This window comes from Chionomys nivalis, chromosome 10, assembly GCF_950005125.1.
Source record: "Chionomys nivalis chromosome 10, mChiNiv1.1, whole genome shotgun sequence".
In the NCBI taxonomy this organism is placed as follows: domain Eukaryota; kingdom Metazoa; phylum Chordata; class Mammalia; order Rodentia; family Cricetidae; genus Chionomys; species Chionomys nivalis.
Window position 1 is genome coordinate 74,149,773 of NC_080095.1, and position 72,089 is coordinate 74,221,861.

A 72,089-nucleotide genomic window follows, 5' to 3' on the forward strand; every position below is an offset into this window, starting at 1 on the left:
CCTCTAGTTTTTTTGAAGAATCCCATAAATCTCCAATTTAAAAATGCCTTTCTTCCTTTTTGTATCAGAAGTTATTTCAAGACTAAACCATGGATGCCAGCCATTGTTAGCACAGCATACATCTCAGGTTTCTTAGGACAATGAGAGTGTAGCAGGTGCTGTCAGTGTGCTGCGTGAAGCTCTTCAGATCTTTGAGTCAGTTCTGTATACACCTCCCACACCTCCCAGTGTGATTTTTACCCAAATTGCTAGCTCTTGTATCTGATGGTGGGCTGACAGCTCTCAAACTCCTATGACCCACTTTGGCTGAATACAGAAAGTTGGAAGTATCTCCGAATCTGTGTTCTTTTGGAGCTATTCTGAACCAATGATTTAGTAAAGGCCTTTTGAAAAATTAAATTGAAACCTACTGCTGTAGATGTCTCCTAAAATATTTACATATATAAGTTATTTAGATGGAGTCACAAAATAATGGGGAAGATCTTGCCCCAATTAGAATTTCAGGGCCAGAAATGGGATCCAAATCCAAAGGGGTTCCATAAGCCCCTCAAACATTACAGGCTACTGCAGAAGATAGTAGTTATTCTCTAAAACCTGGTGGTAAGGCACTATTGTTGAAGACACAGCTTCCTATGTAACTTAATGTGAACAAGACCCAGCTAGAAGCGTCACTCCTAATGAGGACTCTTGGTACTAGAAGGTACTTTGCATGCTACCAAAAGAAAAAATAATCATCGGTATCACCCAGTTATAAACTTTTGTGTTGTGGAATATTATCTTAAAATGGGTTACATTACTTTATACTGTGAAACATTGGCTTAATGATGTACAGATGTGTCACATTCTCTTATGTTGCATTTATTTAACTCTGTGAAGCTGTGTTATTTTGCCTGTCTAAAATACCTGATTGGTCCAATAAAAAGCTGAATGGTCAATAGTTTTGAAAGAGAGGGAAGTAGGTTAGACTGGCATACAGACTGAATAAATAAGAGGAGAAATCTAGACAAGATGAGGAATAAAAGGGAGGCTAGAGAAAAGGTAATGTAGAGAAGGACACCAGGGACAGCCACACAGCCACACAGTCACACAGCCACACAGTCACACAGCCAGCCACAGAGTAAGAAGGAGAGACACATAGAATAAAGAAAGGTAAAAATCTCAGAGGCAAAACATAGTTAAAGAGAAATGAGATAATTTAACTTAGAAACGCTGGTGAGAAACAAGACAAGCTAAGACCAGACATTTATAAGAATAAGTCTCCTTGTATTTATTTGGGAGATGGGTGGCAGATCCCCAAAGAGTAAAACACACAAACAAACAAACAAACAAACAAACAAACCATAATTACACTATTAAGCCTACAACATCAACCTTCCTGTATAATGCATTTTTACAATATCTACACAAATATTATGGGAATAATCAACCACTATTTGATTGTACATAGGTTCATTCTATGACATGTGATCCACACTTGACACTACTAATATATTCATGAACTTGAGACTATATTGGTCATGGGTCTATGGAAAACCTAATACTATTATTCTAAAGTAATATAGCAAGAGAATGAGTCTTAATGAATTCTAAAGATAAATTGCTGTACCAGTAGACCAGTGCCTCACTCAGCCAGCATCAGTAAAACTTCATCTTGCAGTAGACAGACACTAACATAACTAAGTCACAACTTGACAATATGCAGAGTGTGAGAGAATTCAGAGAACTCATTCCTAAATAGGATGTCTTCATCAAACCCCTCTCCTCACATCTCAAGTATCTATGTGGAAGAGCAGATGAAAATACTAAGAGCCAGAAAAAGTGAATGGCAACAAGGGGCTTCAAGACACAAATACTGATGCATACATAAATTCAAGAGATTAAGTTTACATGTGCTATAACTGCAGAGGTTCAATCCAGACAAGATACCATCACTAAAAGGAGGAAATAAACACAAACCCAACTCTAACTAAGGAAATATTTGTAATATCAATTCCTGTAGCAAAAGAAAATTCAGTTTATCCAAAAGAGTGTCACTGGAAGTAGTTGATCTGCACAAAATGGCCTCCATGGGTCGTTTGGTTTTTGGTTTGTTTGTTTTGGTGGGATTCTGTTTCATTTTGTTTTAGATTTTTTAAGCTTGTTTGTTTGGTTTTTTTTTGTTTGTTTGCTTAATATGGTGAGAAAAAAACAAGATGAAGTTGGGGGTGTTGGAAGATCCAAGATGAGTTAGGGGAGATGAAAAACATGATCAAAACATAAAAATTAGAAATAAAAATAGCATAAAACTAACAAAATACTCTTATCTTCCTCCACTTCAACCTCTTAGGCATGGCTTCTAGAGAAATGCTTTCGACTAAAGTGGCCAAATTTAGAAAATAAAAGTAGGACATCCAAAGTTTCTTTAGAATAAGTATGCTCTATGTAATGTTTGGAAGATATTTGCATATGCTGCAATATTATATCCTATACAAAATAAGGATATATATGTAATAAGGATATCCTTATCTAGTAGTCTTGTATTTTGTAACAGTCATACGCTTGCTAGATTTGCCTGGAAGGAGCAATCTTGCTTGGCTTCTTTCTTTTTACACTTTTCTGTTCTATTCTAAGATATTTCAGGGAATACATCTGCATAAATCACTTTAATACAAATAAGGGTCATTTTCTGAGGAATCTAATCTGATATAACCAAGGATACCTGTCATCTTCTCATAAATATTAATAACATCTTCCTCAAATATCCTTGTTTGAATAACAAATTCTACATTCATTAAAGCTGTTCCAAGAGCATGACTTATTAAGGATTTTATATTATGTTGATAGGAAAGTACTGAGATCATTATTGCATATGGAGGAAGAATTGGCAGCATGGTGATAGAGAAGAGGTTTCACAAGAACTGAACCTGGTGTTAGGTCTGGCATCTCTCAAAAACGTGGGGATGATAAGCCAGGACTCTACAACACAAGAAAGACTCACAGGATGTTAACTGGTTACTGTAAATGAAAGGCTTGATGATCTATACCTAAGAATTTCTGATTTTGATAAAGCCTCTTGACTAAATCTGTTGCATAACTAGTTGCTGAAGACTCTAGCTATTAAAGTTAAATAGATTTGGACAATTCTGTCAATAAACTGAAACCCGGAGTGAGGGGAGAGTTCTAGATATGGCCTTGAGCTGGGCATGGGTTAACTCAGCAATGCCCAGTCCTAAGTTTATCCATCACAGGGAATAGAAATAAATGGAAAAAAAATAATCCCATTTAAATAAAATCTATAATACGACTTTTATTGTTATTTACAAGTTTATAGCAATAATTATACACTGATAGAATTTCACAAGAGAATCAAAAGTTATTCGTTTCTTTCTCAAGTTTTAAATAGAGCTAATACTCAATGTGGCCAGTATACAAGGTATACTTAAATTTATGGAATTGAATTTGCTTTTTATAACTAAACTATAGATAGATAGTATATGGTTCTGAATCTAGTAAGCTTTAAAAATGGTCCAAATATTTAAAGCAAAGAAATGGTTTTGCAGATATTTAGGATTTCAAATTAATTATAATCAAGTCAGAAATAACATGCTGTCTTGAATTACAGCATCAAAAAATTCATATATGGTTGTGGTGGTAGACCTGGGAAAAGCTGGAGGGTAAAATGGAAGATAGATATAGTTAAAATAAAACATACATATCTGTAACATTTTTAAAGAAAAATATTCTTTTTAATTTTTTATTTTTTTCCATTCAAAAATTTACACTTCCTCCCCTCCTCCCATTACCCTCCTGCTTCCCCACTCACCCTCCTTCCTCCCTCTCTCTCCTTAAGAGAGGGCAGGGAACCCTCATCTGTTGGAGGTCCAAGGCCCTCCCTTCTACATCCAGGCCTAGGAAGCTTTGCATCCAAATAGACTAGGGTCCCAAAAAGCCAGTACACGCAGTAGAACCAAGTTCCAGTGCCTTTATCAATGGCTTCTCAGTCAGCCCCCATTGTTAGCCACATTCAGAGAGGCCAGTTTGATTGCTTGCTCATTCAGTCCTGGTTCAGCTGGATTTGATGAGCTCCCATTAGAACAGGCACACTATATCAGTGGGTGGACCAACCCCTTATGGTCCAGACTTCCTTACTCATCTTCCCCCTCCTTCTGCTCTTCAATTGGACCTTGGGAGCTCAGGTTGCTCTGATGAGGTAAACAAGATTGCTGGACAAAAGTTGGGAGCATGGGGATGGGGGTAGAGGTGGGGATAGAGTTGGGGGAAGGGGAGAAAGGGAGAGAGAAGGGAGAAAGGAAAGACTAGAGAGAGTTTGGGGGAGTGGGAGAGTGGAGATGGAGGAAGGGTGGGATATAGGAGCAGGGAAGAAGATATCTACATTAAGGGAGCCATTTTTGGGTTGACAAGAGACTTGGCACTTAGAGGGGATCCCAAGTGTCCACGGGGATGTTCCCAGCTAGGTCCTTGGGTAGCAGAGCAGAGGGTGCCTGAACTGGCCTTGCCCCACTATCACACTGATGATTATCTCGAATATCACCATAGAGTCTTCGTCCGGAGATGGATGGAGATAGAGACAGAGAAAAGTTATTTAAAAAAAAATCACAATGAACCTAAAGCGAAAATGGGATTAATCTTTAATTAATAGGATCCAAATTCAGTTCTATGAATGGGATTATATAAAACATATAAAGACCAAGATTACTTTTCCCATTTATTTAAGGGGAGAGTCTATGGGAGGGTTTGGATAGAGAAAAGGAAAGAGGAAATGGTGTAATTATATCATTTTAAACAATAAAATCATTTTCAAAAGAAAAATGTAGTATTAATCAATTTTATTAGCTGAATTAGCAGCCTGTGACCTTAACGATTAAATGCATTTAATATTCTACCGTCGATACTTTCTCAATGAAGGAATAAAATTCAAAGGTTAGAAGGAATGATGGACAGTCTTTATTCTAATGTCGGGCATATGATACTTAAAGCTAATGGAAAACATCATTCTCAGCCATAGCAAATGAGCCCTGCCAGCATAATGAACGGCCGATATCAGCTGGGAAACCATCTTGAATGTCAGGGGATGTGCTCTTCATTTGCTGTGTTTGATTGTTCAAATAAATATTTAATGAAAATATTATTAGACTCTTCAGTTGAGTGAAATAAACTGATGGGCCAAGTAGTTAAAGAAGCTGGCTTAATATTCACTAAATGAAGTGGCATAATAATTTATTTTGCATATTATATGAGTCTTCTGAGAGGTTTGGTACTTTTACTCTTCCCAGCAGTATTTAAAAGGTATCATTACAGTTATAAGTATGGGATTGGAAGGTGTTTTTATAGTTCATGGAAATATGGAGCACACTATATAGGGAGACTGAAGACCATCATCCACAATTTGCTTAGCAGAAATAAGGTGCCTCTCACTCTAGAGGGTGGCTTTCCTTTTATACAGCTTTACTGAGTTGTGCCACACTTGTTAACCTTATGGTACATAAAATTACACAGAGTAGAGCTTAAATAATTAAACACATGTGAAACAAAACTATCTTGTGAGCTCCGAATTTTATTTATATATATATATATATATATATATATATATATATAATGCTATTTTAGTGTTCAATCTGGAAGAAAATTTAGAAACAATTTCTTGAATTTCTTGTATACTTTGGAGATCAGACCTCTGTCTGATATGGAGTTAGTGAAGATATTTTCTCATTCTGTAAGCTGTTGTTTTGTCTTGCTGACCATGTCCTTTGCTTTACAGAAGCCTTTAAGTTTCAGGAAGTCCCATTTCTTAATTGTTTATCTCAGGATCTGTGCCTCTGGGTTATATTTAGGAAGTGGTTCCCTGTGCCATTGTGTTCAAGTGTACTTCCCAATTTCTCTTCTGTAAGGTTCATTGTGGATGGCTTTATGTTGAGGTCTTTGATCTATTTGTACTTGAGGATTTTTCTGATATTATATGAATATAGGGGCCAGATTTGGGGCCGTTCATAGGTAGATTTCTTCACGTGGTAAACAATGGTGCATTTGGAGTAACTTTAGTCAAACTAAAAGGAGTAGAAAGGAAGAAATCAAAACAAAAAGTCTCTGTTGTAGACTATGCCATTAGAAATCTCACAAATGTTTATAATTTGCAGTTAGTTTCTCTGACCAAAGTAAGGCCTAATCTTCAATTGGTTAGTTAAGGAAGACCTTCTTTTTTTAATGCTGACACCATGAGGAATACTAGTAAAAGAGTTAAAAATGCAATATGTACACATACAAACACACAAACACATATAAATTTAATCTACCTAAGAATTATTCTCACTAATTCTGAAGACTATTAATTTCAGCTGCAATTTGTAATATTAGTCCAACAGTGTCTCTCCTAAAAATAATGAAACCAGAACAGAAATTGGTACCAGGATTAAGGTGTGGCTATGATGGAACTGCCCATGTTGCTTTGGGGGAAAATTTTTAAAGTGCTTTGAATCTTGAGCTGGAAAAGTTATTGATACCATAACAGGAGCTTGGAAGACAATATGGGAGAAATTCAAACAATTGAAACCTGGCTTGTAAAGTTGTGAAGTAAAACAAAGACTCTATTGGGACAGTTCATATGATATTTAGTATTAAAAATCTGTTTTGATGTAATTAACAATAGAACAGTCCTACTGAAGTGAAACCTCCTAGGAAATAGATGTTGGTTAGCTAGGACTTAAAAATTGATTGCATTATATGAGAAATCCAAGACATTAAACTGAAATCTTTTGTTAATAGGACACGTTTCTTAGGGTCAGAACACATAAAATCTAGTACAAGGGGGCCAAGGCTGTGTCTCTAACTGGCAGTTGAACATAAAATTCGTAAGAGTCTTCCATGATGTTCTGGTTTTGAAGATGGGAGAGATGCAAGCATGAAGGGATCCTGGACAGTAACGGAGCCATGTGCCATCATTTGCCAGGGCCATGGTCTCCAAAGAGAGGTCAGACCAGACCACTGGTGAAGATACAGTGTCAGATCCAGTTGAGACCCCAAGATATTAGAAGTGCAAGGTCCATGGGACATCTAAGGAGAGAGGTAGTTGTGGAATGGAGCTTGTCTGAGCATTCAAGACAAATTGTTTGTCTTGTAACTGATAGAGATGGAGAAGTAGGGGTGCCAAAATCTATTGGTATTCAAAAGATTGTCTTGGGTATCAAACATTGAACAATTTATACTGTAAAATTTGAGTCTGTTTTGAATTGATTTCAAGTTTGCCCTACTTCTCTTTTTGAATAAAGAAGCACACAGCTTGCTTTTGGTTTTACCGGCACCCACAGTTTGATACTTTAAGCTTTTTAAGTGTTGGAAGTTTTAAAGACTGTAGGACTGTTAATTTATAGTGTATTTGATATTATGTTATTAACATGAGATCCTAGAAATTGAACAAGAAATAAAGAATAAGGTTTAACAATGATGTGTTTGTTTGTTAAGTTGACAAGGCTTAGAGTGTCTTGGTTAGTTTCTGTTGTCAATGATATGACTAAGGGTCAACCTACAAGAGAGAATCTTAGTTTAGAATTGCCTTTACCAGACTCGACTTTGAAAAATTTTCCTGAATTATGATTGATGTGGGAAGTATCAGCCCATTGTAGGTAGCATTTTCATTAGGTAAATGAGTCTGTGCTATATAATAAAACTAGTAGAGAAAGATATAGAGTGAGTCAAATGGTATTTTTCCATTTCTGTTTCTGTTTGAGTTCCTGCTTTGAATTCCTTTGATGATGGACTGTGACCTCCATAAGACAAATAAATGTTTTCCTTTCCTAGTTGCTTTAGGTCATAGAGTGTTTGTTTATTTGACATCAAAAGAGTAGAAATTGAGTGTGATACTTGTGCTATCTCGGGGCAGGTTTGGTGTTCTATGACAATGAATCACTGGTGTTTCAGAGGAATCACCAATCCCTTTCTTCATAAATTTAGATCTTTTATTCAAGCAGTTCCTTTTTTTGTCAATAATTTTGGAAATAATAATGATGTTGATTATTCTTTTTAACAATTTTCTGTAATAATATGTTCCCATGGGTAAGTCTCAAGATATAATTAGTCTACTATTTCATATTACTAAGGAAATTAAATTGAAATATACTAAGGAAAATCAATATACTGAGATACAGGTAAAAGCTTATAATTTGTGCCTGGGAAGGATTACAAAGCTGAGACTGGTCACTGTAGCCCAATATGTAAGTTTACAAACTACGAGCCTGTAAAATAGAATCAATACAAATATTTATTTTGCTTCAAAGAAAAAATGCAGCTAGTATGTCTCTAATATCTGGGCATTAATTTTAAAACAGAGGGGATTTTTATGAGAGTTCTTATCATTCCATGGAACTCACAGCTAGAATCCTAAATGGGCAGTGTTATGTGGTTATCTGTCTCCACTGAATAAATGAACTGAAGAAACAGCAGCACAGAGCCAGTCACATATATTGAGGGCTGCTGTGAGAGCAGAGGTCGCCGAATTAAAAACGATCTCACTTAAAGCAGAACATGCGGGTCCTGCTTCTGTGTGGTTGTTGACTAATAGGACTCACCTGTCCACTGTGACTTTTATGCCTTTGCAGCTGAAGTCAGCCAGGTGAATCAGATACATTTTCAAGGTTCCTCTCTGTCATATAACTCTTCAAGATTGATCCAATATATTTTAAAAAGCATAATTCAAAATCAGAAGGTAGAGACATACATAGAATTGTTTTGAATACAAATCATCTCTGCTATATTTACAGATGTGGATGTATGGCTGCCAGTGAGCTTTTCTTTTGTCAAATTTTTTATGAAGAAGAATACAAAATTCCACAATATATTAAGCTTTCTGATAGTTTTATTTTACTATATTAACAAACTCCTGGATAATATTGAAAGACATTTTGATGTACTTCATTAAGAACCAGCATATTTGCAATTTCATTTCTTTCATAGACAAATAAATGTTGTCTGTTGTCAATAGTCAAAATCTGTACTATTTTGTTAAATTTAGTAATTTTCAGGTCATCAAGATATTCTCATTAGAAAATGTGAAGAAAATTGGACTCTGAATGAAATGATCTGTTTGGTAGGGCTGAGATGATGGCATACATCTAATACTTTATTCCAAAGGTTCCTGAAACATCAAGTTTTTAGCAACATTTTGGGGTGGGGTCGGTTACAGTTTACTAGGAACACGATGAAAGATATTGTAAACTATATATTTTGCTGTGTTGTACTACTTTTTCCATGATTTTTTAAAGTACTTGTTTGACTTATTATACTTTTTATGGCACATGCTATTTTCCTTTCATTTCCTTTTGAAAAAGCATAACGAAAGGGAGGATAGGATTGGCTGATGTCAGAATATTGATACGTGGAATTAAGCATTTGTTTATAAAGTTGATCTTCTTATGATAGAATTTTAAAAATTGTCTTAATTTTCATTTATAGAACTGGGAATATCCCTAAACATCAAACTTAATATGATTTAAAAAAACAGGGGATGAAGTTCAAATTATATCAACAAAATCCTATCATGCACACAGACTGTTGGTACTGATTGATAAATGGAAGCAATAGAAATGTACTTAATTTTGTTACTTTCGTCTGCCAGTAGTTTTACCACTTTGTCACTTAAGATAACCTTGAATTCTTTAACAGCACCCTCTCTGGTCTATTGCATCTGTCCTCATCTGAAATTGTTTCCAGTAGATGATGAATTATGTAGCATATCCAAAATGGGCTGTCTTGTCATAGCAACTGTGATTGCTTTACTGATGGGCATTGTGGGAAGTTGCATTAGTTTAAGACATGAAAGAGTGTTGCTTAGTTTTAAGGAAAAAATGACATTTAACAAGCAGTAGAAAACTGATGTATGTCTACAAAGAGATTTGTAAATAGATAAAATTTTAATATTAACAAAACAGTATAAAATCTGTTTATATACCACCCAGAAAATTACAAAAGCATTTTCATCACTAAAAGAGGTAAAAATCTCATCATTAAAGACTGTATTAGTTTATCTAACTTAATACATTTCAAATTTGCTTGTACCTGTCTACTCTGATTTCATATTTTTGCTCCATCTGACTTTTTAAATATTGATGCATTACTAGGCATCAGAAAAAAGTAATTCAGGACACTCAGGACATGGTTGTAGAGGGATCATTACCTTGCCATTTCAGAGACTCTGCCCCCTACTTTGTTATTTTTTTCTTTCTCATTTGCCCTAAAAATTTGGATTTGTGCACTGATTTTATTTCTTTGTTTATTTATTATGTGTGTGGGTGTGTTCACATTTATATGGTAAATGAGAGTATGTGTGTACATTAGAGTAGGTACATGTATATGTGCAGATATGCATGTACTTATGTGTGTAGAGACATTAGGTTGATGTTAGGAGTCTTCGGGAGTCTTCTTTCATGCCTTATTACCCTTTTATTTTTTGAGGCATGATTCTTCAATTGAATCCAGTGCTCCTTGATATTACTAGCCTACTGTTTCTACCTTTGGAAGGAGTGTGAGAATTATGATGGTCTGTCATGCCCACCTGCCATCTGTGTGGTTTCTAGGGACTAGAAGTCCAGTTCTCATGCTTAGGTAACAGACATTTTGTCCATTGAGTCACCTTCATGGCCCTGATTCGTTTTTCCCTACCTTACCTTTTCTTTCTTTATGGGTGCAGACTAGACATCAGTCTTGTTTCCCCTGAACACATTACATGTGATGCCAAGTTTTACATCATTCTCTTGATCTGTCACTGCCCTCTACCAATGCCTTCCTGAGATCTCCAGGTGCCTACAAAGTTCTTAGTAGTTAAAATACAATAAAATTAAAAAATGTTGACTTTAAAAACACATCACTACCAGATTTCTTAGAAAACCAAGTTAGTTCCTTAAAAGGGAGACTAGACATTTAAAATATGAACATACTCAAATGTGAATGTCCCTCCATACTTCAGAGGGTTGAGAAACCCACCACCGAGTTGCCCATGTTATTTTGGCATTTCTGAATTTAAATTCAAGGAGATGCCTGCAAGCAAGAAAGCTGAGAAAAGAGATAGCTTTGTTATTCCAGTGACACTTTCTACTTCACAACTTTAATTAAAACAGATGTCTTATGTGAAGATTCCTTTATTTACAGAGAATACAACGGAAATGAAGGCTTTCATTCTCTGACAAGCCTATGTTGACCAGGAAGATGAGGCCAAGCTACTCAGCTTCATTTAAGTCTTTTGAAATTTCAAACATTTCAATTTGAAGTGTGCTTTACAGTGTCTCTTGAGCTGGGCTTTCTATATATATTTTCACATGGCAAGCAAACACCTAGGGAAGGAACGAGGATGACAATGTTCAATCCTTGATTTCTATCATACAGTCTACCGAGACTCCTTATTCAGAGAGGCAATAGTATTTGCGGAATCCTGTCCTTGAAAGTCTCAGAGTCTCAGGGCTGACTCAAGACTGTGCTCATCTCCTGGGTCCTCTTAGGTATGTAGCATTCTGCCCTATGTAGCATTCAACTCTAAAACGCCCTTCAGTTATGTTTTCTAGATGAGGGATTGTTGTTGGTTATTCTGAAATTTTTATTTTGAGGTTTTACTACCCACTGGTTATCTGGACAATTTATGACATTTGCCTATTTGAAGAATACATCTACTTGAATGATAAGAAATTATTCCATTCTTCTTGATTTAAGGTTCCTTTCAGTCTTACTCAGGTGTTCAGAGGAAGTGCTTTCTTTCTTCCCTTTGATCCCCATTGCACCAAAATGTCACTACTTACAAGGCAAAAAAATCTGAGATGCATGTTTATTTTATTTCCCTTTAAACACACAATGTGATGCTTCACAGAAAATAAATATTTCCGTTTTCCCAAGTACTGATTCATAAGTCTAGCTTTTCAAATGCAGTGGTACAGGAACATCACGCAACATTATAATTCTTTTCCTTTTATCGGAGTTCAGTCTTGACGGGGTTCACATTTTCCAGGGTAGGAGTGTGAGGCTTAGAAATTTAAAGCAGATGGAACAAAGATACAGAGACACAAAATAGAATCGGGAGGGTAATCCAGTAAATACTGAATTTGCCTGCATTTATTTTCATTATGCTTATATACCCCAATCCAAAAGAGGGGAAAGGCAAAAGACTGTTTTAACATGATACAAAGAACAAGCAGAGCAATTACTTGCTTTAATACCTGAAACATCAAGCAACTATATCCTGAGCTAAGCATTCTATTGTTTAGGCAGGATATTCAAAGACCACACGTTAGGCCAAGTATCCTATAGGCAGTCAAACTCCCTAGGTCAAACATCCTGTCATATCTTTGAAGGAGCAGAAATAGGCTTAAATTCTCTGACCTTTGGTCAGTGTAGAATGACCCACTTCTGTAGGTCCCATATCCTATATTGCTTTTCTGACTTTGTACACATTATACAGGGATTTTTTGTACGTTAACTGAAAATAGTATGATATATAATTCTTTGATAGTTTTAAGTATGCATAAATTTATATATCTTTAGTAAGACTTTTTTTCTTGGATTAAGTTAAAGAAGCTTGTTTAAGCTTTCTTTGAGGACGGAAAAAAGAAAACCATATGCAACAGAGTGTATGCCTAATAGTGAACATCAACTAGACTGATGAAACTTTGAATAAACATTTTGAATTATTGTAACTTCACATGTTAAAAAAATATTAAAATATTCAGCACAAAATTGTGTTTAAAAGACCTCCATTCATAGACATTTGAAACACACAAGAAAAATCTAATACAATGATTACAAAGATCATTGACAATCAAATAAATGCAATGACAAAACTAACAAGAAGAACTTTATATCCCTTGTAAGAAGGCAAGGAATAAGGGGACAATTCCCCAGAGATCACTTCTCAATGCACAGAGACAATAGATTTCCTATATAAAGAAAATTGATGACTCCACTATTCTTCTAAAAATATAAATTGTTAATTTTAAGTTATCAAAATTATCCATTTTCTTGGATATTTTTGACTCAGAATTAGAAATTATTCAAATTCAAAACTTTTTTCAATTTAAATAGAAATATAAAGCTTTTCCTCGTACTTATCAACTGTAACTGACATTCAATATTAGATATTCTACATTTTCTAAAAATGTTCAGGTTTCAGTTGAATAATTTAGTTGTTTTTAGACTAGCTAGAGATGTGGTGGTTTTCAGGGAGGCGTGTAAAAATATGTTTTTTGAGGTATGTGTGCAGTACTCTACATTTTCAGCATATGTAACCTCAGAAAGATGTGTACCACGGAGAGACTACTACATGCAGAACAGTTATCTAACCTTAGTGCGGGGCTTTCTTTATATTCTATTTATAGCTATTACATCCGAAATATACTGACTTCATTTCCAAGTTTGTATGTAGTATAGGTCATTTTACTACAGGGATTCTATTCACGAACAAGGTACAAATTGCCTGCTACTGGTTCTTTTTCCTAAGGAATTTCTTTGTTGAATAGGCACACAGTCACACTAAAACTCATTAATGTGCCCAACACTGAAATGATGATATCACATGCCCATGACTGACATGATGCTTCACAGGCCTGAGCCCTTTGCCTCGAGGTGGGAAGGTGCTCTGGGCTTGCTTCAGGTCTGTAACGGAGTTCCCCAAAGGACCAGACTGATGCTATTCTCCTGCCAAAGCCTTTCATTGCTGTCTTGATTCTCATCCTGCTCTGCTCACCAGCTTTTGACAGTTCTCCCTCTAATGTTATCTTCATAGAAGCCCTTGGGCAGTTCTTCTAAGCACCCAGGCCTGTGGAGAAAGACAGAGCTTAGAGCCAGAAATTCCAAAGAGTAGGACTTGCTGGATAGAACTAGAATCCAAGGCGTTGACTTCTCAAAAATCAAACTGTTGTGGAATGGGCCCTGGGAGCAGGATTTGCTCCTTTTCAGGTGTGAGTGAGAGGGCTGCATCCGGAGAGCTGCATCATTTGAGATGTGACTTTGAACAGCTGTGCTCATGTGAGTGTGCTTCACTGTGTTCCTGCCATGTGGAGAAACACCCCAACAGGACCAGGATCTTGGAATAACTCAGAAATATGAGACCCTTCCAGGAACTGAATTCGGCTTGCTCTGCTGCTGCTTTAGATGTTTTGCCTCCTGACTTGGCATCCCATGGAGGGACTGTGTTGCATTTGTGGCGCTTGGATTTTGTTGAGTATGCTCTCAGGACTAAAGTTGTCTATCAGATGAGCTCATTTAAAGGCTGCAGCACACAATTACAAAACTATGGCATACATGTATACAGTTCAGCCATTTAGGTTCTTAATATGAATATAGTTCATCTTCTCATTGACTATACCTGTGTGACTATTACTAGAATGACTGCATGTTTGTTTGCAAAAATACAGGTTACGATTGCCTGTATTTTTATGTATAGTGAGGGATCTGAAATGTTTTTATGTTTCTCAAGTCACTTTTAAGACGTAAACAAATGCCTTTTGGAAAATTCCTAGATACTCTTTCATAGAATTATCAGAAGTTTGATATTTGGGATTACAGGCTTTTGGGGATTATAGATAACATAATTTTGCTCTCTTGCGATTTCAGTGTTCAGGATTAAGAATATTCATGAATATAAGATGATCATGCCTAAATGTATCTTAAAATTATGTATGATACATCTGTCTATGTTGATGTAGACTATACTTAGCTGTTCTTAAATTTCACATTGTGTTAGGGTCACCAAGAAATTTTTAATTTTCACACTTTATTGATGTGGATTAAGCTCCAGCAATCCATATGTCTAATGAGGTCCTAAGTGTTGTTGTCCACATTTTATGCCCCTTGGGCTATATTATAGTAACTGAAGTTTTACAGAAATAATTAATTCCCTTTGTAGATATTTTTTTGTGTATGTCTGTGGTAGGAAGAAACGTTTATATTTAGGTAGGAGGAAATGTCTGCAAAATGTTTGTCACAAACATATCTTCTAATTCAAAAGAGTTCCGTTCATTAGAAGCTCCTTTGCTTTGCTGAGTTTGGGCAGAAGTTGGAACGTGCACATCTACAGAGAAGAGCTGGGTCTGAATTTAATCTCTTTGCATTAAAAAGAGATGAGGTATTAAAAGATTTTAGGAATAAATAGAATGGAGAGGGGCCAAGGAGAATTCATGCAGAGAAGAGAAAGGAAGCAAAGCTAAATCTCCAGTAGTGGCAAGTGTAGGATGGGCCTTAGGAAAAGAAAAATGTATTAGGGATTTTTAAACAATTAGCTTTGGCTATGTGAGACTATGAATAATTAAAAACGCCTTGAGGTGTGAGAAGCCTCTGTCCACATGTAGAACAGCCACAGAGTAGACCCAAGTAGTGGAGAATGGGGACAAACTGACACTTGCTAAAGTGGTCTTGTAAAATATAATTAAAATAGTATTAAACTTTGCATTCTACTGCAGTCAACATCATGATGCAGATTTCTCTGTTGTATTTTCACACCTGGGACTTATAAACACTTCAAGCTGTCAACTGATCAGAAAGTGGAACGACATAACAGCTTAGGGGCAAATGAATCAGAAAGGGAACAATAATTTCTTCAGATGATGAAAAATCAAGAAGCTTCCCATGTTTCCAGAGACATATTCAAATCAAGGTCATGATATCTGGACTATTCCCTGTTCTCATTAATTCCCAGATTTATTCATTTTTGCTAAAATAACAAAGGACTGACATTACTAGCTAATGAGGTAAAGAGAAAAATAATATTTTGTAAAAATAGAATAGTAAATAATACAGAAATCTTTGTATTATTTTAAGGAAAACTTCACCTACCTTTTCACATTTAGTATACATTTCAAACTAGAAATATATAAAATTATCAATACATTACAAAGTGTATAATAGTAAATTGCACAAATACTTGGAAGCACTGTTTACCTGTAGATGTTTATATACATCTTATGATAAAATAAATAAAAAGCCCACAATTCTGTATCCTAAAAATGGTTATACATCATTGTATTTTGCTTTATTGGTTTTGTACACGGATATGGCTCATTTTCTTATAATTACGGGCTTTTATATTAATCAGATATATTATCCCTTCATGGGAACATGTTTTCAGACACATTATTTGATGAAATCTTATAATTAGTGTTTAAGTACTTTAAAACTGCTGTCTTTAATCATGACATAAACTCTATGGCTTTATACTGTAATGTTTGTTTGAATTGTTTCATGTTTGCATAATGGATTTAAAAATAATGAGAAGGATTTTTCAGAGTTGCCAAATTCATGTTCAAATTCATTACTGATGACTTCTTTGATATAAAGTTAAGCACAATAGTCTCTGGCAGCCAACTCTTTTGATTGTGATAGAAATTAATTGTATACGTTCAAAATGTTTTAATTTTAGGACATCATCCCCATGATCCAATATTAGTACTTATTCTTGCAGTTTTATACCCAGGTTTTCAACATTTGTCATTAAGCCCATAGATAATTGGGCTTCAACAATAGCACTGAATTAATGAGATGTCTAAACATAATTATAAATACATACACAAGCCACTGTAGAGATGACATAAAATACAATCAGGTCTCTGACCTTCTCTGTTTCAGAGTTCATATTTTAATGAGTTGACATAGATATTTTATTTTGTGTTTTGATTTTCCTATCCAAATCTCTCTGTTTTCTTTGTGCCTTAATGACAGCTTAACTAATAATAATAATAATATTAAAATTCCAAGTAATTAAAGCTTGCATATATTATGATTTGATTGTTTTTATTATCAAAATTCAAAAATTTTCAGGATAAATTAAATGGGTTTCAATTTTATTATCTGGAATATAATTAATTACTACAATCACATTTTTATTCTCAAATTACCTTGGAAATATTTTCAAATTTTATTCTATTTTTTAAAATTTAATTTCTTCCTCAGGAATTAAATCTATCTTTTCTATGTTTTTATCTTCTGGTATCCATCATTGTCTTTTAGCACTCTTTTTAAAGGGTATTTCCATTTAAACCCTGATGCAAATGTTTTCTGTTGACATCTTTCATAACATTCGTTGACTACATGCAGACATACACAGAGACACACACAACACACACTTCAGTTCTCTTTCCATGTAATATTTAATGGTTTATTTCAAATGAAGCTAAAATGAATATATTCTTTTAAATATTTTATCAAAATACTCTTTTTCTCCTTACTTATAAAATTGTTCTATGTGTGTGCATTCAAGTACATTATCTTATTGTCGATGTTTTTCTCCTGTTTTTTTTTTCTTTTAATTTCCCCAATTTTTCAATTTATACAGTCCTAGAGCAGTTAAGATGTACGATATAAATAGTTTTTCTTCCTGGCCTCTGTTTTTTTTTTTTTTTTTACTTCCATGGATATTTATATTTTTGAGATATTGGATTAAATTATTTAGATAACTGTTAGTTGTAGGCTATACCTTGCATTAGATATTCATATAAAACACCTCTGCTGGGATGAGGGATTTGCATCTTTCCACTGACTGGTTCCTGCTATAACAGAAAGCAACCCTAGGTCTTCCTTGCACAGAGCCCGTTTCTTCTAATGCAGTCTGCTCTCTACTTTCAATTTTATTTTATTTTATTTTTCTTTCTAACCTGAACACAGAATAACATTGAAAGGGGGTGTGGCTCCGCAGCTGCCATTGTTCCACCAAACTGCAGGCAGAACTATAAATTGCTAATATTGTGAATTTGAGGCTTCTGTAAAAGTAAGTGAAGACTTCATGTGTTGAGGTAAGGAGGTATATCCTATGTATTTATTTATTTATGTATTCACCTATTTATTTTTAAACAGATATAGTCTCACTTTGTTGCCTAACCTGGCTTTTAATTCTTGAACTTAGAATATCCTCCTACCTCAGCATCCAGAGTAGTAGGTTCAACAGACATAGGCCACCACATTGGCCTAGGAGTCAACTTTTCAAGTATTGAAAGCCAATCGTTGGTTTATTTTTGTTTTTGCTCTAAGCTCTTATGTTTAAGAAATAGGATAGCAAATGCCTTTCTAGGTCTGAAGAATCTATGAGTTCAGGGAACTGAAAAAAATATCTATGCCAAGGTGTCCAAAGTGAGGAAAATATGATATAAAAAATGCAGGAGAGTGCACCCCTCGTGGTCCTGACTTCCTTGCTCATGTTCTCCCTCCTTCTGCTCCACATTTGGACCTTAAGAGCTCAGTCTGTTGCTCCAAATTGGGTCTCTGTCTCTATCTTGATCCATCGCCAGATGAAGGTTCTAAGGTGATATGCAAGATATTCATCAGTATGGCTATAGGATAGGGTCATTTCAGGTTCCCTTTCCTCAGTTGCCCAAGGTACTAGCTGGGGACATCTCCCTGGACACCTGCGAGCCCCTCTAGAGTCAAGTCTCTTGCCAACCCTAAAATGGCTCCCTTTATTAGGATATATATTTCTCTGCTCCCGTATCCACCCTTCCTATATCCCAACCATCTCTGAACATGGCGGACAATGAAGGCTGATGAGAAACCAAGGACAATGGCACTAGGTTTCGATCCTAAGACATGAATTGGCTTTGTGGGAGCATAGCCTGTTTGGATGCTCACCTTCCTGGACCTAGATAGAAGTGGGAGGACCTTGGACTTCCAGCAGGGCAGGGAATTTGGACAGCTCTTCAGTACCTAGAGGGAGGGGAAATGGAGTGGGGGGAGGGGGAGGGGAGTGGGGGAGGGCGCGATGTGTGGGAGGAGGGGGAGAGAAATGGGAAACGGGGAGGAGGCGGAAATTTTAATTTAAAAAGAATAAAATAAAGAAAAAAATGTAAAAAAATGCAGGAGAATGCAAGAAAATAATATATTTTAAACCCCAGCTCCATTTTTCTGTCTGTCTATCTGTCTGTCTGTCTGTCTCTTTTTCTATCATCTATCTGTCTATCATCTATCTATCTATCTATCTATCTATCTATCTATCTATCTATCTATCATCTATCTATCTATCTATCTATCTATCTATCTATCTATCTATCATCTATCTATCTATCATCTTTATTTAATTTGAGATAGATCTCACATACTCTGTGGTTACTTGCACTCACTGTTGAGTATAACCATGAACTTGTAGTCCCAAGTCTCCACCTCTCAGGTTTTCTAAGTTGACAGTGGTGGCCACCACACTCAACTAATGGAGTCTAGGGACTGAACCAGGGCTTTGAGCATGTTATACAAATACTCAGTTAAGGTATAGTTCCTGACCATATACCAGTTACATTTATAAAATTCTGCCTTGCATAAAAGAAAATGGTGAACCATCAATTTCTAATGATTTTCTATTTGAAGTAAAAAGCATATTCCCCTCATAAATATTTAAAATCCTGTATGATATTACTACTCATCAGTCTTCCTGCCCACAACCTTGCCAGTTACTCTCCATTTATATATGTGTGGCAGTACCACCTCTTTCCCCTTTTCTCCATGGTACCAAGGTATATCACACTGGAGGAAATTCCCAGCAAATCTACATGTGTAAAGAATTCTTCTAGTCCAGTTGAAGAGTGGTAGGAATGAGAATATAAGCAAAAAGGTCAGAACCACGAAAAATTCATCCACTGACACAGTTTTTCTGTTCTAATGGAAGCTCACCAACTCCAGCTGGACAGGGAAGAAACAAGGATAGGACCAAACTAGTCCCTCTGAATGTGGTTGACAGCTGTCTGGCTGGGGCAGACTGGGGAGTAACTGGCGGTGGCACTGGGATTTATCTCTACTGCATGTACTGGCTTTTTGGGGTCCTATTCTCTTTGGATGTATATATTTCTCAGCCTAGAAGTAGTAGGGGGTGTTTTGGACCTTCCAGAAAACAATGTGCCTTACCCTCTCTTAGGATTAGATGGGGGTAGCGTGGGAGGGTAAGTGAAGGAAATGGGAGGAGGGGAGGGAGTGGGAATTTGGATTGTTTTTTTTTTTTTTTTTAAATCTAATACATTTTTTTTTTTTTTTTGGTTTTTCGAGACAGGGTTTCTCTGTGGTTTTGGAGCCTGTCCTGGAACTAGCTCTTGTAGACCAGGCTGGTCTCGAACTCACAGAGATCCGCCTGCCTCTGCCTCCCAAGTGCTGGGATTAAAGGCGTGCGCCACCACGCCCGGCTCTAATACATTTTTTTAAAAAAAAAATGAATTCTTCTAAATTTGATAGTCCTATGTCTGTGAGTTCTGGCCTTTCAGAAAGGCATTACCTAGGAACTCATCAGTTAAGAGCCCTAGCTGCTCTTCCAGAGGAACTGGTCCAGCATCGCCAGGGCAGCACACAGCTGTCTATAACCTCAGTTTCAGGGGACCCAACACTCTCACAAGAGCGTATACACAGGCCTGGCGGTGGTGGTGCACGCTTTAATCCCAGCACTCGGGAGGCAAAGGCAGGCAGATCTCTGTGAGTTCGAGGCCAGCGTGGACTACAAGAGCAAGTTCCAGGACAGGAACCAAAAGCTACAGAGAAACCCTGTCTCGAAAAAAAAAAAAAAAAAAAAAAAAAAAAGAACGTATACACAGAAAAAGCATCAATACTCATTAAAAATAAGATATAAATAAATAAAGAAAATAATATATATGTACACACATATAGAGAGACAGATATAAATGAACGAAATGTGTTTTGTGATGTGTAATATTATATTTGTGTTGTGACAAATAAAGCTTGCCTGGATGTCAGATAGCAGAGCTAGCCACTATTTAACAATAGAAGTCAGATAGTGGGAGCACACCTCTTTAATCCTAGCACTTGGGAGGTAAAGACAGGAAGTGATAAGGTAGGGCATAAAGAGGATCTCACCCTTCTGGATGATACAGATAAACTAGATTTATGTTTCATTTGGTGTGCAACTTTTGGGGTATGAATTCAGAAAATAGACACTTGCTTGTGGCTTTGTAACCACTGGCACCCATGAGAGCTGCACACAGAGGGAACTGAACCAGGCCGAGTCATTGCAACACCAGTTGCTTTCCCCTTTCTTTCCCATGCCCTCTTGCCTAGTCTGGGATTTTTCTGTTGCAACCTCGCTACAGCAAACATCACAGATAACTTGGCTTCCAAATGCAGCCAGAGTCTGCTACTTTGTGCATTCTCCCATGATGATGACTGGCTCTTTGACTTCTTTTCCCCCGTGGGTTGCAGGCTTTCCCTGGACTCCCTCCTCTAGCTTCTGACACATGATCAGTAGCAGCTTTCCCCAGTCAGGCTGTTCACTGCCTCTGTTCTCTGCTCAGACATGCTATCTTTCACATTTTACTATCACCATCAGCAGATTTGATGAGACAATTGGGAATTCTTAGAAAGGAGTATTAGATTTTAAAAAGAAGGTTTTTTTCCATGTTAAAAATGGGAAACGCTATTACGATGGAGGGAGTTAGGTTTCTGTACACAATGGATGGTTTATAAATGAAACAATTAAATGAGGGGATAATTGAGTTAGATGGGATTTATATAATGTCAATTATAAACCTTATCAGTTTGATAAAAACATTGGTTGATATGAGTGACAAGAAACAGGTTTAGAAAAAGTTACCAGGTAAAATAATGCCGTTTGACTGATAAGTTACAGGTCTCAAGAGATATTCAGAAGAAGACAGAGGAATTTAAAAGAGAACTGACCTCAGGATTACATTATAAGAAAGAATTACATTAGAGAAGAAAAGCCCAAGATTATCAAATAACCAACCTTAATCTATCCAGTCACCTAACAAGAATAACTGCTGAATGACAGATATCCCCAAAGCTATGTAAGCACTGACTGAATTTTTTGTGAAAATTTTAAATATGAGGAGATTTGAAGAAGCAATGGCCTTGTAAGGTTCACATTCACTTTTTGTGAAGCTGATATTAAATTCATGGTCAAACAGTAACAAAATTATCCCACAAGACTGGAAAGATTTGGTTACAACAGTCTTGGAGTCTGGTGTTCAATTGTAGTGGTGGACCTGGTGGAAATATGAGAATAAGATCATTGAATAATGAGGTAGGGCTAGAAGCATTGAAATTTCCCAAGACCAACTTCTTGGAGAGGGTGGAATTGCTGATGTATAAAGATAGTCTCTGTTATGATGACCACACCCTGGCTTTATGCTGTACAGCAGATTTGAATGCTTGGACTAATTGAAGTCAGAATGAGAACTAATCATTCATCAAAGTTTTACAAGGCCCAAAAGAAAACACAACTGATTTTTTTTCAAAGATTTAATTCAGCTACCAATAGAATGATACCAAATCCAGAGGCTAAACAAATAATAATTAAATCTCTGGCAATGCAAAATGATAATTAGGGCTTTAAAAGCAAGATCAGCACTCATAGAAGAATGAATGTGAGATATAGTCAATATTGAATGTGATAACCATGATGATAATTGGGTAGGACAGGTGATTTCCAGAGCCTTGAAGAAAAATCCAAATGTCAGATATATTAATTGTGGAAAGCAAGGTTATCTAAAAAGGGATTGTAGACCGGAAATTCCTAGAAGCAATGTTTCTTCCAACTCAAACAGAATGCTCTTACCTTCTAGAAATGCAGAAGGTGTGGCAAAGGACCAACAAGATACAGGCAGGATAAACTTTGCATTGGGAAATATCTTGGGGGACCTCTTGCAGTCCCTCATGTCAAGTTTGGCTCAGTCATTTCCTGTTACCATGGGGGGAACTCCTTTCCAGAACAATTAAATAACATAATGCATATTTTTAAAACCATAATACTCTGGATGATAGAACAGCTTTAGAAGATAAAAATTTCAAGAGAAACCATAAAGAAACTATTATAAAGATTAGATTTCAACATGAGAGACCTTTTAATTAGAAGAGATGGTAGTTCATCAAAAAGACCATTCAATCTAAACTAACTTATAAAACTAACAAATGCTTTCCATTTGATCAGATATAATTTGCCAAATAGAAACTTCCCCCAGAGTTAGGGTCAAGATTTTTGAAAATGAAGGTATCTGAAGACAACTGAAGAAATGAGATATCTGAAGATAAAGAACAAATCATCCAAAAAAAAAAGTCTCAAGAAAAAGATTAAATTGGCCTATTAGTATATCACATTTCCAACAGTATAAAATTTCATAAATCTTCCCAAATGTTTGTTTCTGATTTTTTTCTACAGACACATAATACAAATGGTCTTTTCATAGTCCCAGGTCAATTAAAAATTAAAGCTAGATTTGGAGTCAGAGTGTGGCTCTCTCATTCAAGCATGCTTGTTAAAGGAAAATCTAAACTCTTTTTATTATGTCAGAGGAGTCAACTGATATGGGACATAAGAAAAATCAAAATTAAGAGACTATTTTATTGCCACTATGTCATAGTTCTTTGGTTTTATTTTGACTCTTTAAAACTTTTCTTAAGGTATATATATATATATATATATATATATATATATAATCTCAAAATTTAGAAGATTAATATATATTAAAATTTTTTTCATCTTATTAATGGTCATATAGAGTACTAATTCAAGAAAACAAGCTTCATCTGGCTTCCTATCCATGATTTTAAGTTTGAGACTCTATCAGGTAACTCAGAATTAAGTTTTGGTACTCTGGATATATATAACAAATTATGGTCCTTTCAGCTCTTTGGGATCTAAGCATGACATTTGAAATGCTTAAGTTTTCTGCAGTGAACTACAGCTACCTTTGAAGTCTTCAAAAGGATAAGGGGAACCCACATTGACAATTCCACCAGGACTATGATAATACTACTAAGGTGGCAAACATGACCCAAAGATTGGCTTTTGACTACAAACTGTTCAGTACAATTTCAAGGTAGCTAGCTAAGATGGTCCAGCCTCACAGACTACTCTAGCCAGGACTTGAGACAAGCCTTGATTGTTCCTATTACACAAAGACAGGATATCAGATGATACACCTAGCTCTCCTAGGACTTGGTAATTATTTCAACTTTTTCAGGGTTAATCCCTTAAACATGCCATTGCCCTAAACAGCAGGAAGTAGCTTTATGAATGCAATGCCCACATTGCCAAGAGGTAGAGTGGGTGGTTTATGAAACTGCCCTCATCTTGGCTGCTGAGAGTATGCTGTCCTAATTGGACAAAAGGGACAGAAAAAGTACTGCCAATCTGTTCCAAGACAAGGTATGAGAGCACTTCAGAATATCCTGCTTCACAGAAAAGTCTGTCAGATAGTCTAGGTCTGTAGGCCAAAAATGGATGCCCCCATGTTAAAGCAGAACCTTGGGTCAGAGAGTTCTAGAGGAACATTGGGTGACTGTCCAGGTATCCAGCTGTTTCTGTCATTTCTTACATTTTTGGAAGTCAATCGATTGCACTCTCTGCTTACTAGGATAATATTTTCTTCTTTGGTCTCTGATGGAGTTGAAGACTAGATAGTTATAGTTTTCCTTGGTAGCAGATTCTGAAAAGAAACTCACAAATGACTTGTAAAGTGCATAAGTTTGAGAGACATTAAAAGATAGATTTGGGTTGGTAATCCAATTCAGAATAGAAAGTGAATTAGGTACAACACTGGATTCACCAAGATAGGAAAGATAAAGGAGCCTTTTCTCTGAATTTGTTAAATGCAAATGGACTAAATATTTTTAAAATAACTATTGCCTATATGTAATTGCATATAGTTATTCTACTTATTGTATATAGTTTTTCTGTGTTGGGGTCTCATCCTTTTTAATTCAAGAAGAAGACAGATTTATTAGATTTACTTTTCAGAATGGCATTCCCTGGCTTTCTGCTACTTTTCTACATTTCTCCCTAATATGATTTTTTAGCAGTTCTTGTCTATTATTATTTGATTTTTGTTTTTATTACACTTTTATTTTTATCATTCATAGTAATATTAACTTCATTAGAACAGATATCTTATTTACCATATTAATGTTTTATAGGAAAAATTTAAATAAGTAGTATAAAAAAGTAAGCATAATAATGACTCCTATTGATCAGAAACAATGCTCAGGATAATGATCTAGTGAACATGCTATTATCATGTAATAAGCATAATAGCATGGTGCTTGATCGTGGATCTCTGCATCTGGTTCTGGCAGTTGCTAGATGAAGGCTCTATGACGATAGTTGGGGTATTATCCAATCTGATTCCAGGGGAAGGCCAGTCTGAGTTTCTTCTCCACTATTGCTAACAGTCTTAGCTGGGGTCATCCATGAGGATGAAAAACTGAATTTTAGAAACAAACAAATAGCATATCTAGTTTTTAGCACTCCATATGTTTAGTTTCCTCACAAATAAAGTCAGAATAATTGTTTTTTATACTGCTCTCATTTTCCTATGAAGATTAACTAAGATACAAGATTGGCAAAAATAGAGACGAACAAGTAGTAGCTCATACTTTATAATACTTGAAAACTTTTTGTTTACTCAAAAATTCATGTCTGTGTTATCCCCCTCTCACTTTGATATATAATTATATGTAGTAAAGTAGGCAATTGAAATGGAAATGAGTAATCAAACTGTAAATATACACTTCCTCATATAATGAACACAGAAATTTAAATATAAGGCATTTTCATCACCAAGAAAGTTTTCCAGCCCTGTTCTAAATGATAAACCTTTTGAACGGCAGGCATTGGACTTGTTTGGTCAATTCATGAGACTGACATTAGCTGATTTCTAATTTCTCTGTGTATGGCTTGTTTTGGTCAGTCCAGCTTTTTTTAATTTCAACATCCAATGCTGGGATCCCATGAGTGTAGAAGTAAGGTTTGAGTATTGGCCACATCTGAAGTCTCATAGTAAGGTCATTATTATTTATGAATCATATCATGCTTTAGGTATTAATACCAATCTACTACTTTTTCATTTGAAGTTTAGGGGCATAGAATGCTACATATAGCAATTTTTAGTATTTTATATGTGTTATTACATGGTAAGATTATTATAACATTTATTATAAAATTAATGAAATTTAGTTCACAGATTTTATTTTTGACTATAAACAATACCATGAACACTTATACAAGATTCATGTCATTTTGTAAGATGATAGATAATATATATGCAAGGGATGAATTTCTGAGGAATTGTGTGATCTCATCTGTAAATTGACAGTTTTCTTTACTTAAGAACTGATCAGAAGCCCAGTCTATATTGTATCCATATTCTTTTCTTTTAATGCAATGGATTTGTTTTTTTTTCTCTACTGAGAATAGGCTTTCTAATCTATTTTTAAAAATTTGTTCTTTTAAATTTCATTATATATTGTGTAAAAATAATTTTATTATGGACTAACAATTGCCATGTTTAATTCTTATTTTGAATAAATATTATATATATCCTTTAAAGAACTAAAATTTTGCAGTTTTTGCAAGAAGTACTGGCTCCTTTATGGGGGAATGGACTTGGAAACCAATGTGTTGGGTGGATGCATCTTCTGCTACTAGATTTTGTCAACTGCTAGAAAACATATATGCACAAATACTTGTAAATATTTTTACATGACTATCTGTATCACCATGACTTCCAGTTTTCAGTTTTCCTCCAATACCATGTAGAACCTCTCTTTCTTTCTTTCTCTCTCTCTCTTTCTCTCTCTTTCTCTTTTATATGCAATTTCCTTCCCAGAGGAAGCTGTTGTCAGACATTCATTTAATTGTTCAATTCTAGTATAAAATTATAATGATTTTACAATCTCTTCCCTGTACACTTTATATAATCAAATATATCAAGTAAGAAATATATAAAGCAGATTATTATGTATGCTGCAAAATATATTGTATGTGCAAAGTACAGTGTTTAGAGTATGACACTGATGGTAGATGTTTTTTGCTTTGACTCTTACAAATATCATTCATTTCTCTCTATATACACATACATATATATTATTTATATATGCATACATATATAATTTCTAATGTTATTTGGAATAGCATTTTTGACTCTCATCCTCCCATAATGATGCTACTTATGTTTAAAATATGTCAATTGAGCTCATGTATATTTTCCATTCCTTGTGCCGTATTCACCAAGTTGTCCTTTTGGATACTGACTGAATTAGCTTTGTTTCTTGAATGAATCCTTTATGCTTCCCTTATAATTCTGCCTTCATTCTTTTTTTTGTTTGGCTTTTATGAAAATATCTTCTTATTATATACATAGTAGCGTTTTTATTGTTAAGTTAAACACTGTAGGTCAAATTGCAGAGATGTCCCAAGCTTCTGGATAGTGTTAACATTTACCAGAGAGAATTTACTTTTTCATCTGGAAGGCAGATGACATGTCTAATTAATACAACTAGCATTTGAAATGATCACAGCTGGGCTTTACTCCCTGGCTTATTTTCAGTTCAGTTTTAATTATAATTTGTAGACCTGTAGATTCCCAAGCCTCCGTTATGTACCAGAACTCTCACTCATTGGCAGGTCTGTTTCCACGCTGTTTGTTTCCTCATTCTCTCCCCATGTTCTTCTGGGTTTTCAGCCTCTCAATCACAGCTTTTGAGTCACCGTTTAAGAGGAGTGGAAAAGCCATATTCACTACTACATTTACAACTTTTACTTCACTTCTCCCTAAAATAGCTTTTATAAAGCCCTGTTACCCACCAATCATAATATGGATTTTAAAATATTTTGTTCCATTTCCCTACCTTTTTCAAGATAAGATTGCTGCAGAAAACCCGTTTCACCATGACTGTACCACAAATTTCTTTTTTGTGCTATAGAGCACTGCTTTCGCTTCTGACTGCTTTTCCTTTCCCTAAACCACACTCGTTTGCGCAGTAAGAAAAGCTTGGGGATTCTGGATGTGCATGTATAAGAATCTAATTCAGGATTTATTTGGGGGGTTTGGTTATCAGTATGTATCACTCATAAAAATGTTGTACTTCTAATATCCAGTTGACCAGGTTAGACAAAAATCATTAGAAAAATCACACTCAGGTTTCATTTTTACTGTAGAGTCCAAGTTTGCTGGATTTTGATCCAACAAACTCATGTGTCCTGTTAAGTTTTCAGTGATTGGAAGATTCCCTGGCCGTGTATCCACTACTGTAAGTACATAGGTACAGAAGTTTTTCTTAAAGCTTTTTCACATGATAACTTTTAATTTTCTCAGTATGGAAAATCTTAAGCTTGACTATTTCAAAGAATTGTATGTTTATTGTTCAATTTCAAAGCTGTTATTCTCTTTTCACTTTTATTTTAACTTCTCTTAAATTCTATTCAGTAAATCCTTATTTTAAGTGGTACTTAAACATATTTTTAAATATCCTTGAGAATAACAAATATTCAAAAACATAATTTTCCCATTATATTTGGCTTATATGAATATATTTTAAGAAGTTTGTACAAAGATTTTTTTATTGCTCATATGTTATTGTATTCACTGAAGCTTCTAAATTTATAGTTTTTAAGGTGAGTTTTATTTCATCGCTTTAATACTGCGGTGATTTCTATCCAATTTCTTGTACTCCTGTTTTAATACATTTAAATGCTTAGTTTTAACAGAACAAGTCAGAAGTATTCACTTTCCTTATTTCATTGCTAATTTACAAATGCTGAGGCTTGTTGGGAGTAAATAGATGATAATATTGTCTGGGCTTTGTGTTAATTAGTTTGGTATTTTGCATTTTTTGTTGTAAGGAGAAATCCTTATGGCCATTTCAAATACTGCTTAAGCTTCTGCAAAAATATTCACAGATGCCAGAGGGAGATGCATCAGTTATCCATATATCCTCCACTCTGCTATGGTTTCAACTTTTGTTAATGATCAAACCCTCTAGATTTTCTCTCATTCACTTACCTCCAGTTTTTTGACCTGTTAGAGTAGCAAACCTGATTTCTCCTTTCCCCACCCTGTTATATTTTTATATTTCCAGCAGAAAACACTCACAAATTCTGATTCTGATATATTACACACACTCTTTTGAGATGTTAGTCAGGGTTGTCCAAGGTACTTCCCAAATACGGCAGTGTGTTGTTATTACCTCCAGATGTGGAAGGTAGGTCCCTAGTGAGGAAGACACCACGCACTCCTGAAACAGGGCCCAGAGACCCCTGAGCCGGAACTCCTTTGGAAACCTCCTTGCTGAATACTAGTTTTCCTGGCCTAGAAAGTATCATGCAAGCTCCCGAAGGAGAGAAGCTAGGAGCAGTACTAAGCAGTACTATTTGAACCACAAAAAGAACCACCATGAAACAGTAACCTGCGGGTGGTAGCAGGAACATGTACATGGCAACAAACAGCTCTCTACGTGGGTTTAAGACCTGCTCAACGAGAGGGGAATCATATCCAGGACTGTAATTTGAATATTACAGAAGACCCTACAGTGGTCACTTTAATAGTGCTGCCTAATTTCTGATCTCTAAACATCCATCCTCATTCCCACAGATAAGTGTTGTTTTCAGTCCTCATCAAGAACCTTCTCGATACTGAAGAGCATTCCAAATTCCCTGCCCTGCGGGAAGACCAAGGTCCTTCTATCTACGTCCAGAAAGGTGAGCGTCCAAACAGGCTAAGCTCCCACAAAGCCAGTTCATGTATTAGGATCGAAACCTAGTGCCATTGTCCTTGGCTATTCATCAGTCTTCATTGACCGCCATGCTCAGAGAGTCCGGAATCAACCCATGCTTATTCAGTCCCAGACCAGCTGGCCTTGGTGGGCTCCCAATAAATCAGTTCCACTGTCACAGTGGGTGGGTGCATCCCTCGTGGTCCTGATTTTTTGCTCATGTTCTCCCTCCTTCTGCTCCTCATTTGGACCTTAAGAGCTCAGACCGTTGCTCCAAATTGAGACTCGGTCTCTACCTCGATCCATCGCCAGATGAAGGTTCTAAGGTGATATGCAAGATATTCATCAGTATAGGATAGGGTCATTTCAGGTTCCCTCTCCTTAGTTGCCCAAGGTACCAGCTGGGGACATATTCCTGGACACCTGCGTTTGGAATGCTCTTCAGTATCGAGAGGGAGGGGGAATGGAGTGGGGGGAGGAGAAGAGGAGTGGGGATAGGGGGAGGGAAGTGGGGGGAGCGGGCAATATTTGGGAGGAGGGGAGGGAAATGGGAAACGGGTAGCAGGTGGAAATTTTAATTAAAAAAGAATAAAAAAAAAAGAATAAAAAAAAAAAAAGCAGAACTCATTGCCCAAGTCCCTGGGATTTAGGGCAGCAGTGTCTTTACTTATTTGATGATCCTGGCAATGACATCAATAAGCAAGTTTATCATATAAATCCTCCAGATTAGTTCTATTTCTCCTTGAACAGTACAAGATTTATAAACACTGTTAGCTTATTAAAATATTACTTAGTTAAGGCTTTCTTGGCTGAGAAAAATAAAGAAATTGGAAATAAAAAAAAAAAAGAACCTTCTCATTGGAACAGATGGAGACCATTATAGTAAACAACATCCAATAAAAATGCAGAATTGTGGAGCCAGACCCAAAACATCTACAAAACCATTCCTGCAACAAAGGCTCAGAGAATTATGGAAAAGGGAGCAGGAAAATTATAAGAGCCAGAGAATCAGGGAGTTTTCTGTGAGATTGTGTTTTCTAGCATTTTATGAAGCTTTTCCCCTAAAATCCTGCCCAAATTACTGCTTAATCACAAACTGAGCAGTGACTATAATAACACACTTGCTAATGTGAAAAGTGCTAATTCAGGGGACCTCAACCCTACACAAAGAACTACAGAAAATTAAAGAATGTTGTGAATGAGAGAGACGGTCTTTCTCAGAGATGATCACAGCAAGTGGTTATTCAATATATAATAGTCGGACCAGAAAACATATGTGTCTGTGTACGTATATATGTTTCCATATATACATACACACATATATACATAATGTTATACATATAGAGCAGGTTGTATTTGGAAATATATGAAGAGATAAATATGTGTGTAACAACAATTAATGAAAAACAAGGTCATGAAAGTCAAAGATAGCAAGAACTATAATATGGGAGGGTTCGGAGAGAAGAAACACAAGGAGTTGACGGTCATGTTATTATCATGCTGTAATCTCAGAAATTAAATAATTACAAAATAAGACAAAGAAACTTACAATAAAGCAAAAATTGTATGGTTACATATGTTCAAATGTCATTGTATATAAGAGGCTTTGTGCACTGCCCTTGGTTAATTTGAAAATGTAATAACAAAGAAAAAGTAGGATATTGTTTCCAAGATTATTGATCACAGATGAGATCAACTCTGTGTTTATGATCTTAGCCATTCTGCTTTATGCTGAATGAAGAATGAAATATAAATACTCTCCATCCTATCTAAGTTTCTGGCTTTTATTAATATTAGTGATAAAATGGAATGCTTCCAGATTTTCTCTCTATCACCTTCAGATATATGGTACTGAAATTATAAATAAAATGGATTGGCCAAAATTTCCACACTCCTCGAAAAAAAATTAATTACTTCTTTCAAACACTTCTAAATGTCCTCTAGTTGATGTCACACCTTTTTGTTGTTCAGATCCTTGGTGGCTGAGCTGAATAATCGATATTCTCAACTTGTACCCACTGGGAGAGTTATTAAGTGTCCCAACTCAATTTGTCTAACTTTCACAGCCATTGTCCTTCAATTTTTATTTGTGCTTTTATTATTTTCTCCTAGTCTTTGGAATCTGTCTCATATAACTGCTAAGGAACTCAGAGAACTGAGTTCGGCTTGCTATTGTCTAGTACTGACTGTGTTCCTTTGAAAATGCATTCACCACCAGGTACTATATATAACTCAGTGAGACTTACAGACCTTCTATCACAAGATGTTTGCTAATGATACACATTGTAGAGGCTAGACCTTGTACTAGACTGAAGAAGCACAATGTGTTAGGACGTATCAGTGTAAATTCCAGCCATGTTTTATGGATGAATGTGCAGAGTGAAATTTGATTTACACTGTCACATAAACACAGGCGGTAGACAGAGTCAGACAGACATAGGCTCAAATTCAATTCTGTCAGTTACTGCATTTAGAAAAAACGAAAACACATGGTTAATTTCCCACACTTGAACACTTGAGCTAGTTGTATAGAAAGCTTAACTAGTAACTGGTGTTCAGTTTTCATGGAAAAGATTTGTATGACTTTTAAGTATAAATTTTTATAGTTTGAATATCAAACACATGTGAATTATATATCAGAATATATCAGTAATTTCCAAATGATAAACAGAACTGAAATTCTTTTTAATAGTCTAGTGAGTGGTTTTACATTCAACATTTATGAGGGTTTGCATTTGTTTTATCATATTCACTTACAAAATTAGTTCTTTCATAAAGAATTGATAAATATTTCACAAATACTATGCCACTGAGAGTGACCCAAGATTTGAGTTAGTTCAAATACAAGATAGCATGATATCATGTTATATGTGAAATGTACATTATTTTTTGGAGATAAATTATCTGTCAAAGCCCATACCATGAATTAAGGAAAGACGAGCAGATAGTAGTTGCCTATATTTCATTGTGTGCTAAATTGTAGTTTTCTCTCATTGGATATGTATGACTTATTTCTGTAATTTGAATTTGGATTATGATTTGGTAGGAATAGCTAACTCTCCTGCCACATAGCTCTATTAGGCTGAGTATTGAAGCTTTGGATTTTCACACAGAAGTTACTCTACAACTATTAACTCCTTTGCCTCTGCCCCTGCTGACTCTCATAAAATCCTTTACTCAAGCTCTCAGTCTATGGTAGTTCAAATGAGAATGGCCACCACATGTTCTTATCTTCAAATGTTTGGTTCACAGTTGATGAACTGTTTAGGAAGGTTTAAGACGTGTAGCCTCGGAGGAGAAGGTGTGTCACTGGGAGTGGGCTTTGAGGCTTCAAAAACCCATGCCAGACTCACTCTCTGCCTTGTGCTTATGTAACTGTAAGCTTTCAGTTACTGCTCTCATGCCATGCCTGCCTACTTGCTCCCAAGATCCTTGCCATAAGGAGCAGACTTACTCTCAGAAATTCAACAAGTTCTCAATTAAGCTCTTTCTTTTATAAGTTTTGTACATCATGGTACCTCTTTACAGCGCTGAAAAAGGAACTAAGATAGCAGATACAGTCATTTCTAGAGTGGCCTTTTCAAGCTTCTACATCCTTCTTTGATATCTATGAAGATTTCGAATTTTATTGCACAACACATATTTTGTAGTGTATTATGAACAGCAAGTTTTAATACTAAAATATTAATGGTGTATTTCTTCTGTTTTCTAAACAAATTTTGTTTAATACTGGCTTAAGTATATTAGCAATTTCTAAGGTTTTTGATGTTTAATGAGTCTTGGGTTTGAGTCTGAAATGTGATTAAGAGATTCAGTTCAAGATTAAGATTGTATGAAAAAAGTTCATATAGATGCATATATATATGAAGTATTTACAAGTTATTGTACTCTATTTGAAAGATATACTATTGGTTATTTTTGCATTATACCTGTTCTTAATTTTACAGTCTAATGTAATCAGGGTTGTTTATATAGATTTTTCAAGGGTAGAATAATGTAATTTCTAATTAATTTTTCAACTCTGTCTTCTTACGCTTTCCATCAAAATCTCTGTTCATGTGAATATGGGATCTTTGCCCTTTGCTGAACATATTATGAACATTACTGAAATCCGATTTTTAAAATTAACACATCCATCTACATCTAGCAAGGATAAATTTTAGTCTATTTTGCCCTTCAAATGTTGCTTTCATTGAAACTTCCTGTCAAGGCTGAGAGTGCGGCTCATGCTTGCACTCTTAGCACTTGGGACTTTGAGGAAGAGTGGCTGCTCTTCTAGAAGACGAGGGTGTGTCCCTTCTTAAGTGTGTGCAACAGTTATTTGCATAATCCACTATTATTGTTTGCTGTGGCTGAGATTAAACTATACTACCCAAGAGTGACTTGGGTAGGAAATGGTTTATTTCTTTTTACAGGTTACAGTTCATGTTTAAGGAAACCCAAGTCAGGAACTCAAGGAAGATACTTGAAATAGACACCACTGAGTAAAGTTTTCCCCGGGGTTGCTCAGGTAGATTTATTATACAGCATATCACCACCTGACCAGGGATAGCAATGTCAACAGAGGGTGGGTTCCTCCTACATCAATTACTAATTCATAAAATGCCCTACAGACATGCCCAGAGGCCAATGTGATGGAGGAAATTCATTAACTGATATTCTTTTTTCCCAGTTCTGTCAGGCAGACAAACAAGTTTAGCCATCACATAATCATTATTATGGGAGATATTAAAAGAAAGAAAAATTTTAGTCATTGTGAGACACACTTTAATATGTAGGAAATGAAATGAAAGACTGTCCTGATAAACTCAGGTATTTGAACACTTGATCTCCAATTGCTGGCATTGGATGAGAAAGTTGTGAAACCTTTAGGAGCTGTTCTCTTGCTAGAGGAAGTGCATCACTGTGGATGGGCTTTAAAAATTCAGTCTGACACCACTATCACTTTTCTTTATTTGTTTTCTGATGGATCATCAAGCTTCAGCATTTTGCAGCCATGCCCGCCGCTTGTTGGCATTTCTGCCTCTGGAACTATCAGCTCAAATAACTTCTCTTACAAGTGGCTTTGGCCAGGATATTTCACCACAGTAATGAAAACTAACTAATATAAAATTGGTACCAAGAACAGGATACGTCTATGATGAACTTGAACAATTTCTTTTGTTGTCAAAAAGGGGTTTTCAATGCTGTAAGCAGAACATAATTGACCATTCTAACAGGAACCTGTAGACAACAGTTCTGAGAGTGCTGTGGACTGTGGAGAAAAAGCAGCCTGTATTAGAAACTTTGTTAGAGGATGTTTCATTTTAGGAAGAATCAGACTATGTTTTGCCCATACCCTGAGAATTAACATGATGTTGAAGTTAAAAGTAATGAATGAATTTTGTTGATGAAGGAATTTTAGAAAGCATAATGCTGAGTCTGTGGAATGGTTAGTAGTAAGAGCTCTTATGTCAGTCCATATTGAAAAAGAACAAGCAAGACAAAAATAAATACAATTATACAGTTTGAAGAATAAAACCAATACCAGGAAGACTGATGTTTTAACCAAGGCATGTGTTGAAAGAGAGGTCAATTGCTAAAGAGTTCTCAAGACCACAGGTCCCTGATAGGTGTCAGATTATTGGTATTTTCAGTCATAGTCCAATCAGGCTTTACTGGAGTAGCCTGAGCCAGCACTCAATGGATGATGAAAGAGAAAAAGCTGACTTTAATGTCTATGACAAAAAAGCACTAATACATTATTATAATAATTTGTTGAACATTAACATTTAAGTATAAATAGTTTCTTGTTGGATGTCATTATCAAAGTTGTTGATAAGATTTTCTTATTAATTTAATCACTAATGTTGTGGCCAGAACCATGGCTTTACCTGACAATTCTATAGATAGCGGAGATTTTAGATTTATTTGTACAACTTCACAATAAAATATATGTTCTTCCAGACTTACAGAAGTAGAGACTTGTCAGCTAACCTAGCACAGGAGAGAATGATATCTGCCTTTCACTCTTGCATGCCAAATGTCATCCGTAAGTACCTTTGCCTAAAATTGATGAGACAGCTTTTAGACCTTCTCATCCTGCTCAGTGATGCCTTCAGCATTTCCATCTGTGTGCTGAAACATAGGTACAAAGTACCATGGCTTCATGGAACTTTTTGTGCTGTATGGATTTGGAGATGGCCAATTTTGGCATGATTCTTTGAACAGAGGAAAAACACAAACTTATCAGTCTGCAAACATGAAAAACCCTCAACTCTAGTTGATATTTGGAGCTTTAAACTAGATGTTTCTACCAGCAAATGTTCTAGAGACTACATATATCCAAATTTAGCAGGTGTGTTTATGGAATTCTTTTGTGGCCGAACTAGAAATTATATTCCTTCATATCCATTAAAATGGTGTGAACAAACATGTCAATCAAATCATTTTCCACAATTATTCAGTCTCTCTCTCTCTCTGTCTCTCTGTCTCTCTGTCTCTCTCTCTCTCTCTCTCTCTCTCTCTCTGTGTGTGTGTGTGTGTGATGACATGCTTTGCAGTAAGTATCCTTACCCACTTAGACATCTTCTCAACCTCTTATATAAAAATGTGCAATCAGTTTTAAACAGCGTGAGTCATCTGATAAAATAATAAATTTAGGTTTATTGGCAACCTGTAAGATGATTAACCAACTATCATTTTTGTTTGTCTTCTGTACTGTATGTTTTATGGTTTTGTTTTCCTGCCCTTTCAGCTTCATGGATTCTTGGTTCTAGATTTCAGGATACTTACTTCTATTGGAAGCTTGTCAGAGAGCATATGGGTATAAAGGTACTTTTCTAAGTGGTTTGTCTCATTAATCCTACCAGGATATTGTAGAGGGAAAAATTAAATGGGAACCTCAGATAAAAGACTTGTTTACACACTCTTTATTCTAATGCCTTTTCTAAAGGAAGCTCTGAAAAGGTCATGTTTGGAATCTTTTACAATCATAGACAACTGCCTAAAATAGATGGCAATATTTGTCAGTATTGAAACAGATGGCAGACAACCTGATGTAGTTTAGAAGAAAGGACAACAGAACCATTTAAATATCAAGTTAATCATTGTGTATGAAGAATTATAAATGCCCTGTTCTATGGACTACATTTTTGTATTCACCACAAAATTCATATTCTGAAGCCTATCATTAGAACAAGAGTATTAGCTCTAGGTATGCTTCTAAAGGTGAATGGGTCCTGAGAAGAGTCAGGAGTTGTATCCTTAAAAGACCACCTGGAAACCCTCTCAGTCATGTGAAGCAGTGCAAAGGGACCATTCAAACCCAAAGAAATGAACCTAGAGCAGGTACTAAATTTATAGACACCTTGTTCAGGGACTTCACAGACTTCAGTGCTGTAAGAAATGTTTTTCAATAGAATCTTAGTTAGGGTTACTATTGTTGCGATAAAACACCATAATGAAACACTTGGGGAGGGAAGATTTTATTTATTTATCATGGATCACTGAGGGAAGACAAGACAGGATCTCACATCAGACAGGAACCTGGAGCTATGAGCTGATACAAAGGCCACAGAGGATTGTTGCTTACTGGCTTGTTCCTCAAGGCTTTTTCAATCTTAATTCTTATACCACCAGGAACACCAGCCCACAGGTAAGAAAATGCCCTACAGGCCTGCCTGCAGCCCTCTCTTATGGAGGCATTTTCTCAATAGAGGTTCTCTCCTCTCAAGGTTGAATCTGCTTGTGTCTAGTTAATATAAATCTAGCTAAGACAAGTAGTCACTATGTTACTCAATTTATGATATTTTGTTATATGGCCTGAAAGGATTAAGACACCACTACTACTTCCTTCATTACTATTTTAACATAATTTCTTCTCAAAAGGATGCTGTTATTGGTTGCGAATGAATACAGAATAACATTTCCCTGTAGTCATAAACAATTTACCCACACTTAAATAGTTTTATGTACAAAAATCATGTTTTGTAAATTACAATTCTTTATGAGCATGATTTTCAAGTTTTTTTGTATCTTTGTATGTAATGTAGTATGTATATAATTTAATCTATGCATGTAAACGTATTCACATGTATGTGTACCTGTATGTGCTTGTCGAATATCAGTGACACCATGTTTCTCTCAATCATTCTCCACTTTATATTTTGAGACAAGTTCATTCATTGCCTCTGGAGTTTAGTGATTGGCCAGACTGGCTAGCCAACTTGCCTTAGGCTTGCCTGTCTCTCTTTCCCCATCCTGGGATTACAGACATGATCAACAGTGCTTAACTTTGCTTTTAAAATATCGGGAGACAAAACTCAGGTACTCATGACTGTGAATTTACTAAAACATCTCTAAGCCTCTAGATATGTTTTGGTTTTGTTTATTTTTAATCTTAAGTTTTCACTTCATTTCCCGTAGCCCTTTTAACACTTTATTTGGAGAAAGAGGGTCACATTAAAAACTATAGAAATGTAAAGTATAATGGAAAGATAAGATACCAAAAGTTATAGACCATAGTTTCTTCAATCAAATTTGTTCAGGAAATGGAAATTGGGTCTTTCTTTAAAGATTCAGAATACCTAGACACTAGTCCTGGCCTCATCACTCCTTAACTAGAGTTACTTTGGAAAGAAAGAAACATGTTCTTTCCTACTGTCTTGACAAGGTCAATGCAAAGATAAAATATGTATGAAAGTATTTTATACATTATAAATCCCAATCTAAGTCTAACTACTAATCTTTATTCTAGATCAAAGACAAGAAGTATTTAAAAAGAATACACAATAGACTATTTTAAGTAAAGATTTTTATAGTACAAAATGATATATATTTCTTAAAAGAAGAGACACAATGAGAGAGTACCTGGAGATGAAACTAATAACTTTTCTGCTAATTTTATGTTGTTCTTAGACACAAGTGATGTGAAAAACCCAACATGTAACTATCTACAATTTTGTTCTTGTTCATAAACAGAAATAACTTATTACACCCAAGGAATATTCTTAGTTTCCTCATGATCTGTTCATTCCATTCAGATTTATTCACATTTTTTAACATCTGTTTACTCTTTATCTAAAAGTTTATCAGGGTTTCTTATCTTTTGTGATCTCTGTAGATAAAACCCTAAAAGTTAGAACATTAAATTTAAGTGTGTAGCCAACCCAACCAGAGATTCTTTGATTTCCAATGCTGTCCTTCCTGCTAAATATACTAATGCAATGCCGACACAAAGCTTGTTGGAGTAACCAAAACTATTCGATTTGACAGAAGGCAAACTCCACCAGATAGAATCCATACTCAGCACTGCTTGGGTGACCAAGAACCTGAAACTTAGCAAGCTCAGGGATCTATGGTAAATAATGCAAAGAAATAATTGTGATAAAATGACTCCAAATGACGATCTTCTACGCTCATAGAACAGTGCCTTATTCAGTCATCACCCAAGAAATTTCCTCCTTTGCACATGACATCAAATATTTGGGCTCAGAACCAGACATTATGCAAAGAGAGAAACTCTCTTAGTCAACTTCCATTGCTGCGAAGAGACACAAGGCTATAACAACTCTTATAAAGGTGAGCTTCTAATTGGGGCTGGCTTACAGTTCAAGGTTTTTGTCCATTATCATCATGGCATAGTGTTGGAGAGGAGCCAGGAGTTTGAATAACTGGATTCAGCAGGCAGCCGGAATAGAGAGAGACACTGGACCTGCCTTAAGGATTTGAAACCTTAAAGCACACCTCCAGTGACATACTTCCTCCAATAAGGCTACACTTACTCCTAATTGTGTAGAGTCACTTCATATGAACCTATGTGAGCCATTTTTATTCAAACAACCACATCCTACTGTTCAGTCCCATAGGCTTGTAGTGATATCATAATTAAAAAATGATTCAATCCAACTTCACAAGTCCCCACAATCTATTATAATCTCAATATTGTTTAAAAGTCCAAAGTCTCTTTGAGACTCATAGCAAACTCTTTACTTCCTGGAAAATCAGAATTAAAAACCAGATCACATACTCCCAACATACAGTTTCACATGATATATATTACCATTCCAAAAGGGAGCAAGAAGGACATACTGAGGAAATACTGAAACAAACCTGAGCTGAAAACCAGCTGGGCAAAGCCCAAACTCTGAATCACCATGTCTGATGTCAAAGCACTTTTCAGATCTCCAAGTCCGTTCAGCTTTGGTGACTGCAACACTCTTCTTTCTCTTGGGCTGACTCCATTTTTCAGTAGTGGCTTACCTTGGCAGGTATCCAATGACTCAACCCACGCCAGAGACCTTGGAACACACAACACTAAGGGGGATATCCATCAAATCTCCCCCTCAGAGTTCAGGGAACCCCACAAAAAGGAGACAGAAAGAGTGTGGGAGCCAAAGAAGAAGGAGGGCATCAGGAGAACAATTTCCTCTAAATCAACTGCGTAAGGCTTATACGAACTCACAGAGACAGAAGCAGCACGTACAATGCCTACACTGCTATGTACCAGGTCCTCTTCATATACGTTATAGCTTTCAGTTTAGTGTTTTCTTGGGTCTGCTGAGTGTGTGAATGAGTGGAACTCTGATCCTTGTGTCTTCTATTGGATTTTTTTTCCTTCAGGTTGTGTGTCTTTTCCAACTTCGATGCGATGATTATGCTTTATCGTATCCTACTATATTTGTTTCGTTGTTATACCTTAGAAGCCTGCTCTTTTTAAATGGATGGCAGATAGGGCGTGGATCTGGATGGGAGAGAAGGTGGGGAGTAACTGAGGATTAAAGGGAGGGAAAACTGTAATCAGGATATATTGTATGAGAAAAGAATCTATTTTCAATAAAAGCATGGGGGAGTTCCAAGAACAAGACCACATCTTATACTGAACCTTTTGCAAACCTGATTAACTAATAAGAAACTTGATTATTCTGGAGAGCTTGCATTATTGTAGATTCAGACATAGTTATAATTTATCGTATGCTGTCTTTGGTCTCTTAATTGTTTCTTGCCCATCTCTGTTCATGGCTAAACAGCCCTATGACTAAGAAGCGACACATTTTAGAATATATTAGCATATCAGATTACCAGCCTCAACCAACCAAAATGCTAAAGATGTCAGCACTTAGCATCTGAGGCCTATAATAGAGATTCCCCATGTATATATATGTATATACATATACATATACATATACATATACATAATGGTAAGTTGTACCATACCATAACTTATAAAACTAAATAACTAAAAAGCTTGTTCTGTTTCAAACAGAAGCTTAATTTTAGCCAAGCAAATGATTTAGAGCTGTGTGTTCAATAGAAATTGCTACTGTGAAAGAAATGGCCCATGTCAACATTACCCCATATGATAGTGGCAGTCATGTTTGTCTATTATGCTAGGAAATAAAGATAATGCCATCAAAGGCTCAATATTACTTTTTATTATTGAAGTTATATTTATATTTAAATAGTAAATTTTGATCAGTAACTACATTCACAGAGAAGGTAGCCTTGTATTGCTTTGATCTATTATGAGCTATTTCCCTGGTTTTGAAAAGAGTGAATATAAAAATTTTAAATGTAAGTGTTGAAATCACACCGAAATGAGCACTTGGCAAGGTAGTCTTTCCACGTTTCTGGAGGACTGGATAGTGCAATGCCCTATAACCAAGCAGATTGATCTCTCTGGCACTTCATTTCTATGAAATCTTTTGCAATTGTGCACAGCACTTCCATGCTCATTAACATGACTTCAAAAAGGCATTGTATATAGATAGATGCTCAACAGAAAAAACATATGCCTTCAACCTAATTGATTTGGCCAGAAATGAGGAAATGTCTGGGTAGTATGGATGTAGTGTGGTTCTATTTAGTCATCCTTAACACACTTTATAAACTTTGTAACCTTAATTCAATAAAATGTAGTCCTATGCAATCTCATAATGTCTCTCTTTTGGATTTATTAAGAGAAAGCATCCTTTGTCTAAATTCTGCTTTGGTTACCTTTGGTGACTTTGGTTAGAACTTGGCTTTAAAATAGATGGAGCGCATTCCATTGGTCTTGAATGACAGAGTCCTACAATGAGCGCTCAAAGTAACTCTTCTCAACTTTCATCCTTCACTGTCTGGTTTCATATAAGATAGAACTCTGTGAGGACTCAAAGCCCATTCTGTGACAGTGTCTTTTTCCTTAGCAGTCAGGACAAGGAGGAAATGCTGGCTCTTTGAAGCCAGGGAGTGTAATCATATTATAATCTCATTTTTTTTCCAGTCTCCACAATCCTGATTAGTCTCGGTAATGACCTGACTCTTTTCTGGGATATTATTAGGATCTCTAGTGTTTTCACAACCTTCCTCATGAGAAAATATAATATAATACAGGCTTCTGTCAGAAAACACGCCCACACATACAGCGACATTTCTTTTACTTCAGTTTGACTTCAAAAATTTTATTATAAAATAGCTACATAAATATTTTTATTAAAGAATCATTAAGTCAAAATTCTATCAAACTGAAAAACAACTTCACCTTGAAACTTAAATATCTGTAATATTTGATCAAATCTATGCCATCTCTCAATGCACACTGCAGAATAAGCATAAGTGGATTCTTACATGAATACCTGTTTTCGCACAGGTAATGCATTCATGTGCGTTTTCAAGTATGCTCAGTTACATTCAATGTTTCTAAAACGTGAAGGGAGGATCAGGATTACCAAATCTAACACTGGATCTCCTGGAAGAATGATTACCTCATAAGAGGTTCAAAGACTGCAGAAATGTTATAATGATGTCAAGCCAGTAGCTGATTACAATCTCACTTGCTAATTTAAGGTCCTGTAATAGTCATTCTTTCCCTATATCTATATCTGTTTTAACATCATTGTTACAAACAAGTGAAACCTTTTGGTATCAATTGACACAAACTAGCTTCAACCAAACAACAATATCCACAATATCAAAGGCTAAGAATGTCATCAGGAAGCACCTGAGTGTTGTAGAGAGGCTGCTTGCTGGTTCCTGGCTGCTCAGCCCTAAAATAATCACACTAAAACCATATTATCCAAATTGCTGCTTGTCCCCTTAGCTCTAGCTTTTTATTGCCTTGCTCTTACATCTTAATTTAACCCATTTCCATTAATCTGTGCATCACCACAAGGTCATGGCCTACCAGCAAAAATTCAGCTCATTTGTCTCCAGAGGCAACTCCATGGCTTCTCTCTGACTCTGCCTCCTTTCTCTCAGCATTCAGTTTAGTTTTCCCCACACAGCTCTTTTCCCTATAGCTCTGCTATAGGCCTAAAGCAGTTCCTTTGTTAACCAATGATATTCACATCATACAGAGAGGAATCCTACATCACCTGACGTCTTGAACAGCCCTGCCCAACCCTTGCTTTAAATCCACCTAATGTTTCCAACAATGAAAGGGGATTGGTTTGGGATTTCTTTATTATAGGATTATAAAGCTTCACCAGATTACTATCATGTTTGAACATGGAAATTGGAAGAAGCTAAACATGTGTCCGCAGACCATGTTCACACATGCATTAATTACTCTGATGTTATGTTTATATTGTGTTTAATAGAATCTATATTTTCTTATCCTGCATCCGAGAATTCCAGAACATAAGAAATTTTTATTTGTCAGGTAATAAACTGTCTACATAAGTAATATTAGCAAAATTCAAAATACATGGTTATCTGTGGAGTTTTCTGAATTCATTTGGCTCTCAGCATATGAAATTTTGGAGGAGTATTGTTACTACACATGATTTTTATCTTCATATTTAAAGAATCTCTTATATCGTGAATTTGCACTATAATTCATTTCCTGTTTCTCTGTCTTCATTTAAGATGAAGGTGGGAAAGCATGAAATTGTGGCCACATGTAAATATGTCATATGCTATTCTGAAGTCTTCTTGTAGTTGAAAAATCTTCTGATTATCTGGTCCAACCAAAGGAATTAAAATTCAGTGGGCCTGACGTTACAGCTTGTTTTAACAGGAGCACAATTACATTGCTACCCTGTTAGAGTATAGGCCTGCCTCTTGAGAGTTGTTCGACAAGTCCGCAGAGGCTGTGAGCTGTCACCGAGCATCAGCACACTCAGGAGAGTAAATGAAGGTAGTGGTTTTCTCCGTTAGGAAAGTCACTAATTACATTTTGTTTTAAAATAGATGTCTATATGCCCAGAGCGAGCCCAGAGAATGTAAGAAAAGTCAGTGTATTTTCAAATTATGTGGTGAAATCTATTACTTTCTGTAAAATAAGAATGGTAGCTATTTCTTCCTCTTACAAGAATTCTAGGCCATATGCACTAGCTCACAATCATGAAAAATGAGACATTTTGAAACTATGTCTGCAGAATCACCAGCTTCATTTTTCTAAACAGAGAGAAAATGTCCTTTGTGTGTTTCTGTTCTTGTAGAAAAAAATATTGATTGAACATCTACTTCATGCCAGGATATTTACTAGGCTTTGGAGTCAAAGAAGCACATAGATACATAGATATAGTCCTCTCTTTCAAAGACTTCTCAGGCCAATATACGAGACAGAAATGTAGTTCAAAATATTTCCATAGTGAGAAAAATTAAAAGAAAAAATAATTATAAATGATAGAAAACTGGTATTTTCTGGTTTCAAAAAAAGCGCTTGGTCTGAGCCAACAGAAATATGTTTGCCTAGGAAAATAGCAATCACTTTTAGTAATGTTATTGTTCTTTCTAGGAAACTGAAAATTCAGCTATTTACAATTCTTTCAGTTAATGTATCTGTCTTCTAAATTCAGGAATACCATTTACTAAATATCTGAGACATTGATAATAACAAAAGGAAAAGGGCATTTACTGTTGTTTAATTGACAGTTAGTGTTTATTCCCAAGGTGGGAAAACAATAAGTCTAATATGAAGATACATAACATATCACGGAAACTGAAGAGAAGAGGGAAAGGAGTTGGTTAAGGTGTTATAGCAGCACTTGGGCTAGAAGGTAGAGCCATGCAGAAGTCTCCTTGCTTTTCTTCTACTTTGAAGAGATTAGTCCAGAGTAGGCATTTTTCTGTATATATGCTGTGTATCAGGAAAGGACTTATTTGAAAATGGCATAGTGGTTACATTTGTGTGTAATTTCAGTACCACAAAGAGAGATTTCCCTTTATAGAGAGTAGGAGCAATAATCATGTTCAAAGTTTGACCCAAATTTTCAAATCATTTTATTTTCTGTGCTACTCATTTCATTTATTTATTCTTTATTTAAAAGTTCTTTTTCATTTTGCATACCAACCACAGTTCCTTCTCCCTCACTACTCCTCCCTCCCTTACTCCTCCGTCTTCCACCTTCTCCCCATGCAACCCCTCCCAAAACCACTCCTCAGAAAGTGTAAGACTTTCCATGAGGAGTCAATAAAATCTGGCATATCAAGTTGATGGAAGACCAAGCCCCTACCTCCCACGTATCTAGACTGAGTAAGGCATCCACCCATAGGGAATGGGCTCCAAAAAGTCAGGGCATGTACTAGAAATAAGTCCTGGCCCCACTGCCAGTGGCCCACAAACTGCCCAAGTCATAGACTGTCACCTGTGTTTGCATAGGTACTGCACCATACACCGCAAGCCTGCATGAAGCTCTGTACACAGGTGCAAAAGGCCCCTTTAAAGTTCTGAGCCAGGTAGTGACAGAGGCCTTTAATCCCAGCACTCTGGAGGCAGAGGCAGGTGGATTAATAGGAGTTCGAGGTCAGCCTGGTCTACAAAAGCTAGATCCAGGACAGGCTCCAAAGCTACAGAGAAACTCAGTCTCGGAAAAAAAGAAAGAAAGAAAGAAAAAAGATATAAGTTCTAGCCGGGCGATGGTGGCACACGCCTTTAATCCCAGCACTCGGGAGGCAGAGGCGGGCGGATCTCTGTGAGTTCGAGACCAGCCTGGTCTACAGAGCTAGTTCCAGGACAGGCTCCAAAACCACAGAGAAACCCTGTCTCGAAAAACCAAAAAAAAAAAAAAAAAAAGAGTAAAAAAAAGATATAAGTTCTGCTCGTTCCCTCTCTCTGTTTCGGCAGGTAGGCTTTTGTGTGTCTTTATGCCTCTCTCTCTCTCTCTCTCTCTCTCTCTCTCTCTCTCTCTCTCTCTCTCTCTCTCTCTCTCTCCTCTGTCTCTCTGCCTTTTTTCTTTTCTGCCACTCTTGACCCCAGAGACCAGTCATCTCACTTTCCTCCCCCCCTTGTTTCACGCCCTCTCTCCAAATAAAACCCCTCTTTGTGAGCATGGTCTGAATGGTGTGTCTGTTTCCTACCTGCTATGGGGCCCCTTAGCTATAATCCACCAAGGTCCCTCTTGTGTCTGATCATAACAGACTTGTCTTTGGGCATTTCTCTGGAGGATTAAGAGAGAAGTGAAGAGTCTCCCCACAGAGTGGGAAACCCCTTCATGCAGTGACTCAGATACAAGCATGTCAGAAGGAAAATTGTTTAATTTCTCCATGCCTGCATTTGCCCCTTGCTTGTGGGTACATCTACACTGCCGCCACAGCTGCTGCCATCTGCTGAATTCAGGACCCACTTCCTTTTGTCTGCTAACGTAAATTGAAGACTAGTGTCTCTAGCACTAGTATTCTAGTACGCACATGCTAGACTGGAAATGTCTGAGGTATCCAGACACATTAGCTGAGCAACCAGGGGTCTTAGCCACTCCAGTGTACCTACAATCATAGTAGGACTACACTGCATGCATCGTTCAATTCAGTCTGATAAAAGTTCTTTGTAATATATTCTTTCAGCTTTGTTTTTTATAAATTCCCGACTAAACACCAACTATTCCAAATTTTAGCTTCTCATTTGTTTTTGTTCCCTTTCTTTACAATGTTCTGGATTAAAACATTTTCTCTTGAGTTTTTCTCATCCATTATTACTAGTTCAATTTTGTAAATCTGTTTTTCACCTAAAGAACAGGCTCTTGTAATTAATTTAACAATAGTGTATATTCCTTATTGAAATTGCTGCCTAGGATCTAACAACAAATGAGAAATACTGAAATTTCAGTGGTAAGGAACCATCTTGGATTGGGAAAACGTAGTCCATGTTTTTGATGACTCTTGTGTCTCACAGAGGAAGCCAAATATACATGGGCTGATGGTATAAGATGTGATTTTCCTAAATAGTTTTGCCATTGAAATCCACCTCGGAAAAAAAAGAGAGGTGGAGCAAATCTTGGAATTATTCTTTGAGGATTGTAGAGAGACACTTAGCCAGTTTGTAACTCGACCTAATCAAGCCTCTGTGAATTCTCTGCACTAGGCACAAAACAGACTAATGGAAATGTACTAAGGAGTCCGCTAGTTAGTTCCCGGCTGCTTAGACCCAAAATAATCACACAGAAATTGTATTATTTAAGTCACTGCTTGGCCCTTTAGCTCTAGCTTCTTATTGGCTAACTCTTACATATTAATTTAACCCATCTCCATTGATATGTGTATCGTCACATGGCAGTGGCTTACCAGTAAAGTTTCTGCATGTTTATCTCTGGAGGAGGCTCCATAGATTCTCTCTTACTCTGCCTTTCTTTCTCCCAGCATTCCTTTAGTTTTCCCCCAGCTAGCTCTGTTCCCCTCTAGCTCTATTATAGGCCCAATTGAGGTCCTTTATTAACCAATGATATTTGTAGCATACAGAGGTGAATCCCACATCATAGAAACAAATGTTTCTCTGCTTTTAATTGTGCAATATGGAGACAACAATGTCAATTCAAAGTGAGTTGTCAAAGGTTAAGTTGAAAGCTCCAGAGGTGAAAAATTTACCAAATAAAATTCCCCACACCTAGAATGCTCTGATTTATTCCTTCTGTACTGACATGGAGCTTTGTGGCTGAATGGGCTTACCCCACTTTCTCCCTAAAATTTAGAGGCTGAGAAAAATGATTCATGTAGAAAAGAGGCACTGGCTTTCCATCCCTTGTGTTCAAGGTGTGTCTTGAAGAATGTCTTCCATGTGAGAGTGCTCTGTTTATTCTGAAGAGTCAGAAATTAACTGGGTAAATGGCAGCTAATAGTATTTGCTTGCCTTTTCACTACAATGGAAATGAGGTTTGCTTCAAAACTCTCAATGACTACAGTGTGTCTGTTAATTTTTAGGGTAACTGGCTTGCTTTGTTACAGAGGTTGATTTTTTTTTATTTGGCAGCTTAGGTGGTCTTTTCTTTTAGCATATATTAGACTCAGGGATTTGAAAATTGTGTTAAATAATAAAATACAGGTTGCAATCATAACATTTGTTGGTCTTGGAGGAAGCACTTTGAATTGCACATAATAATCCAAAATAAAAAGCATTTTGGTAAGATAAACTTCTTGACACACATTTGTTTTGTGCATATGATGTGAAGATACAAGTGCTTCCTGTCACCCTAAAAAGCAAAATACTGGTTACCAACATGGGGTGTTGAACATAGTAAATTGCTTTTAGCATATATGAGAACCACATAAATATGAGACAACTTTTAGGAATAGAATGGGAAGTATCATATTTTAAAGAAATCCATTAGAAAATCCTATTATTTTTAACTTTCATGTCTGTTTCTTCAGTGACGACAGAGGAGAGGGCTTGGATAAGAGTTGTAGTTGGAACTATGCTATAAAATTTTAGTCTTGCCAGGCTGCTATTCTAACACAGCTGGACTTTGGGTGTGGGACTATCCCCTGGACACAAGCTCCCTCTGTCTCTTAGCATACTTTGATTGGTGCTTTCTCAACTTTTTATATTTAGCTAGTTCTTCCCAGAAAAACAATTGCCATTTTCCTAACTTTGCAGCTGTATTATGGTGATGGGCTATTAGCCAGCATCTTTGTTAATCATATATATTTTTGAAAAAAAAAAATAGTATAGTGGAAACTTTCCACATTGCCTCTGAAGAAAATAAAATAGGTGAAATAAAAATAATCTTATCACAAAATTATAAATTTAAACGAAAATTACATCTCAATAAGTGAATGATAGTAGTAATAATAGGAGAAATTTGATGTGAAGCAATAAGTCAGCAAAACAGAAACCTAGAAACTCCTTAAAGAGCAAATGCAGAGAAAAATGATCACATGTAAAGTGAGAAGTAAAAGGATTAAGACAAGAGCTCAAATATTTAAAACATTTCAAAAGTCATAAAGTTAATAAGGAAAAAAGTACAAAGGAAAAACAGCATAAGCATCCGATTTAGAGGCAAAGTCACTCTCTTTCGGGTCACTCTGAGGAGACTGTCTAGATTCAGTTGTACTTTTAACCTCTTTCTGTCTCTGCACACCTCTTCCTGGTCTCAGACTATAACTGGGGAAGAAAACATTCTCGATTCCGTTCCAGTCCAGGCATAGATTAGGTATCACCCCTTTGCAGTGGAATAGAGAAGGCTTTTGCTAAGCTGTTCTACCTGCATAATTATCTTTCCTCTGTCTTACTTTTACTGACCTTCCTTAGGCATGCTGTTCTAAAGGTTCTTTCCTTGTTCCCATTCTCTTGACTGTACCTTTTGCATGAAATGCCCTTAATAAATCTTTTCTTTTCAGTTACTTAAGTTATGTGTTTCTTGTCATTGTTCTTAAAATAAGATTCTATGATCTTTGAACTTCAAAACTACAACTGTGACTCCCTCTCTAAAAAGGGGAGGGGGGGTTTGAAGACTATTTCATCATGATAGGTTGCTATTACAATAAAGGTAGTAGTCTGCCTATTAATAAGAAACTAAGACTTTTGAGTTCTTCTTATAACATGAATATCACCCTTCTGTTGACGAAGAGCCAGTATTTCCCCACACTTTGTACTTTATCTCATCTTTTAGCCCACAACATCTTTTGCTGTGTAGAAGTCTTTGTTTGTTACCATCCTGTTTACCTATTTGTTTTTTGTTTCATTTGCTTTCAGCATCTTATCCAGATGAGTGTAGCCTGGGAAATACACCATTTATATTGGATGTTTTGCTATTGTCAGCTTACTGTTTAGCCCTTATTGCTAGGTACATACCATATCACAGCAAAAGAAACAGCATGTTTGCTAGCATCTGAAAGCATGAGAGGCAGAGACCATCTCACAGCACATACTCTAGTTCCAAGAAAGATGCTGACTGTTCATTTGAGTTATGTGTCCAATGTTACAAAGTATTTCCACTGCTTACTCCAGTGCAGAAAGCTGAAAGATAAGTAATGCAGAAATCCTACACATAGATCCAGTGTAGATTTGAAAGCAAAATGGAGATTTACCTGCAGGAAGAAAGGGGAGAAATGAAAGATGGGCACAGATAACAAGTCCTTTAGGAGTCATGGCTGCATTTGGACAGAAGTTCTACAGTCTTCCTGTTGCTGTTTGATATCATAAAATTGCAGGATCCTAACTCACCTGACAGAGCTGTGCTTATAGATGAATATGAATATTGCGTTCGCCTTGAAAAGCAAAATGTGCTTTGTGAGTACTGAGTCTTTGCCAGAGTTTTAAAGATTTAGTTCTGAGAACATTCAAGTTTTGTTCAGGAGAAAATGTTCTTCTTGGGTAAAATTAATTTTGTAATGTTTTTTTTTTTTTTTTTTTACTGAAAGAAATTATAAAAAAAATCAAAGCAATCACAAAGCAACATTAAATCTGAATCATGTCATAAGCATGCCTATTACCTGAGCGTCCTCCTTTATCATTTCCAAAGAGTCATTGCGAAGCAATTCTTGGCTGAATCTGAAGCCATCACAGGACAGTTTAATCAACTCTTCCCTTTCCTTTGCCAGGAAGCCATCTGGCCATGTATCTTTTCTGCTGAAAATGTGTCCTGATCCGATTTGCTTTTGTTGCCTGCTGAGAAGCATTCTCTCCAGAGTGGGACTAAATGTGAACACTGCTCATTTAAGCTATCACTAAGGATGGAGTTTCATTTTATTTTCAACTAGCAAATTATTGGTTATGGAATGATTGGCTATTTGTTTATGGTGTATGCTATGCTGATATTGCTTTCTTGTTTCTTTGTTTTGCTTTGAACCTTCAAAGGCAGGCATTTCAGTTGGAGTACATGGGCCTCCTATTATAAGCATATTATCAAGTCAGTTAAGTTGACTTGGCTTCCCTAAAAGAGTGACTATATTAAAAATAAAAAAACTGTGCCTCTCAGCAGAGATATTCAAATGAAATTGATATAGTTACAGATATTTCTTTCATAAAAATGGATACTTTTTCTCTGGCATTATTCAAAAATATAACCTAAAATTGTTTCTTTAAAGAAAATGTATATGTTTTATTTAGTTACTGTGTGTGCGTTGGTGCATATCATCATGCATATGCCTTGCACAGGCATAGATGTCAGAAGACAGCTTTCAGGAATTGGTTCTCTGCTTCCACTGTGTGGCTTCTGAGGATCAAAATCAGGTCATCAGCATTGCTAGCAAGTGCTTTTATCCTCTGAGCCTCTTCACTGGTACCCTAATATTGATTACTTGTTCAAATCAAATCAAATGCCTTTTCATAAATATCGTTAGTTGTAACATACATTTTTCTGGGTTAGGCGATATGAAAGAGAGCAAGTAAAGACAACAAGAAAAACAAAATTTCTGATAAGAAAATTCTCAGCAACCAGAAAAATAAGTTCAAAATAAGAAAGCAAACAACAAAAATTAAACAAATTAACAAAAAAACAAGGAGGAAGCAAAACCCTTTGGATATCATCTTGTGATTATCATACTTGGATTTTTTTTTAAACATCATTTCACATTTTTAATGCAAGCTGGATTCCAACTTAAACTCCAGATGAAATAGTAGATAGACCAACCACCCCTAATGAGGGGAATATGCTCACTGATACTAATTTACATGATAAATATTGCTACTGGTTTCTATAAAAAAATGAAAATGAATAATTTTAAGACAAAAATTCTAAGAATCACAGTTGACATAAAGATAAGACAAAGGGCTTTATTCATATGGTAGGAAACCATCTGGTTCTCATGCAATATATTTGACTTCATGTGTCCCATATGAAGCATACATGCTGTAGGATAATGCTCTTGTACACTGTAAAAATTTCACGTGTATTAGTTTAATAAAATGCTGATTAGCCAGTTCCCAGGCAGAAAGATACAAAGATACTCAGAGAAATCTTGCCTCCTCAAAAAACCAAAAATGAAAAACCAAAAAAAAAAAGAAAATAATAAAAAAAACATAGAGATGAAAAATACACAAAGAGTCTGATTACTGTATGTTATTGTGTTGTCTTTGAGTTGATTGACTGCTGACGAAAGAGCAACAGTTCCTAAAAGGCATGGGATTATAAATTCTACTGGAATAACCTACCTATACATTTTAAAAATGTATTGACTTCAAAATTTAAGTAAAAAATTGTTTTTTGGAGAAGAGGTTTTGTTATTTTTTTCCACAGGAATTAAGAGGTTGTGGATTCATTCTGGGTTTAAAAAATAAGATTTGTGCAAGAAAGACCCCTGAAAATTCTCCAGCAGGAGTGGATGGTCCAGATGATCGAATATTTTAGAGCACCTTTGTTGGAGTTTCCTCTGAGTTCTACATCCAGAACAGCTTCAAGACTGCTGCCTGAGACGATCTAACTTCACAGAAAATTCCAGTAAGGAATTGACCATAACACTAGATTTTCTTTGCGTCTGCATAAGACAGCACCCCCAGTCAACAGGAAGTAGCCTAGAAAACTATGCCCATATTCCCCAAAAATGGATTATGGATGTTTGTCTTTATTTAGGATGTTGGTTACAAGTTGCTATGGATACTGGTCAGGAAAAAAAGAACAAAGGAGACTAGATTCAAAGTTTTCGTTTTTTTTTTTTTTCATATTAAGCCTTTTTTTTTCCACCTGCTCCCCGTTTCCCATTTCCCTCCCCTCCTCCCAAATATTGCCCCCTCCCCCCAGTCCCCTCCCCCTATCCCCACTCCTCTTCTCCCCCCCCCCCCACCATTCCCCCTCCCTCTCGATATTGAAGAGCAGTCCAAATTCCCTGCCCTGCGGGAAGACGAAGGTCTTCTATCTATGTCCAGGAAGGTGAGCGTCTAAACAGGCTAAGCACCCACAAAGCCAGTTCATGTATTAGGATCAAAACCTAGTGCTATTGTCCTTGGCTTCTCATCAGCCTTCCTTGTCCGCCATGCTCAGAGAGTCCAGTTTTAACCCATGCTTAAGAAACAAAGGGAAAATTCTGTGGTATAATACTTTTGTGCACTGTAAAGATTTGTCACTCATGTTGGTTTAATACAATGCTGATTGGCCAGTAGCCAGGCAAAAAGTATAGGCAGGACAACAAGACTAAGAGAATACTGCTGAGAGGATATGCAAAGATGCAGTCACCCATAAGACACAGAGGAAGCAAGATGAGAATGCCTTCCTGAGAAAGGTACCAAGCCATGTGGCTAAATGTAGACAAGAATTATGGGTTGTAAGAGCTAGCTAATAATAACCCTGAGCTAATAGACCAAATAATTTCTATTTAATTTAAGCTTCTATATGTTTCTTTGGTACTGAATGGCTGTGGGGCCAGGGAGAACAGAAACTTCCTTCTCCATATACTTGAGAGCTAAGTTAATAGTAAAAAATTCTATATTTTAGGAGCACACAGATTTTTTTTTTTTGTAAATTCAAGTCTTAAGTATTTTATTCGATACTTATTAAGGCTTACCTATTAATTAAATCAATATTAGAAAAAGAAATTATCAATCACAACAGTATAAAACAGAAAATAAATTTATATTTTAGCATGAAAATATAAACACTATAGGACTACTATGGAAAGAGTTGGTGACAATGTATTTTTAATCCTTAAAATATTTTTGTTTTGGTGAAAACTGAAATTTTTAATATGTCTTATTGCAATTGGACATAACAGAATTGCAACCCTCTACTTAGTTATACCAGTTAAAGACATCAAGTGTCTTCTTATCTTCTTAACCCATCCACTATCTAAGTGCGAGCTTGAAATTTTGTCCATTCCTCTTTCCCATTTTTTTGCTGCTTTATGTTAGATTTAGAGTCCTCCCCCTTAATGCTATCTTTACTTCCAATGCCTGTATTTTCTCATCACATTGTGCAACTGTGATTTGAATAAATAACATGAAACATGGGGTAAACAGCCCTCACACATCTCATCCATTTAGATAATATTAAATAAAAGATTGATCCTCATCTTGGTATTTGTGTTAATGGGATGGACTGCTATCATCTCATTAAACTATAAGCAACAATAAGTTTGAATTAGAATGCCACATAAGAGTAACTAAAGACTGAGGAAATGGTATGTTTGGCATCAGATGAACTTTCTGGTTCATAAATACCATCTACTGTGTCCTTACATCATAGAAGACATGGAAGTCCTTCTGTTCTCTCCTTGGAAAAGACTCATCTTGTACTCTTTCATGGAGTTTGTACACAACCATACATGGCTTTGGCTAGTGGAGTATGAGTGCATTTGAAGGAAGTTCTTATGTTTATTTAAGACTTACCTCTTAGTATTATCAACTTGGGTGTTTGAACTTTAATATATAAAGGAGACGTGAGTGATAAACATTTAGATTCTAGCAAGCCCCACTCATGGGAATGGAATGAAAGAAAAGGGTGATGTGACAAACTCTAGTATAACTGAGTTCTTCCTGGGAGTTTTTCACGGGAATACAAAGTATAGGAGCATTAAATTCAACATAGTACATGGATTGGACTGGATGATGTATGGGAAATAAGGAAATTTCAGAGTCTGCCAGCATTTATTCACGTACGTTGGGCTTGACCAGCGCCCAAATGATGAGCTCCATGCTGATCCTCTACATCCCTTCTCAGGGAAAAGAAAGTAAAAATGATTAAACCACCAATCTGTTTCCCCACAAAAATAACCACACAAAGAAAGAAAAAAAAAGAGAAGGCCTCTCAACTGTCGACTTCTGGCTTTCTCACATGCCTTCATTGGAGTACACATGTGCACAAACAGGTGTATTACATGCAGGTGAAGAAATAATTCAGATGTAAAAGCACAAGTAATTTTGAAACTCCTCCATTTGCCTGTATACAAAAATTCTATCTGAGCCAGTCAGTTCAGTTTAAAATTTTATTTCTTATTGTGGTCAATAAGGCAGTATATTGGTTGTTGTTTGACAAGAATTTACTTCTCTACTCTATAATTCTGTAAGGCATTTTGATGGCAGATTCTTTAAAATGAGTGTTGACTCCTATAAGACAAAAATTCGCTGAGATAATAAAGGGTTTTTGTGAAGCCTCTTGGGAGTTAGCCTGTAACCTCTAGTGTATGACATAATGCCCCCAGTTGTTCACAGACTACAAGGAAAACGTTATATGTTTTCACCTTATGTTAATGAATATTCATTCACAAAAGTTTTATATGACTACCGTGTGCCAAATGAAAACTCTGACACAGGTTTTAATGCTATTGAAATGGTTTTTGTTCTGTTAAACTTAATCTACTTGCTTCATAGCACACTGATGAAGCTGTGGTTTTACCTCATTCCATAAAGCCTGAGCTTTTCAATGAGTTCTTCAGATTTGAAGAGCTCTTTACAATTGAGCAATGCTTTACAAAGAATATCCTTTCCTGTGACACGTGATAACCTCGACATAAGAATGCTTTTTACATTTGTATACTTACATTTCAGAACATTGTTTTAATGATGTCTACAATTTGTAGTGCTATGAAGTATTAATGCATTGAATTAAGAGATGACATACTCTTTGAATTATTTTCTTTTATGACAAATGGTGGAATAGTAAAAATGTTTGATAATCATGAACCAAGTGAAAAACTCATGATAATAGTGTAGTTAGAACCACAATTATGCTATTTAACTTTGTGTAATAGTTAATAGTATTACCACTGTATATATCATTTGTCTTTTGCTCTGAAGTAAGCAGTATGACTAAGAAAGGGCAAATCAGACTCAAAGGTGTCTGATATTTTCCATTTTCAAGCTATCTCAGTTTTTGAAAGAAAGATCAGAGACTGATGTGATACAGTTGGAAAGAAATATATCAGACACTCAAGATTCTTCCAAATACTACACAACTGTTATTTTACAATGATAGAATTACAACTGTATAGCAAATGCTTCACAACCCCTACTTAATAATAATATAATATAATTGTATACCAAAAAGTTACAATTGTATACCAAATACCAGTTGTTTTTGTTTAACACAACTGTTATTTAACAATAGTCAAATTACAATTGTATACAAAACACTACACAACTGCTATTTAACAATAATAAAATTAAAATTGTATACCAAAGAGCAAATGGCTTCAGATAGGAGAGATTTTTTTCAGTTAGCATCCAGCTGTGTGATAAGAAGTACTTCAGTTGAAAGCAAGTAAAATATTAATATGCAATTATCTCTTCTTTGGATTTTCAATAATAGTAATTTCATGAAGATGCTCATTGATATTTTATATAGAATAATTAATGATGTTTTAAAACCAAGAAATGTATTAATCCTTAATCACGGATAGATAAATGGAATTATACAAGAAACACTTATTATCACTAAAAACTATTACCTCTCTAAACTGAAGACCCAAATATTTATTTGAGACACAAAAGCACATGTACCATGAAAAGTATAAGACTAATTTTCACATATTTCATCAAAATAAGATCCTCATATATTTGGCGCAAATAAAATTCTTATAGCAATTAGTTTCCTTTTTATAAGCAATTAATATAATTATTTTGTAATGTTTATGCTTAACTAATTTATCATCAAACCATGTAGTTCGTTATTCAAACAAGTTGCGTATGCATGCTGAGCATAAATTCTAGGCTGGCTTCATGGTGAAGAATGTATCTAATCTTGCCACTCTCTTTCACGCTGCTTTTCCACAGGTAGCTTAGAACAGAAATCACAAGGTTTGCTGTTGTGGAATATTAGTTTAAGATGAGCTACTTTTTTTTTTATTAGAGATGCAAAGATATGTTACATTCTTTTATGTTGCATTCGTTTAACTTTGTAAAGCTGTGTTACCTAAAAAACCAGATTGGTCTAACAATAGCTATGCAGGAGAAAGGATAGGTGGGGCTGCCAGCGAAGAGAACAAACAGGAGGAGACATCCTGTCTTGAGAGAAGAGGAAGGAGAAAGGATGCCAGAGGCCAGCCACAAAGCTGGTAATGGAGCAAGAAGGAAAGGAAAATATACAGAATAAAGAAAGGTAAAAATCCCAGGGACCAAACGTAGTTAAAAGAAAAGGAATAATTTAAGTTAGAAAAGCTGGTTAGAAACAAGTCAAGCTAAGGCAAGCATTCATAAGTAGGACTAAGTCTCTGTGTGTTTAATTGGGAGCTTGGTGGAAGGCAAAAATACTAAAAACAAAGCAAACCAAACAACAACAGCAACAATACCAATTACAGTTTAGCTTAACAGGTGAGAACATCTTGGTTTGTATACTGCTGTTCTTTGCATACTCTTTATGCTGACCAATAGCAAATTATTTACCCGCTTTGTAACAAGCCCTGTGACAGGAAGGTACATAGGACCATGAGTCACTGCCTGGCAGATGTTAAGACTGTGGTATGATCTACCATAGGTTTCACAATAAGTTGACTATTTTTGTATTGATTTCATGTTTGCCTTTAAAAATATTTTGGTGTTTAAACAAAATAATAAAAATTAATACAGCACGATACAGTTATAGAAATGAGAAATTTTCAGCCAGGTTGTGGTGCCCTTCTTTAATCCCAGTACTCAGGATGTGGAGGCAGGTGAATCTCTGAGTTCAAGGCCAGCCTGATCTATGAGTGAGTTCCAAGACATCCCTGGATACACAGAGAAACTCTCAGTAAACAAATCAAAGCAAGCAAACAAGAAAAACCACCACGATCACCACCACCAACAACAAAATTATCGAACAGATTTTCATAAGACAGCTGAGAAAAGCTCTTAAGTTTTAGTTATCCAGTTAATTTTACTTTGTATTCTTTGCTCGCAAAATTGTTATTCTGATCTTTAAAAAATAATGAATCAGTTTTAAGTGATTATGCTATGAATTTAACATTGTTTATTGTCTGTTAATTTGATATTGTTATTTAAAAACATCAATTATTGTAGGTGGAAATTGTAGTGTAGAACAGCTTTATTATGATAACTTTCAATATTGTGTTGTTTTATCAATGTTGTGTAACTTGTGATTAGTGCTTACACAAATGAGCAAATACTTGACTTCTCTTCACACTGCAGACACCAGTCAACTCATTGATCCTCACCCTGCCATGCAAGTTTGTAGTGGTGATCCTTCTCCCAGTGTAGACACCAGTCAACTCACAGATCTTGTATGTGTGTCTTCAACCTGCAAACCAGTGTGTACTGTTCCTAAGACACTGGTGTGTTGTTACATTACACATTTTATGATGAAACTACAAATCCACGTTTACCCACAGTCTATATATCCTTTCCTGGGACTGCTATAAAAAGAATTTACGTTTATACACTAAAGACAAAATAAATATTAATGCTAGTGTTTTTGTGACATTTTACTGAAGCGAATCATTTAAGTGATATGTGCTCTGGGACACAAAATACTCTCTGTTTAGCTCTCGCATTCTGCTAATTGATGCCTCGCTTTTATGATAAATTTGCATTTAATAATTTTCAAAGTACACCCATTTTACAGTAATTTTCACTTTACATTCTATAATACCTTTGAAAAATAATTAACACAAAACAATAAAAGGATGCTTTTTATAATCTCATTCTCTTCACACTTAATGCAATCTTCAGAATTTTGGTGGAACACTTGTGACCTTCATCTTCTCCTCAAAGATGCTACTATGTCTTAGTCTGAAGCTAATTGAATAATGTTTAATTCCTACCTGCTTATTTATGAGGCTATCATATAATTAACATTAAAAACAGTATTGACTTTTGAAATATTGACCTTTGGCCTTTCTTCAATCACTGTTTCATTTAAGAAGGCAGAATAGTTGCCATATTACCATCTATTTGATCATCTCCTATGTTTAAATAATAAATGCTTTTGCAATGGTCCTTAAATATATCAAAAACACATTGAATAAATGAATAAAAAGTAAAAATTATTCACTGTGGGGAGAAGAGGAATCCCTGAGTGTGTGGAGTGTTGAGTGAAAGTTTGAACATGAGCAGGTCTTGCCAAAGAGCATGAGTTTAGACCTTGGGAAAATTACAGAGCCTCACCCCCATCATAGGAATGAGAAAGGCATCCTGTGGTCCAAATGTGACTGTTGATAGTGCATGCAGAAAATGTCTTCCATAGGTTTCCTACCACCAGCACTATATTTACAACCAAAGATGCCTGCCCAAGGCACTACTCCTATTAAGATCACCTACACCTGTCCCCTTTGCCTATCTGTAGATTACAAGCCAACCCCCTGACCTATCTCTACGTAATAACTTGGCCATGTTTGCCTGTGAGCAATCACCTCACTCTTCAGCCGTATATAATCAACATGCTGACTTTCAGCAGTGCTCAGCTTCTCTGTGAGAGACCTCCGTGCAATGATCCAAGCAATTATGTGTGTCCATGCACCTGTTTCTACTTCATTCCGTCACAAGCTCTTGTCGGGCTCGTCTCTGGAGTTGTGCAATGACTCTACTGTTTAAAAAAGGGCCTTCCCTTAGGTGTGATTTCAAATGGTCTGCCAAAGGTCTCTCTCTGAAAACCTAATGCATTTGCTGGGGTCTTTAAGACTCCAAACAATGCTACCCTTGACTGTGGCTGTGAACTTCCTCTATTGTTGTCCTTGCTGCTCCTTAGTCAAACTTCTGCTCAGAGATCTCCACTGTTTTCTATTCTGGGCTCCTGTCTGATACCAAAGTTTAGCCTAGTTTTCTTCAGAATGGCTCCAGACATCACCTCAAAGGGCATGGGACCTTATTTAACTGTCCTGTTAAAATGGCCCTTCTTTTTAGTTTTTTATTATTTTTCTTTATGACACTTATCACTGTGGGAACTTTTCTAATTAGTTTATTTGCTTAGATAGTTAGCAAATATTCTAATAACAAAATTCTCTGTTGTCCAAAGAAATGTGAGGTCTACATGGAAAGCAGCTGATCAGCTGCATGTAGCACTGTGCCTCCAGGATTAGGGGATCATTGGTTAACAGCTGAAATAATTCTCTCATCTTCTCTCTACCTTACTAGAGGTGCAAATGATCTCCATAAATTTTAAATCCAGTTCGTCCACTATGCAGTATGTTTTCCAAGTTTAATAAAATATCACAATTTTAAAAGAACCCCTTTAACAGAAATTAATGTCACATTCACTTCATATTTTATAGTAAGATTGCATTTCAAAAGAGGAAACTGCCATATAACTTCAGTAGAGTGTGAAAGAAACAAAATCCTCTTAGCTCCATATCTCAAGCACCCAACCCAATGAGCTTCCTCTTCTTTCTTTATATTATGTGGCTAGAATCAGTGAAGTAATGAATAAGTAAATATATCATTATATACTTTCTCATTAGTAATATTGAAGATATGGAGATCAGACACGGGACCTTGCACAAGCTAAGCCAGAGGTACACCAACAAACTGCATTCCCAGCCCTCATTTTCATTGCTAATTAGAGAGGTTACTCTAAAATTTATCTGCAAAGTCACTCGTGTTTTCATTCTTATTCCCTCACCTTATTTTTCTTTTATTTCCAGGATTGGGTTTTGCTCCTACAGCCAATTTCTAAATAGTTGTGAATCTTAAACAAATTTAATTTAAATCCCTCATGCTCTTGTAAGATTAAGCACAGCCTGACTTGACCACGTGTCTAAGTGTCTGAATATACATGACATACGAGTTAATAAAATCCTGATGAGTGATATTTTGGAGCCTAAATATATTTAACATGATGGATGTCTGTAAATCTGCCTATGAATCAGACGGCAGCATAATCTTAATATTGGCAAAGGTGAAAAGAAAAGTTATGGTCCTATGCTAATACTGTGTATTTGACGGCTCTTCTAGGAAATAACTATAGTAAGATTAATCTGAAGACTGCAGAAGCCAGTCCCTTATAATGAATGATTCCAAACATTAAAAACTTTTCTTTTAATTGATAAAGAAAATAGAAAACTCTTTCAAAAATAAGTTAAAGACATTTTTATCTCAAAGTTTTATGTGATAGAAAAATAAGTAACTATCATAGAAATGTGGGAATTTGACATCTTTTGAAAGCTTGTAACTTATTCTGTATAGGATACACAATAAGTTATAAAAAGTGCATAACAATTTAAAATTTTTGAGCAGTATAAATATTTAATTTTTATATTTGAGGAAGCAGAACACAGAGATCTTCCTGATACTGATACCACAAAACAACACATATTACATGTTGATTATTTTCATGTATAAGATTATGCAAATGGTTTGGGGAATAGTTAGGAAACAGGACATCGAGTTTGAAATTGGAAAGGCACACAATAATCTTGTTCACTTAGATGCCAGAAGATCTAGAAATAGGCCATGATAAAAGAGTGATGTGCATGCCTACTGGACAGCAGCTGAAAGCCCCCATGTTGAGAATGCAGTTGTCTGCAGCACTAGGGAATGTAAGAATCCTAAGGCGTAGTTTCATTCTTTTTCTTCAAAAATCTATGAGATCTTTACTCAATCTCAGGTAGTTTAGTCATCTGTTTTTTAAAGTTTTATTCTCTTTGTGAAACCCCGTGCAGTGGGACAATGATTTATCCCTGGTGCATGAATTGGTTTTTTTGGAGCCCATTCTCTAGGGGAGGATATCTTGCTCAGCCTTGATATAGGGAGGAGGGATTTGGTCCTGCCTCAACTCGTATGCCAGGCTTAGGTGACACCTTATGTGAGGCCTTATCCTCTCTGAGGAGTAGATGTGCAGTGTGGGGAGCAGGAGGAGGTGAGAGAGGGGGAACTGTGGTAGGTATGCAAAACTAATAAGAAAGAAAAATGTTTTATTGAAATTTTCCTTATTTATTTTTGTATATATGTTTGGGCACGTGTATCCTGGATGGTAAAAGGTGAAGTGTAGGAGTTGTTTCTTTCTCCTAGGTGGGTTCTGGGGACTGAACTCAGACTTGGTGACAGGTGACTTTCCCACTAAGCAATCTCACCAGTCTTAGGTATAGTCTTAGCATGATAGATAGATAGATAGATAGATAGATAGATAGATAGATAGATAGATAGATAGATACATACATACATACATACATACATACATACATACATAGACAGATAGAATTTTTAAAAGTTCAAAAATAGAGTAAATTTGTAACTTTGGTTATGTAATTTCATTTCTCATGCTCTCCCTTATTTTTTGAGTTTTCATTCTGTCACTTGATCTTCATTTCAGGCAGCCAAAATCAAAGCTACCTTGGAGCTCTGGTCTATGCTTGGAGGCAAAAAAGAGCTATTTCATAGATACTAGTAAATAATTACACATGCTAACATCAGTTGGTTTCAAATATTTTTCTAAGAAAGATTTTGCCAATGTGTTTTTCAAACTAAATCATTAGATTATAAAAAGATCTATTTAAGAATATGGACTTGTAGATGGAATTATTGGCTTGATTATTCAATAAGAAACAATTTTAAGAATTAATTGCATGCAATTTAGAAAGTATTGGCAATATTTGAGTGACAGACATATTATATAACATGCTTGTTATTTTCTATTTTCTATTCCCTTTCTAACTATGTTTTCTTCTGCTCCTTCTTTTTCTTTCTCTTTATTTTTGAGACATGATTTGTTTTGTTACTCTGGCTGGCCTGGAATTCACTAAGTAATCAAGGGTGGCCTTGAAAATCGGAAAGGGGATTGCCTTGTAGCTGTAGTTGGAGGCAATTGTGAGCAGCCTACTGAAGGTGCTGACCACCATAGTAGGGGCCTCTGCAAGATGCACTCTTAATAGCCAAGCCACTTTTTGCCCATTTCAGTTGTTTAAAAAAGTGTCTTTATAATTCATGGTAATTAGTAATTATTGTTGATGTCTTTTTCTCAAAATGGGGAAAACATCAAGATGTCAGCCATTATATTATAAATAAGAATATAAAAAATGAGATGTTCATGTTTTATCAAGGGTATTTTGGACACATAACTTTAATGAATCAAAAGCAATGTGTTTAAGTAATATACTAAAATATACTTCAATATTTTGTGACTAAATCTTCCAGTATGATCATTGTTTACTTAAACAACAGACTAAATCACTGGTTAGTGTTTAGAAATGAATTGAAACTTGTATAAATTTGTATGTAGACAAGGGAGAAATAGAATTCGTTTTTACCTTTGTTACCTGTTTATTATGATTTTATCTTCCTCTTGAGAGATGTGAAATTTTAATGAGTCTTTATTTGCCTATTTAGAGGCTCAATAATTTTTGCCATATGGAAATTATCCCATAAATTGTTGAGGATATAACCCTGATATAATGTAGACTCATTATTTTATCTTTTTCCACAGTATCTCCAATGTTCAAAATTATAAAACTATGCTTTTATGATCTTCTTAATGAACAGAACTCAAGGTCAGTCATTTCAGAAAGTGCCTAGAGAAACTACTCTTTCCACATGACCTTGTTTCAATGAGATTACATTTCGATTCCACAAAAAAAAAAAAAAAAAAGGACTAAGAGTTCCTACATGAAGATTTAAGGGTCCAGTATAACAGACCTTGATTTTATTTATTTTGAAGAGTACCATGCTGCTTTGTTTTGCAATTTTCTGCAAAATATTTTTCATGTGGATGTGCATGTTTCAAAAATGTATGATAAACTATATGTAGAGGAAACCAAAAGAAAATTACAGATTTCATTTAAAAACACTAAGAAAATAAAAACAAAATGTGTAGTTTTTTTCTAAGTGTAAAGGACCTTATTAGTCTGGGGTATTTGTCATCCACCAACTATGTATGAAAAATTTCAAAACACATTTGCACTGGGAAACAAAATCTGCACTCCTCAGAGATGCTGACATGGTGCTATTTGTCGTTAGATTATTTTTGCTTCTGCCAGCCGAGAACCAGCTTTTCCATGCTATTTGCATTTTCAATCCTTTTTTTTTAATAATTAGCAATTCTGTTTCACAGTCAGCACTTCAACCTATTTCACAGCACCAACATTAGTTTACAGCATAGCTTGGACTATTATTCAGGAGGAAACATTATCGGAAACTCCACTTAGCAAGGAAGTTCTTTTAAGAGTCATTTTAGCAAAAAAGAAAAATCAAAAATTACTGAAAGTGTTTTTAAAAATCCATTTTTATTAAAATATTAATGTTGTCATTCAAAAGTATATAATCTTGTTAAGTCTAAATGGAATTATCTCAGGGCTACATTAATTGTACTTTCCTGATAAAGAGTAACAATTTCTTTCAAAGGTTTATGTGTTTTATTTTACGTGTATGAACATCATTTGTATGTTTGTGCCTGCATTTATATGTATGTATTGCATGGTCAATGGCATGAACTCATTTTGTGGCAGGGAATCTACTCAGTGACATGGTTTCCCTAACACAAGTCTAGATGGCTTGAGACACTGAGGGAGTCTTCTGACTTTGCTGACTGACAGTACATTTCAATTCTTTTTTTTTTTTTTTTTTCGTTTTTTTTCGAGACAGGGTTTCTCTGTGGTTTTGAAGCCTGTCCTGGAACTAGCTCTTGTAGACCAGGCTGGTCTCGAACTCACAGAGATCCGCCTGCCTCTGCCTCCCAAGTGCTGGGATTAAAGGCGTGCGCCACCACCGCTCGGCGTGACAGTACATTTCAGCTAAGCGAGCATTGACTTCACATTTATATGGTCTGTTCTATATGCTGTTCCTTGAAAAAAAACAGTACACAGTGTGAGTACAATGTTTCAATGTGGACTTATCAAACACTTTAAGGATCATAATATATGTGTACACATGTACCCATGTGGCTCTTATTTCATCCTAATTCAGTGTTGTTAGTTAAGACACTGAGTAGCATGTGGAAACAGTTTGGCTGTCAAAAATGGAGAAATGCTACTGATATTTAGTGTCCTGAGTAGATAAAGACCACACATGCTATTATACATATATTACAAGACACAGAAGAGCCTCCACCAGGAAACAAAATTACAACAACAATAAACTTTAGTTAGGCAATGGTTGGAAAGTTTCAAGCTACATTTTGGAACACCTTTTTCCTTTGTTGCCTCATGAATACAACTTGATCATCTAGGCTTTTGTGCTTTCAGTTTTTAAATACAACACTTTCTACTCAGCTTGAGAAGCCCAAACCTCACTTGGATTTCTAGGATTTGGGAAGTTATCGCTTATTCTAATTTTTTTTTCTTATTTTCAGATCTAAGTAAAAGTTGTACTGGACAAAGTTAAATAACCAAAGAAAACTTTTATTCAAAACTGGTGCTATCTAGATGCCTGAACCTCCTTTCTCTTTTACATAAAATGGGACATGAAGTTCTTCTGTGCTTTAATGTGCTGGTGAAATTACAGTGGAAGAGACTTTGGAGTGCAGTCTAGAGGGAGAATAGATAGACAGGTGGAGGAGTGAAATGTGGAGTGAGTTGGCTCTGATTTTGATAAACTTTTCTCTCTGAAATGAACATTTGTTTCTCCCACAGAAGATGATCCCAATTTTCTTCACAGAGCTAAGGAACAGGGATGTTTTTCCCTTGGTGCTTATCATTTAAGGAGATGGATTCAGATTCTTCTAAAAGACATTTTCTGGGTGTAAAGATGTCTAGAGGCTGAGGAAATGATTTACATATTTTTTAAAGGCATAGAACAATTATTCTTAATAGCTAATGTAAAACTCCAAAACAGAGCAGTTGATGACGTACAATGAGGAAGAAACCTATCTGTAGCTTAGTCAAGCTGATATGAACAAAAGCTCTTCTGGCTCTCTCATTACAAATCTACTTACTCTTGTTCACAATTATACAATAAATTCTAGAATGAATTTTCTTTTTAAAGTCAAGAATCTCAGCAGTTGATCTTGTTTAGTAGTCAATATATAGAGGACACCACACAGGTATTGAATAAACTCAATTAATTCAATTAATGATTTATCCATTATAGCACTAGTGATTTGATTGGAATAGACAAGGTTTATTTTATGCTAAGTCTTTATGTGTTTGGTTTCCAGAATATCCAGTTTCTCCCTTTTGTCTTTCACTTTGCCTGAGTGCAGGGAGGGAGGGTAATGAACACATTCCTCTACTATCCCCACCAGTGATAGATTCTGTAGTGCTGGTCTTTTCTACAGCAATGGATATGGAGTATCATAGTTAAATAAGGCAAATACATTCCTTAATCCCAACTATACTATAATCCTTTAAGTCTTGTTACATACAGCAAAATTCTTGTACTACAACACTGACTAAATGACTTAAGAATCTCTAGCAGTTAAGTTCAGATTTACATATTTGACTCTAGCTGGTTGGTATAGATTTTATGTCCTCATTTGCAGTTCTGATTATTATATTGAGTTCTAATGCCAATTGTAGGTTGATACATGTGAAATTATTTAGCCTCCTCATGGCTCAGAAATTTTGTCTGTATGTTATCATAATATGAATCTACAAAATGTGTAAGGTAGATCTGAATATTAAATAAGTTAGGACATAGCTGCTTACACTGGATGGCAATAAGACCTGCAAGCATCCCTTACATGCATTATTATTAAAAGCTTGTCTAATGGCAGAGAATATAATGGGATTACTAAAATGTGTCATCTCACCATTAAATTCTATATACTTTTTTCTTTTATTTTTTGAGACAGGGTTTCTCTGTAGCTTTGGAGCCTGTCCTGGAACTAGCTCTTGTAGACCAGGCTGGCCTCAAACTCTGTCTCCCAAGTGTTGGGATTAAAGGTGTACACCACCACTGCCCACCTAAGATTTTATAGTTTTTTTGTATTATATAGCTTACACTCGGAGAGAAATTTCTAGGAGTTTCTGAATTCAGCAGATCCAGTTTGTTGGCCTCTGCCTGGCCTAGAGACTGTTGTATTTGGGTACTCAGAGGTAGTTATGCAGAATGCCACTCCTGTTCCAGCCATGTCAGAACACCATTAAATTGAGACATGGAGAACAATGCCTTGGGGAGTTTTGAGGGAGGCTCAACGCTTCCTGACTCTTGTAACTATGAAATGATTTAGGAAATTTGAAGGACTATAGGAATGTTTATGAACAAAAGGATAACGTTGGGGCAGAGAGATGGTGCAGGATTTCAGAGCACTTGCTCTTCCCAAGGCTCTGTCTTCAGTTCTCAGCACCCACAGTGCAGTTCACAATCATTTCTAATGCTCTTCCATGATATCCAACCCCCTTTCTAATGATTATATGCACTAGGCATGCATATTATATACATACATGCATGAGAACAAAGCACTCACTGCATAAAATATGTACAGCTAAAACAAAAAAAACATTAAAATGTGTTTCAAAATATTTTGTGTAACCTATCTTTTCTAAAACTGCGAGTTCATATAGAAACTAATAAATACTCTATTGATAAATAATTCTTACTATTTATCACTTAAAGTTGTTAATAAAGATCCAGAGAGTATTCTCCCATATTTTAAAAATAATAGTTTCCATATTCAGATATTTTAATTTACTTGTTTTACATTTGTAAGTAAGTTTTAGGAGGAATCTGTCATAGCCACTATGCTGTTACCACTCATTATGTATTACAAAGCACATTTTAGCACCTACGATGTTGTCTTACTATTTTAATGTCTTTGTGAAGAAAAAGTCACAAATAAAAGACCTGAAAATGCGGTCTGTCTTCATTAGAGGATTTTCACGATCATGACCCAGAAAGCCTTAGTTCTTAATTGCTACCTTGATGCCCCAGATCGTTAGCCTGGCGCCCTGCGACCGAACCCTTGACTGGGACTCAGCTTGGATCAACTAGGACAGCCTTTATTTTTATGAGCTTGATTTGCAAGTTGTCTATTTTATATCAGAGAATGCACAGCTTCAAACTTTGTGCTTTTGTCTTCTGCTCCCTTCCGTGTGTGCTTACACTACTGAAAGTAGACAAGAAAATACCATTCAGAATAAGCATTTACTGGGCTTATAAGTAAAATGCCAGAGAAGGTATTACAGGAGGGTATCTCTGGTCAGCTGACCCAGTGAATCCAGAAGCCTGCTTATATTCCTAGAGTAGTGGTGCTGGTGCCAATCAAAGCAAACACCACATGCAAAGGAAACATGTGTTTGCACCAAGCACAGCAATGACCCTTTGGCATCATTCACACCTGGACCTCTGTCAGACCACAGGAAGTCATTTCCTTCCAAGTCTTTAGCAGAAATGTTAAAGATTCACTGAGCCTTCTGAGACAAAGTCACCAGACACAAACAGACTGAGACAGTGATGGCTCAGACTCTTTCATCAGAGGCTAGGAACTCAGTAGCCATCTTTGGGTGGCTGGCTTGGAGTACTCAAATAATGAGTGTTGGCAAGGGTAGTTCAGTTTTATAGTCCTTTTACTCAAGGGAGTCAACATAAAGGAGATTCTAACAGCTACCATTGCTGAGTCCAGCTACCCCATTCTCCACAATATTTTCTTATTTAGAAGAAAATGAGTATTAGAAGGAACACTTATAATAAGTACTTAGTGAATGTTTCAGTAAAACCAGTATTTATTTCAATAAATTGTCTTTTAATTATGATGATGACCCACCCAGTGCTTTAGGATGCAGGTAGAATCATTGTCTGACTCCTTATGAACACTTCTATTAGCCAAATATTACACTAAAGGCCCTCATGTATACTTTCTTATTTCCATATTAATGTTATGTCTAGGAGAGGTTCCTGCTTATTAGACTTGGGGAAAAAAGTATCTTCATTTCATTGTGACTTTTTCATAACTCCAACATTTTCAAAAAAAAACAATATTTTTATGAACAATACTTCTTGCCTGAGTATCATCAGCTATGTCCAGATATCACCCTTGAGTAGATAAGAAGTGAAGGACTTTTATAATACTAACCCACTAATAAATCTTTGGGTAATCTGCAGGATTTACAGATATTTAAATTTGTCAAGCATGTTATACATGTTATACAGCTCCACTGAATATTGACAGATTGCAATATTTTTATTGGATGATTGCTGAATTGGTACAGCTGGGCACACATAGGCCTTTGGTGGGAAACCTTTAGTTACTAGACTTCTGTGTGGTACTGCCTGAAACTCTGTGGCAAGGCACACTTCTCCCGATCTCTAGCTAATCATCACAGATTTTATTTATATCAAGACTTTAGAAGTACATTGCTTGCCTGTTTTATTTATTTTGGAACTTCAAATAGAAGGATGGCTGCTTTTATTAATATTGTTATGATTATACTATTCCTAGAATTTGTAACTCTTTTGAGGTCATTTTTTACACTTTTAGATACTCAAGCTTACATAATTTTCCAAATAAATTATATTTTAATCATTGAAATAATAAGTTGATTGTGTTTGAATTTATTTTCTGCAGATACTTAAGTAGATTGTTTCCTTCCGATGAACAATTCTCCTGAAGAAAGCATAATTTCTATTATTGGAACAACTGTAAATGCCCGTTATGAGCTTGTCAATTGACAATCTTTAGGTTATCTTAAACAAATCAATTATGGTGTTGGCACAATTACCATGATATATATATTTGGTCATCCTTGAAAGTTTCTGTTCCTCTGTGAGATATGAGCAGTGCACACTCAGTAGTGAAGAAAGGTGATTTTTGTGAGCCAATAAAAATGCCCATGTAAGAGGATGTCAAAATTGGGATTTCAATTTAGGCCACAAAAACAATAATTGCCAGGAGAGGTGTCGAGTCAATATTACAAAGAAAATGGAAAATTTTAGATCCAAGACACTCAGAACTCTGCAAGCAACATTCCAAAGAGGGTATCAGATTTGTATAAGATTTTGAAAAGCAGAAGGTTTCTAAAGTTTTGATTGCAGCTCAGTTTTCTACCTGTCTGTGGGAGAAAGGTTGTATGTGTGTGTGTGTTCCTGTGTGTGTATGTGTGTGTGTATCTGTGTAGCTTTTAACATGGCCTGAATGAAGATGAAATATTAATATTTTATACAGAAAATGTCCTCGCTCTAAACTAAAATTGTTATCTCTCCAGTTGGCAACATGAACCTGGGAGATTGGAGCTTAAAACTAAGGCAGACTAAAGTCCTAGGTAATATCCAATTTTATTCCGGGCATCAGACAATTTATACTTTGAGGGTTAATCAAGGTTATGAGCAAAGTTGACATTAGTTTTAGACTGTATACAGTCACAAGGACAACCCGTGCTTGGAAACATTTTTTAATAAAAAAGTAGGATGATGGGTAATTGAAACACAATAAAAACTCACAGAGAGAAATTGGGGATCAACCTGAAGGTCAAAAAAGCAAAGCAGCCAGCCAATGGCTCTTACTGCTACCACAGTCCAAAATGGCAATCCTGCCTTTAGGAATCTTAGAATGAGACTGAGAGCTGTCTCCTTCCATTTTATATTCCTCTCTAAAGCGGGGATTAAAGGTGTGCACTGTCCGGTTTCTATGACAACTAGTGTGGTTACTGGGATTAAAGGTGTGTGTTACCACTGACTGACCAGTGGGATGGTCTTACTCTCTGATCTTCAGGCAAGCTTTATTTATGAAAACACAAATGAGATGCCACTACAAGCAACCTGAAGCAAATTTCGCCCTATTTACTACACCTGGAAGGGTACAAAAGTACATAAAAGAATGGTTGCCTTTTTTTTTCTTGGAGTCTTCTCACAAGCTCTTAGAAGTTCTCCTCATACAGCTTCATTCATTCAGGGACCATGTTCTGACATAAGACCATGTTTTTAGTTGTTTATTTGTGTTACTCTAGGTAGTTTAGCACCGCTGTTTGGCGTCAACCCTTTAATCCCCAGCTTTCATTTCAGTGGTGGTATTGGGAGTGAGATGACCCACAGGCTGTATAGCTCCAACCAGTCATTGTTTACAATCACTTAACCATATTGCTAAGAGTTTGAGAAAGAAAAAAAAAAAGACAGAGTTAGCATGGAAGTCACAGTGCCTGCCACTATTTTATCCAGTAAGTGAATACCTTTCCTTTTGGATATAACTTAAATGAAAAATCTGTTTTTTTTTTTTTCTTACCTACAGTTTTCCTATCTCAGCATATTGCTCACTTCAAGCTTCAGGCTTTAGTTGTAATCACTATGACTACAAGCCTGATCAGAAAATTCTTAAGAGAACAGGGATATATTCTCCTCTGTGGTTTGAGAGGACACAGACAATCTTGAAGGAAACACGAGGTGGTTCAACATATAAAATTTAGAGTTAGGAAGCCAACAGATATGAACTCTTGCCCTCAGATAATTTTCACACTTTTTATTCACCTTAAGACCCCAGGTGAGGGAGTGTTGCCTATTGCTTTTAGGGTGTGTCTTTTCGCTTCAGGTAAATCATTCCCTCAGATGAAAAGAGAGGTTGGCCCGGTGAATCTAGATTTATCCAAGTTGGCAACCAAGATTAAACATCATGGTGAGCTAGTTTTCTATTTTATGATTCAGATAATAATGGAAGGTCATTGAAAATATAATAAAACAAATTTAAGAGTACTGTGCTCTTAAAATGACAAATCTCCACATGTTACCATGATCTCCTATTCTCTAACTGATACATCAGTAAAAGATGTACTACCTAAGAATCAAAGAATCATTTTTTTTAGTAGCATGTTCTTTTAAAGTCTAAGTAGGTAGAAGAATTGAGACAGAGAATTTTAATGTATTATGTTGGAGTCTTGAACTAAACTCATGTTGTTTTTCAAATGGAATTAATAAGAAAGGAGTTCAGGTCAGATTTGAGATTTCACAAACAACTTAAGAAATAGATAAAACTTGCATCTGCCATTTCAGTTCTATTATATATGAGCACTCCTTCTCAGTTAATCCTGAAGGCGATGTAATCATTGCATATGAAATTTGTTCCCAGGCAGGGCATTCCTTTACACGACAGCTGCATAAAAATTGACTGGCTGAGAAGCCATAAAGAAAGCGCAGCAAAATGGTAGAGGAGAGGCCTTTTCATAGGTCCCCAGCAGGGCCAGGCAGAGAAGCGCTCCTATGTGTATGAAGAAGGAAAACAGGGTCAATCAAATAGTTTTATAGCAGGAGAAAAGAAAATGAGGAAGAAAGGACAAGAAATAAAAGCAAACACTGGAAGTCATAAAGTCAGGGCAGTGAGTTCAGATGAGTTTGTGATGTAAGCTTTTTCCCACCAGTTAATAGAGTAAAAGAATGAAGGACAATGCCAATGCCACCATGAGAATGTGTTCTCATTTCACCAATCACGTCACTCGTGCAAAAGTCCTTTTAATAGCCTGCTCTTGACTTTCATATGGGTCAGCATTGTTCCTAATGAATCAATGCAAGAAATACACAATAATATGAAACACTATCCTCATATAAGTTTTCAGTCATCACCAAACAGAACAGTACCACGTTGACAGCAAGAATTTAAGAAGCTGTGGAGAAGTGAAACTCTGCCTGAGTAATAAAAAGCAGATGAGCTTTTGACATCTGCATACCATTGCATTTGAGAAACAGCACCACATAAATTCAGGACAATTAACATTTTTTATTGCACTCCTGTTTTCCTAGTTTGGCCATGTGGAAATGAAAATGTGTTCTTTCTCTCATGATTACTTTTCAATCATTTCATTTCGTGCCAATAGTCTGATCAAAGCGT